Here is a 72,089-nt window from a genome sequence, read left to right on the forward strand (position 1 = left end):
TGGTCCCTAAAAAAATGGTGTTGTAAAAATGAGAAATTGCTGGTCAAAATTTAACCCTTATAACTCCCTAACAAAAAAAAATTGGTTCCAAAATTGTGCTGATGTAAAGTAGACATGTGGGAAATGTTACTTATTATGTATTTTGTGTGACATATTAGTGTAATGGCATGAAAATTCAAAGTTGGAAGATTGAAAATTTTTCAATATTTTTGCCAAATTTCCATTTTTTCACAAATAAACGCAAGTTATATCAAATAAATTTTACCACGGTCATGAAGTATAATATGTCACGAGAAAACATTGTCAGAATCACCAGGATTCGTTGAAGCGTTCCAGAGTTATAACTTCATAAAGGGACATTGGTATGAATTATAAAATTTGGCCCGGTCATTAACGTGCAAACCACCCTCAGGGGTAAAAGGGTTAAAATTGATTAGTAACAGTTGGATGTGTGACAGGTGTAGGCTTGTTGCTTGGAGAGCTCTTCCAAAATCAGGCAACATACATGAAAGAGAACCAAGAAAGTTAAAGTTGAAAGAGACCTCAGGGGTCATCGTGTCCAACCCCATGCTCAATGCAGGATTCACTAAACCATCTCAGACAGATGTCAGTTCAGCCTCTGTTTCAAAACTTCCATTGAAGTAGAACTCACCACCTCTGCATCTTCTCCCTTTCAGTTCCATTCCATTGCTTCTCATGTTTCCATGGCAAATCAGAATATGGATAATCTCTCTACACTGTGACAGCCCTTCAGATATTTTTAGACAGCTATTAAGTCTCCTTTTAGCCTTCTTTTTTGCAAGCTAATCATTCCCAGATCCTTGAACCATTCCTTGTAGGACATACTTTGCAGTCCGCTCACCATCCTCGTAGCTCTTCTCTGAACTTGTTCCAGTTTTTCAATGTCTTCTTTAAAATGTGGAGCCCAGAACTGGACACAGTACTCCAGATGAGGCCTGGCAAAGTAGTAGTAGAGGGGGATAATTATTTCATGTGATCTAGAGTCTTTGCTTCTCTTAATACATCCTTGAACTGTTTGCCCATTGTTCAAGCTTATCTAGATCCTTCTGAATCCTTTCTTTGTCTTCTCTAGTGTTAGCTATCCCTCCTAGCTTTGAATCGTTAACAAATTTGATTAGTATATCTTCATTTCCCTTATCTAGATAATTTATAAAAATGTTGAACAACACTGGGTCCAGGACAGAGCCTTGTGGTACCCCACTTGAAACACTTTTCTAATTGAATGTGCAACTATTTATTACCACTCTTTCAGTATCATCACTGAGCCAGTTATGAATCCACCTAATCGTAGCCTTGTCAATACAATACTTTGTGATTTTTTTCAATAAGGATAATGTGAGATACTTTATCAAATGCTTTGCTGAAGAGGATATATGCTATATCTACCGCATTTCCCTCATCCACCCAGTCAGTGACTCCATCATAGAAGGAAATTAGATTAGTCTGGCATGACTTGTTTGCTACAAACCCATGCTGGCTCTGGTTAATTACTGTATTCTTATCCAAGTACTTACATACATGCTGTTAAATAATTTGTTCAAATATCTTTCCTAGTATAGAAGTAAGGCTCACTGGCCTGTAATTTCCTGGCTCTATCTTCTATCCTTTTTTGATGATAAGGACAACATTTGCCCTTCTCCAATCTTCTGGGACTTCTCCTGTTTTCCAGGATTTTCCAAAGATTCTGGCTAGTGGTTCTGCAATTTCCTCTGCTATCTCTTTCAGTACCTTAGGATGAAAAGCATCTGTACCAGGAGATTTAAATTAATTTAAATTAGCTACGTGTTTCCTCACCATCTCTCTGTTTATGGATAGATTTGGAGTCCAATCATTTCCAAACATTAGGGGCAGACACAACTAAAGTGCCATCGGTTTCCCCAGAGTAGAAATAGTATACAGGCAAAGAAGCCTGACAAATGTGTCACAGACTGCAATAACATGAGATCAATTCAGCACACTAAAAATTAAACCATCGTCTAGTTTGCCCAGTCTGCGACTGGAGTGCAAAAGTTGTTGGAGATCCATAACTTGTTCATTTTGCTGAAAGTTAGGCAGTCTACACTTTAAGGGTCCAAAACCACCCTGTTGGCATTGGTATTGAGCTCGAGATACTCTTGCACCATCCTCTCAAGTCGTTTGAGTGAAATGACCCCCAGAAATAGCTTCTGCCACTTATGCTGCTGCTGTTTATGTTTTTTCATTGACAACCCAATGTTCCCAGGGTTAGAAGTCGATAACTGCGATGCACACTGTATGCCTCACTGCTGTCTTGGAGAAAACCACTCTTAAGATTGTCTACAATCATGCTATGAAACTCCAGCATGTGCGTGTCCCTTTCCAGCATCTGGCAAAATTTACTCTTGTACTGTGCACCTAACAGAGTGGCAACCCAGTAGTCAGCACTATTTTGAATCCTAACAATACGGGCATCATGTTGCAGAAGAAGGCGCTCATGTGACAGGTGCTTCAATGAAGTCCATGTCCATGATGTGTTGGTAGTGGGGTAACACTCAAGCTTGCTTCCTCCATCCCCTCTCGTCAACCATTGACAACAGAATGGAGATCATCATACTCTTCATCTCCTGACTGTCGTACGCCCATCACCGCTTCTTCCTCATTCTCCTCTATTTGTTCCTCGGCTCCTGCACCTTTACTAACAGTTTGTCTGGTACCATGAGACCCCTCGATTGCTGTAATCCACCCTCCTGTGCACTCGGCTGTGTGACGACAGTCTGAAACTTAGGGATATTATTATCCCTTCCTCATCCACCTCTACCTCCTCCTCTTCCTCTGGGACCACTATCTTCTCCCACAGACTATTCAAAGTGTGCTCCAGCATGTAGATGACAGGAATAGTGATGCTGATGACAGCAGCATCAGCGCTAATTATCTTAATAGACATTTCGAAACTCTGGCGAAGGGTGCAGAAGTCCTTCATCTATGACCACTCCGCAAGCGTGATTTGCACTAAGTTCGTACTGCATTGGCCTAGGCTATGCAAAATGACATACTGCGCCTGGCCTCGTCGCTGTTGTCACAGTCAATGCGCAGAGTGGAATTCCATCATGTCAGCACATCACATATTAACCAGTTAACATGTAGCCCAAAAGACCTCTATGTTGATGCAAGCTGATGACCCACGGGATGCGAACGGCGGAAGTGCACACACAATGAATGTGCTTTCTGCAGCAGCACATCCAGGCTGGTATAGTGGCTGAGAAATTGATGTACCATCATGTTGAGGACATGAGTTATGCAAGGCACGTGTGTGAGGTTGCCCTGATGTAGAGCTACCACCAGGTTTGCACCATTATCACTCATGAACTACCCAGCCTCCAGGTTCAGTGGAGACTGTCATTGCTCAAACTCAGCCTGCATAGCTACAACTCTTGAGCTATGTGACTGCAATCTCCATGGTATATTAACTTGAGCACTGTCTGATTGTGGTGAACTCTGGCTGCACAGTACAGAGGTGGGAGGGATTTTCTCTGCACTGTTGGAATGCATGTCTCATTAAGGGAGGGGTCGAGGTGGGAGGTGGAGGCCCTGGAGGAGATCAAAGAGGCAGAAGAAGTGGAGGAAATGTTAGATACAGAGTTTTGTCCCGCAATCATTTGGGATTCCAAAACTTAGTGTCTAGTGGTTTAGTTCATTATCCCTTGATTTGTAGTGGTTTATTTCTCCATCCCCTCATGTGTACTCGTTTAGTTCTCCATCCTCTGGTGTGTAGTAGTTTACTTCTCCATTCCCAAGTGCCCTGCAAGCCTTGGAGATTCCAAGACTTGTTGAGCAGACCCTTCACTACCTGCCCCCACAGCCACTAGAGTCCCCAAGTGCCCAGTCACTGAAAAGTAACGCCCCTTGCCATGTTTGATTGTCCAGGTTTCAGTGGTGAAATGCATTCTGGCAGATACAGATTTTTTCAAGGAACAGGTGATGTTTTCTGCGACATGCTGGTGTAGCACAGGCACATCTTTCTTAGAGAAGTAATGGCGACTGGGCAACTGGTACTGGGGGACTGTGATGGCCATCAGCTTTTGAAAAGCATCTGTATACACCAGGTGGAAAGGCAGCATTTCCATGGCCAACAAATTAGAAATGGTGAAGTTCAAGCTCTTAGCATTGGCATGTGTATTAGGAAATATTCTCATAAATGACCACAACTACAGGACTGAGGGCTAGCTGCTGTACTGAGAGAGGGTTTTGTAAGGTGAACACAACAAACTGCTGGCCTGTGAATGAGGTGCAGGCGGAGGTGTTATGGTGGATAGAGAAAGATATGATGTGCTCGTTGTCTGAGATTGGTAAAAAACAGCAGTCTTGTCCACTTCCATAACAGCTGACAGGCTCTCACTCACCCCAACTGTAGCAAGTGGAGGTTCTGTGGCCAGAGACCTGTGTGAGAACACATGCCATGGTGATGGAGGAAGAAGAAGCAGTAGATGCGCTTGATTAGGTGGCCGGTGGGTGGCGAGGCCCGCTAGGCCAGTGAGATTCCCAGACTAAAGCATGTTGATCACACGTCCCAGTTCATGCATGTAGTAATCAAATTATTGGAATTTTTGCCTCCACTGAGTCTTTCTTTTACAAAAGTTGGAAGATAAGTTGAGTGAGTCATCCTTTTTGGTCTTAAAAAGGCTAGGCAACCCTTGCTGCCCATGCAAACTGCAGACCCACATCCACTGCTGGTCACTGTCTGAGTTGTGGCTGAGGATGCAGTGCTTGTCGTGGTTGCATGTTGTGAATTCCGCTCTTGGGCTCCCTCCGGTGGTTGTAAGTGGCACTTTTGTGAGTTCTGCTCTTGGGCTCCCTCCGGTGGTTTTAAGTGGTATGGCTGCTCCTTGGATTTAGCAGTCTTCAGCTGCTTCCACTGATTGTCTTTCTGCTCGGCTATTTTTGCCTGGCTCTTCCCTTCAGCCAGTGCCACTTGTCAATGGTTCCTGGTTGGATTCACATCTCTTTTGGATTTCCCTGTTATCCTGACCAGTTCAGCAAAGTTAAGTCCTTGCTTGCTCTTTTCTGTCCACAGGTTGTGGACTTATCCGTTCTGTGCTTTCTATGTTTTGTCCAGCTTGTCAGTATGAATTAATTCAGTGAAGCTGGAAGCTCTGGGAAGCAGATTTACCCTCCACACCTTTAGTCAGGTGTGGAGATTTTTGTAAATTCTGTGTGGATTTTTTGTAGTGTTTTATACTGACCGCACAGTATTCCATCCTGTCCTATCTATCTAGCTAGACTGGCCTCCTGTGCTACAGCCTGGTTTCATTCTGTGTATGTCTTTTCCCTCTCCACTCACAGTCATTACTTGTGGGGGGCTATCTATCTTTTGGGGATTTTCTCTGAGGCAAGATAGTTTTCCTGTTTCTATCTTTAGGGGTAGTTAGTTCTCAGGCTGTGACGAGGTGCCTAGGGAGTGTCAGGAGCATCCCACGGCTACTTCTAGTGTTGTGTTGAGCTTAGGGACTGCGGTCAGTACAGGTACCACTTCCTTCAGAGCTCATCCCATGTTGCTCCTAAACCACCAGTTCATAACAGTTGCATTACTCCATGTCTGTGCGGGAAGCCACAATGTAACCTCCTCGTCTTCATCCTCCTCCACCACTGAGATACTCAGCTGCATGCCTCTGGATTCACAAGTAGGATCTACAACCTTATTGTAGGGTTGAGCGAAACGGGTCGTTCATTTTCAAAAGTCGCCGACTTTTGGCAAAGTCGGGTTTCATGAAACCCGATCCGACCCCTGTGCGGGGTCGGCCATGCGGTACGCGACTTTCGCGCCAAAGTCGCGTTTCAATGACGCGAAAAGCGCCATTTCTCAGCCAATGAAGGTAAACGCAGATTGTGGGCAGCGTGATGACATAGGTCCTGGTCCCCACCATCTTAGAGAAGGGCATTGCAGTGATTGGCTTGCTGTCTGCGGCGTCACAGGGGCTATAAAGGGGCGTTCCCGCCGACCGCCATGTTACTGCTGCTGATCTGAGCTTAGGGAGAGGTTGCTGCCGCTTCGTCAGAAGCAGGGATAGCGTTAGGCAGGGTCCATTAACCACCAAACCGCTTGTGCTGTAGCGATTTCCACTGCCCAACACCACCTTCGGTGTGCAGGGACAGTGGAAGCTACATTTTTTTTTTTTCCCCTCAGCGCTGTAGCTCATTGGGCTGCCCTAGAAGGCTCCCTGATTGCTGCATTGCTGTGTGTACGCCGCTGTGCAAACCAACTGCTTTTTTCAAAGCACAAATCCTCTTGTTCCTTCCTTTCTGCACAGCTATCTTTTTTGTTTGTCCACACTTTTTATTTAATTGGTGCATCAGTCCACTCCTTATTGCTGGCTGCCATACCTGGCTGAGATTACTGCAGGGAGATAGTAATTGTTGGACACTCCCTGTTTTTTTTTTTTTTTTTTTTGTGGGAGATTAAGATTGACATTTCTGCTAGAGTGCCATCCCTGTGTGTGCCATCTCTCACTCAGTGGGCCATAGAAAGCCTATTTATTTTTTTGCTTGATTTGGGTTATAAAATCTACCTGAAAAAATCACTACATCAATCAGTGGGAGAAAAATATTGGCCTCAGGGCTTGTGTGCCACTCTTGACTCCTGTGTGTGCCATCTCTCAGTCAGTGGGCCATAGAAAGCCTATTTATTTTTTTGCTTGATTTGGGTTCTAAAATCTACCTGAAAAAATCACTACATCAATCAGTGGGAGAAAAATATTGGCCTCAGGGCTTGTGTGCCACTCCTGACTCCTGTGTGCGTCATCTCTCACTCAGTGGGCCATAGAAAGCCTTTTTTTGTTTTATTTGTTTTCTAAATTCTCCCTGAAAAAATCATTTTATTTTATTTGGTTTCTAAATTCTTCCTGAAAAAATCATTTTATTCTATTTTTTTTTTTTCCTAAAGTCTCCCTGAAAAAAAACAAAAACAAATCAGTGGGAGATTAATATTGCCCTTTCTGCTTGTGTGCCAGTCTTGACTCCTGGGTGTGCCATCTCTCTCTCTCTCTCCAATTGTGGGCCATAGAAAGCCTATTATTTTTTTAGCTTGATTTGGGTTCCAAAATCTACCTGAAAAAATCACTACATCAATCAGTGGGAGATAAATATTGGCCTCTGGGCTTGTGTGCCACTCCTGACTCCTGTGTGCGTCATCTCTCACTCAGTGGGCCATAGAAAGCCTTTTTTTGTTTTATTTGTTTTCTAAATTCTCCCTGAAAAAATCATTTTATTTTATTTGGTTTCTAAATTCTTCCTGAAAAAATCATTTTATTCTATTATTTTTTTTTCCTAAAGTCTCCCTGAAAAAACAAAAAAACAAATCAGTGGGAGATTAATATTGCCCTTTCTGCTTGTGTGCCAGTCTTGACTCCTGGGTGTGCCATCTCTCTCTCTCTCTCTCCAATTGTGGGCCATAGAAAGCCTATTATTTTTTTAGCTTGATTTGGGTTCCAAAATCTACCTGAAAAAATCACTACATCAATCAGTGGGAGATAAATATTGGCCTCTGGGCTTGTGTGCCACTCCTGACTCCTGTGTGCGTCATCTCTCACTCAGTGGGCCATAGAAAGCCTTTTTTTGTTTTATTTGTTTTCTAAATTCTCCCTGAAAAAATCATTTTATTTTATTTGGTTTCTAAATTCTTCCTGAAAAAATCATTTTATTCTATTATTTTTTTTTCCTAAAGTCTCCCTGAAAAAAAAACAAAAAACAAATCAGTGGGAGATTAATATTGCCCTTTCTGCTTGTGTGCCAGTCTTGACTCCTGGGTGTGCCATCTCTCTCTCTCTCTCTCCAATTGTGGGCCATAGAAAGCCTATTATTTTTTTAGCTTGATTTGGGTTCCAAAATCTACCTGAAAAAATCACTACATCAATCAGTGGGAGATAAATATTGGCCTCTGGGCTTGTGTGCCACTCCTGACTCCTGTGTGCGTCATCTCTCACTCAGTGGGCCATAGAAAGCCTTTTTTTGTTTTATTTGTTTTCTAAATTCTCCCTGAAAAAATCATTTTATTTTATTTGGTTTCTAAATTCTTCCTGAAAAAATCATTTTATTCTATTATTTTTTTTTCCTAAAGTCTCCCTGAAAAAGAAAAAAAAAACAAATCAGTCGGAGATTAATATTGCCCTTTCTGCTTGTGTGCCAGTCTTGACTCCTGGGTGTGCCATCTCTCTCTCTCTCCAATTGTGGGACATAGAAAGCCTATTATTTTTTTAGCTTGATTTGGGTTCCAAAATCTACCTGAAAAAATCACTACATCAATCAGTGGGAGATAAATATTGGCCTCTGGGCTTGTGTGCCACTCCTGACTCCTGTGTGCGTCATCTCTCACTCAGTGGGCCATAGAAAGCCTTTTTTTGTTTTATTTGTTTTCTAAATTCTCCCTGAAAAAATCATTTTATTTTATTTGGTTTCTAAATTCTTCCTGAAAAAATCATTTTATTCTATTATTTTTTTTTCCTAAAGTCTCCCTGAAAAAAAAAAAATCAAATCAGTGGGAGATTAATATTTACATTTGTGCTTCAGTGACAGTCCTGCGTGTGTGGCATCTCTCTCATTTGTTGCCACCAACAACAGAGTGTGTAACATTGTGCCTGATTTTCGTTGTGGTCTCACTCACCTGTAAAGGGGTAGCTAAATCATACTGAAGTTATAGCTCACCGTGTAAGTTGTGTGACAGCAACAAATACCGTTAGTTTGTTTACGTTTTTAAAACAATGAGGAAGTCTGGTGGAAGAGGTCGTGGCCGGGGGCGTTCATTGTCAGCTGGTAATGAGGGTAGTGGTAGTGGTGGAGCATCAGCTGGTCGTGGGAAAAAAAATATTGCACCTAAGTCTGGAGCTGTGGAGCCAGGTTCGTCGTCTGGCTACACAAGGCCTCGAACGCTCCCTTTTCTGGGAGTAGGAAAACCGCTTTTAAAGCCGGAGCAGCAAGAGCAAGTTTTGGCTTATCTTGCTGACTCAGCCTCTAGCTCTTTTGCCTCCTCTCGTGAAACTGGTAAATGTCAAAGCAGCGCGTCGTTAGTGGATGTTCACGGTCAGGGACAAGTCGCTTCCTTGTCCTCTTCAGCAAAAACAACAACAGAGAAGAATGCAGCAGGCGACACAACGGGTTACTCCATGGAGCTCTTTACACATACCGTCCCTGGCTTAGAAAGTGAAGCAGTTAACAGTCCATGCCCATTACAAGTTGAATCTGACATGGAGTGCACTGATGGACAGCCACAGCCAGACTACTATGCTGGTCCTTTGACTCAGACCACAACATTGCCCTCGCAGGGTAACGATCAAGAATCAGACCCTGATGAGACTATGTTGCCCCATCACGAACGCTATACCACCGACCGACACGGTGACACAGACGAAGTTGCACACGAGCTACAAGAAGAGGTAATAGATGACCGAGTTCTTGACCCCGATTGGCAGCCATTGGGGGAACAGGGTGCAGGCGGCAGCACTTCTGAAGCGGAGGAGGAGGGGCCGCAGCAGGCATCAACATCGCAACAGGTTCCATCTGCCGGGCCCGTATCTTGCCCAAAACGCGTGGCAAAGCCAAAACCTGTTGGAGGACAGCGTGGCCATCCGGTTAAAGCTCAGTCTGCAATGCCCGAAAAGGTATCCGATGCTAGAAAGAGTGCAGTCTGGCATTTTTTTAAACAACATCCAATTGATCAGCGCAAAGTCATCTGTCAAAAATGTTCAACTACCTTAAGCAGAGGACAGAATCTGAAAAGTCTCAATACAAGTTGCATGCATAGACATTTAACCACCATGCATTTGCAAGCCTGGACTAACTACCAAACGTCCCTTAAGGTTGTAGCACCCTCGGCCAATGAAGCTAGTCAGCAACGCAACATCCCTTCCGGCAGTGTAGGGCCACCATTTTCCGCACCACCTGCAGTATCTGTGCAGGTTTCTTTGCCAGGCCAAAGCAGTCAGGGTCAGGGAATCACCAGTTTCGTAGTAGGAAACACTGCATCTAGGGCACCGGCGGCAACAATACCATCTCCCACCGTCTCTCAGTCTGCCATGTCCACCGGCACCCCCGCTAGTTCCACGATCTCCAGCTCTCCAGTCCAGCTCACCCTACATGAGACTATGGTTAGAAAAAGGAAGTACTTAGCCTCGCATCCGCGTACACAGGGTTTGAACGCCCACATAGCTAGACTAATCTCGTTAGAGATGATGCCCTACCGGTTAGTTGAAAGCGAAGCTTTCAAAGCCCTGATGGACTATGCTGTACCACGCTACGAGCTACCCAGTCGACACTTTTTTTCCAGAAAAGCCATCCCAGCCCTCCACCAGCATGTTAAAGAGCGCATCGTCCATGCACTCAGGCAATCTGTGAGCACAAAGGTGCACCTGACAACAGATGCATGGACCAGTAGGCATGGCCAGGGACGTTACGTGTCCATCACGGCACACTGGGTGAATGTTGTGGATGCAGGGTCCACAGGGGACAGCAAGTTTGGGACAGTTCTGCCTAGCCCACGGTCTAGGAAACAGTTGGCTGTAGCCGTTCGCACCCCCTCCTCCTCCTCTTCATCCTCCTGCAGAAGCGAGAGCTCGTCCACAGACCGCAGTCGCACAACCACTCCATCCGCAGCTGCCACTGTTGCACACCAGGTCTCCCATTATGGGGCAGCTACTGGCAAACGTCAGCAGGCTGTATTGGCTATGAAGTGTTTGGGCGACAACAGACACACCGCGGAAGTTCTGTCCGAGTTCTTGCAGAAAGAAACGCAGTCGTGGCTGGGCACTGTAGATCTTGAGGCAGGCAAGGTAGTGAGTGATAACGGAAGGAATTTCATGGCTGCCATCTCCCTTTCCCAACTGAAACACATTCCTTGCCTGGCTCACACCCTAAACCTGGTGGTGCAGTGCTTCCTGAAAAGTTATCCGGGGTTATCCGACCTGCTCCTCAAAGTGCGTGGACTTTGCTCACATATCCGCCGTTCGCCCGTACACTCCAGCCGTATGCAGACCTATCAGCGTTCTTTGAACCTTCCCCAGCATCGCCTAATCATAGACGTTGCAACAAGGTGGAACTCAACACTGCACATGCTTCAGAGACTGTGCGAACAGAGGCGGGCTGTTATGTTTTTGTGGGAGGATACACATACACGGGCAGGCAGTAGGATGGCAGACATGGAGTTGTCAGGTGTGCAGTGGTCGAAGATTCAAGACATGTGTCAAGTCCTTCAGTGTTTTGAGGAATGCACACGGCTGGTTAGTGCAGACAACACCATAATAAGCATGAGCATCCCCCTAATGCGTCTGCTGATGCAAAGTTTGACGCACATAAAGGATCAGGCGTCTGCAGCTGAGGAAGAGGAAAGCCTTGATGACAGTCAGCCATTGTCTGGCCAGGGCAGTGTACAGGACGAGTTAGCGGGCGAAGAGGAGGAGGAGGACGAGGAGGATGATGGGAATGATTATATTTTTAATGAGGAAGCTTTTCCGGGGCCACTGGAAATTGGTGGCGCGGCAAGGCAGGGTTCTTGTTTTTGGAGGGACACAAGTGACGTGGATTTGCCTGAAACTGCCCCTCAACCAAGCACAACCGCAGATTTGAGAACTGGAACTTTGGCCCACATGGCGGATTATGCCTTACGTATCCTCAAAAGGGACACACGCATAACTAAAATGATGAACGATGACGATTACTGGTTGGCCTGCCTCCTTGATCCTCGCTATAAAGGCAAATTGCAAAATATAATGCCACATGAGAACTTGGAACTAATATTAGCAACCAAACAATCAACTCTTGTTGACCGTTTGCTTCTGGCATTCCCTGCACACAGCGCCCGTGATCGTTCTCACACGAGCTGCAGGGGCCAGCAGACCAGAGGAGTTAGAGGGGCAGAAATCAGAAGTGGCGTTGGCCAGAGGGGTTTTCTGACCAGGTTGTGGAGTGATTTTGCTATGACCGCAGACAGGACAGGTACTGCAGCATCAATTCAAAGTGAGAGGAGACAACATTTGTCCAGTATGGTTACAAACTATTTTTCATCCCTTATCGATGTTCTCCCTCAACCGTCATTCCCATTTGATTACTGGGCATCAAAATTAGACACCTGGCCAGAATTGGCAGAATATGCATTGCAGGAGCTTGCTTGCCCGGCAGCTAGTGTCCTATCAGAAAGAGTATTCAGTGCTGCAGGTTCAATACTAACAGAAAAAAGGACTCGTCTGGCTACCCAAAATGTAGATGATCTAACCTTCATTAAAATGAACCACAACTGGATTTCGAAATCTTTTGCCCCACCTTGCCCGGCCGACACCTAGCTTTCCTATGAAAAGGTCTTGCCTGTGGACTATTCTGAATGCCATTTCCAATCTCGTAATTTTCTGCACCTGATTGTCCAGCATACGACATGTTTACACCTCACTAAATGGCCAAACTCCCCACACGGGGCCGTGGTATCGACACTTGGCGACAGCACCCGTGAGAGTGCTGTTTGTCTGAAGAGGTGCGTGTGCCCACTTTTGGTCGACGGCACTGCCACTGGGTCCCTCCTAGTACAATAAAGTGTCTCTGGCGGTGGTGGTGCGTACCCAACGTCAGACACACCGTTGTAATATGAGGGGCCCTGGGCCTGTACCGCCGGCCACAAGACAGTTCCCCCCCCAGCTCAAACAGTGCTCTACCACTTGCAAAATTACCTCACAGCTCCACCAATGTTTAGTCTATGCGCTGACATCCTTCAATGCCTGCCACTGACAATACCATTGTATTGACATTTTTGTTATGTTAGGCCTTCGAAGCCTGTCTGCGGTCACTCCTTCCACTAGGCCTCCACTGACCACACCACTGCTGCCTGTGTACCCCTGGAACCAATTTAAAATTGCCTACAGCCATGTGTTATTATTTTAGGCCTTTGATGCCTGTCTGCGGTCACTCCATCCACTAGGCCTCCACTGACCACACCACTGCTGCCCGTGTACCCCTGGAACCAATTTAAAATTGCCTACAGCCATGTGTTATTATTTTAGGCCTTCGATGCCTGTCTGCGGTCACTCCTTCCACTAGGCCTCCACTGACCACACCACTGCTGCCCGTGTACCCCTGGAACCAATTTAAAATTGCCTACAGCCATGTGTTATTATTTTAGGCCTTCGATGCCTGTCTGCGGTCACTCCTTACAATATGCCTCCACTGACCACACCACTGCTGCCCGTGTACCCCTGGAACCAATTTAAAATTGCCTACAGCCAGCCCAATTTTTTTATTTTAGGCCTTCGATGCCTGTCTGCGGTCCTTTCTTTCTACTACTACTACACTGACCAGGCCACTGCTGCCCGTGTACCCCTGGAACCAATTTAAAATTGCATACAGCCATGTGTTATTATTTTAGGCCTTCGATGCCTGTCTGCGGTCACTCCTTCCACTAGGCCTCCACTGACCACACCACTGCTGCCCGTGTACCCCTGGAACCAATTTAAAATTGCCTACAGCCATGTGTTATTATTTTAGGCCTTCGATGCCTGTCTGCGGTCACTCCTTACAATATGCCTCCACTGACCACACCACTGCTGCCCGTGTACCCCTGGAACCAATTTAAAATTGCCTACAGCCTGCCCAATTTTTTTATTTTAGGCCTTCGAAGCCTGTCTGCGGTCACTCCTTCCACTAGGCCTCCACTGACCACACCACTGCTGCCCGTGTACCCCTGGAACCAATTTAAAATTGCCTACAGCCATGTGTTATTATTTTAGGCCTTCGATGCCTGTCTGCGGTCACTCCTTCCACTAGGCCTCCACTGACCACACCACTGCTGCCCGTGTACCCCTGGAACCAATTTAAAATTGCCTACAGCCATGTGTTATTATTTTAGGCCTTCGATGCCTGTCTGCGGTCACTCCTTACAATATGCCTCCACTGACCACACCACTGCTGCCCGTGTACCCCTGGAACCAATTTAAAATTGCCTTCAGCCAGCCCAATTTTTTTTATTTTAGGCCTTCGATGCCTGTCTGCGGTCCGTTCTTTCTACTACTACTACATTGACCAGGCCACTGCTGCCCGTGTACCCCTGGAACCAATTTAAAATTGCCTACAGCCATGTGTTATTATTTTAGGCCTTCGATGCCTGTCTGCGGTCACTCCTTCCACTAGGCCTCCACTGACCACACCACTGCTGCCCGTGTACCCCTGGAACCAATTTAAAATTGCCTACAGCCATGTGTTATTATTTTAGGCCTTCGATGCCTGTCTGCGGTCACTCCTTACAATATGCCTCCACTGACCACACCACTGCTGCCCGTGTACCCCTGGAACCAATTTAAAATTGCCTACAGCCAGCCCAATTTTTTTATTTTAGGCCTTCGATGCCTGTCTGCGGTCCGTTCTTTCTACTACTACTACATTGACCAGGCCACTGCTGCCCGTGTACCCCTGGAACCAATTTAAAATTGCCTACAGCCATGTGTTATTATTTTAGGTCTTCAATGCCTGTCTGCGGTCACTCCTTCCACTAGGCCTCCACTGACCACACCACTGCTGCCCGTGTACCCCTGGAACCAATTTAAAATTGCCTACAGCCATGTGTTATTATTTTAGGCCTTCGATGCCTGTCTGCGGTCACTCCTTACAATATGCCTCCACTGACCACACCACTGCTGCCCGTGTACCCCTGGAACCAATTTAAAATTGCCTACAGCCTGCCCAATTTTTTTATTTTAGGCCTTCGATGCCTGTCTGCGGTCACTCCTTCCACTAGGCCTCCACTGACCACACCACTGCTGCCCGTGTACCCCTGGAACCAATTTAAAATTGCCTACAGCCATGTGTTATTATTTTAGGCCTTCGATGCCTGTCTGCGGTCACTCCTTCCACTAGGCCTCCACTGACCACACCACTGCTGCCCGTGTACCCCTGCAACCAATTTAAAATTGCCTACAGCCATGTGTTATTATTTTAGGCCTTCGATGCCTGTCTGCGGTCACTCCTTACAATGTGCCTCCACTGAACACACCACTGCTGCCCGTGTACCCCTGGAACCAATTTAAAATTGCCTACAGCCAGCCCAATTTTTTTATTTTAGGCCTTCGATGCCTGTCTGCGGTCCGTTCTTTCTACTACTACTACACTGACCAGGCCACTGCTGCCCGTGTACCCCTGGAACCAATTTAAAATTGCCTACAGCCATGTGTTTTTATTTATGCCTTCGATGCCTGTCTGCGGTCACTCCTTCCACTAGGCCTCCACTGACCACACCACTGCTGCCCGTGGACCCCTGGAACCAATTTAAAATTGCCTACAGCCATGTGTTATTATTTTAGGCCTTCGATGCCTGTCTGCGGTCACTCCTTCCACTAGGCCTCCACTGACCACACCACTGCTGCCCATGTACCCCTGGAACCAATTTAAAATTGCCTACAGCCATGTGTTATTATTTTAGGCCTTCGATGCCTGTCTGCGGTCACTCCTTACAATATGCCTCCACTGACCACACCACTGCTGCCCGTGTACCCCTGGAACCAATTTAAAATTGCCTACAGCCAGCCCAATTTTTTTATTTTAGGCCTTCGATGCCTGTCTGCGGTCCGTTCTTTCTACTACTACTACACTGACCAGGCCACTGCTGCCCGTGTACCCCTGGAACCAATTTAAAATTGCCTACAGCCATGTGTTATTATTTTAGGCCTTCGATGCCTGTCTGTGGTCACTCCTTCCACTAGGCCTCCACTGACCACACCACTGCTGCCCGTGTACCCCTGGAACCAATTTAAAATTGCCTACAGCCATGTGTTATTATTTTAGGCCTTCGATGCCTGTCTGCGGTCACTCCTTACAATATGCCTCCACTGACCACACCACTGCTGCCCGTGTACCCCTGGAACCAATTTAAAATTGCCTACAGCCTGCCCAATTTTTTTATTTTAGGCCTTCGATGCCTGTCTGCGGTCACTCCTTCCACTAGGCCTCCACTGACCACACCACTGCTGCCCGTGTACCCCTGGAACCAATTTAAAATTGCCTACAGCCATGTGTTATTATTTTAGGCCTTCGATGCCTGTCTGCGGTCACTCCTTCCACTAGGCCTCCACTGACCACACCACTGCTGCCCGTGTACCCCTGGAACCAATTTAAAATTGCCTACAGCCATGTGTTATTATTTTAGGCCTTCGTTGCCTGTCTGCGGTCACTCCTTACAATATGCCTCCACTGACCACACCACTGCTGCCCGTGTACCCCTGGAACCAATTTAAAATTGCCTACAGCCAGCCCAATTTTTTTATTTTAGGCCTTCGATGCCTGTCTGCGGTCCGTTCTTTCTCCTACTACTACACTGACCAGGCCACTGCTGCCCGTGTACCCCTGGAACCAATTTAAAATTGCCTACAGCCATGTGTTATTATTTTAGGCCTTCGATGCCTGTCTGCGGTCACGCCTTCCACTAGGCCTCCACTGACCACACCACTGCTGCCCGTGGACCCCTGGAACCAATTTAAAATTGCCTACAGCCATGTGTTATTATTTTAGGCCTTCGATGCCTGTCTGCGGTCACTCCTTACAATATGCCTCCACTGACCACACCACTGCTGCCCGTGTACCCCTGGAACCAATTTAAAATTGCCTACAGCCTGCCCAATTTTTTTATTTTAGGCCTTCGATGCCTGTCTGCGGTCACTCCTTCCACTAGGCCTCCACTGACCACACCACTGCTGCCCGTGTACCCCTGGAACCAATTTAAAATTGCCTACAGCCATGTGTTATTATTTTAGGCCTTCGATGCCTGTCTGCGGTCACTCCTTCCACTAGGCCTCCACTGACCACACCACTGCTGCCCGTGTACCCCTGGAACCAATTTAAAATTGCCTACAGCCATGTGTTATTATTTTAGGCCTTCGATGCCTGTCTGCGGTCACTCCTTACAATATGCCTCCACTGACCACACCACTGCTGCCCGTGTACCCCTGGAACCAATTTAAAATTGCCTACAGCCAGCCCAATTTTTTTATTTTAGGCCTTCGATGCCTGTCTGCGGTCCGTTCTTTCTACTACTACTACACTGACCAGGCCACTGCTGCCCGTGTACCCCTGGAACCAATTTAAAATTGCCTACAGCCATGTGTTATTATTTTAGGCCTTCGATGCCTGTCTGCGGTCACTCCTTCCACTAGGCCTCCACTGACCACACCACTGCTGCCCGTGGACCCCTGGAACCAATTTAAAATTGCCTACAGCCATGTGTTATTATTTTAGGCCTTCGATGCCTGTCTGCGGTCACTCCTTCCACTAGGCCTCCACTGACCACACCACTGCTGCCCGTGTACCCCTGGAACCAATTTAAAATTGCCTACAGCCATGTGTTATTATTTTAGGCCTTCGATGCCTGTCTGCGGTCACTCCTTACAATATGCCTCCACTGACCACACCACTGCTGCCCGTGTACCCCTGGAACCAATTTAAAATTGCCTACAGCCAGCCCAATTTTTTTATTTTAGGCCTTCGATGCCTGTCTGCGGTCCGTTCTTTCTACTACTACTACACTGACCAGGCCACTGCTGCCCGTGTACCCCTGGAACCAATTTAAAATTGCCTACAGCCATGTGTTATTATTTTAGGCCTTCGATGCCTGTCTGTGGTCACTCCTTCCACTAGGCCTCCACTGACCACACCACTGCTGCCCGTGTACCCCTGGAACCAATTTAAAATTGCCTACAGCCATGTGTTATTATTTTAGGCCTTCGATGCCTGTCTGCGGTCACTCCTTACAATATGCCTCCACTGACCACACCACTGCTGCCCGTGTACCCCTGGAACCAATTTAAAATTGCCTACAGCCTGCCCAATTTTTTTATTTTAGGCCTTCGATGCCTGTCTGCGGTCACTCCTTCCACTAGGCCTCCACTGACCACACCACTGCTGCCCGTGTACCCCTGGAACCAATTTAAAATTGCCTACAGCCATGTGTTATTATTTTAGGCCTTCGATGCCTGTCTGCGGTCACTCCTTCCACTAGGCCTCCACTGACCACACCACTGCTGCCCGTGTACCCCTGGAACCAATTTAAAATTGCCTACAGCCATGTGTTATTATTTTAGGCCTTCGATGCCTGTCTGCGGTCACTCCTTACAATATGCCTCCACTGACCACACCACTGCTGCCCGTGTACCCCTGGAACCAATTTAAAATTGCCTACAGCCAGCCCAATTTTTTTATTTTAGGCCTTCGATGCCTGTCTGCGGTCCGTTCTTTCTCCTACTACTACACTGACCAGGCCACTGCTGCCCGTGTACCCCTGGAACCAATTTAAAATTGCCTACAGCCATGTGTTATTATTTTAGGCCTTCGATGCCTGTCTGCGGTCACGCCTTCCACTAGGCCTCCACTGACCACACCACTGCTGCCCGTGGACCCCTGGAACCTATTTTTAATTGCATAGAGCATCCTTTTTTTAATAGTAGGCGTACAAAGTCTGTCTGCGGTCCACTATTGAAATTGTCCTCCACTGCCCAGAGCACTGCTGCTTGTGTACCCCTGTAACTTTTTTAAGCTGCAGTGAGCCACATTTTTGGGTTAAGTCCTACTACCTGTGTCTGTCTGCGCCACTCAATTCAGCTGTGTTCCTTTGAAAAAAGCTGAGCGTCAATAGTCTTGTTTTCAGCCTCTAGGAATTTTAAAACTGCATTGGGGGTACAACTTTGGAAGGGCCTACTAACGGTGTCTGCCTCCCCAAGGTGTGCCCCAGGTTTCCTCGCCATTGCTTCGATCTTAATGCTCTCGTTTAGTAGTTGTTGGAAACTACACTGCATTAGGCCTACAAATTGGGTATGGGGTGTAGAGAGATGGTGTGTTCCACTCCAAGGTGTTCTCCAGGTTGCCTTTCCTGAGCTTCGATCTTCCGGCTCTCGTTTAGTAGTTCTTGGAAACTACACTGCATTAGGCCTACAAATTGGGTATGGGGTGTAGAGAGATGGTGTGTTCCACTCCAAGGTGTTCTCCAGGTTGCCTTTCCTGAGCTTCGATCTTCCGGCTCTCGTTTAGTAGTTGTTGGAAACTACGCTGCATTAGGCCTACAAATTGGGTATGGGGTGTAGAGAGATGGTGTGTTCCACTCCAAGGTGTTCCCCAGGTTTCCTCGCCAATGCTTCGATCTTCATGCTCTCGTTTAGTAGTTGTTGGAAACTACACTGCATTAGGCCTACAAATTGGGTATGGGGTGTAGAGAGATGGTGTGTTCCACTCCAAGGTGTTCTCCAGGTTGCCTTTCCTGAGCTTCGATCTTCCGGCTCTCGCTTAGTAGTTGTTGGAAACTACGCTGCATTAGGCCTACAAATTGGGTATGGGGTGTAGAGAGATGGTGTGTTCCACTCCAAGGTGTTCTCCAGGTTGCCTTTCCTGAGCTTCGATCTTCCGGCTCTCGTTTAGTAGTTGTTGGAAACTACGCTGCATTAGGCCTACAAATTGGGTATGGGGTGTAGAGAGATGGTGTGTTCCACTCCAAGGTGTTCTCCAGGTTGCCTTTCCTGAGCTTCGATCTTCCTGCTCTCGTTTAGTAGTTGTTGGAAACTACACTGCATTAGGCCTACAAATTGGGTATGGGGTGTAGAGAGATGGTGTGTTCCACTCCAAGGTGTTCCCCAGGTTTCCTCGCCAATGCTTCGATCTTCATGCTCTCGTTTAGTAGTTGTTGAAAACTACACTGCATTAGGCCTACAAATTGGGTATGGGGTGTAGAGAGATGGTGTGTTCCACTCCAAGGTGTTCTCCAGGTTGCCTTTCCTGAGCTTCGATCTTCCGGCTCTTGTTTAGTAGTTGTTGGAAACTACGCTGCATTAGGCCTACAAATTGGGTATGGGGTGTAGAGAGATGGTGTGTTCCACTCCAAGGTGTTCCCCAGGTTTCCTCGCCAATGCTTCGATCTTCATGCTCTCGTTTAGTAGGTGTTGGAAACTACACTGCATTAGGCCTACAAATTGGGTATGGGGTGTAGAGAGATGGTGTGTTCCACTCCAAGGTGTTCTCCAGGTTGCCTTTCCTGAGCTTCGATCTTCCGGCTCTCGTTTAGTAGTTCTTGGAAACTACACTGCATTAGGCCTACAAATTGGGTATGGGGTGTAGAGAGATGGTGTGTTCCACTCCAAGGTGTTCTCCAGGTTGCCTTTCCTGAGCTTCGATCTTCCGGCTCTCGTTTAGTAGTTGTTGGAAACTACGCTGCATTAGGCCTACAAATTGGGTATGGGGTGTAGAGAGATGGTGTGTTCCACTCCAAGGTGTTCCCCAGGTTTCCTCGCCAATGCTTCGATCTTCATGCTCTCATTTAGTAGTTGTTGGAAACTACACTGCATTAGGCCTACAAATTGGGTATGGGGTGTAGAGAGATGGTGTGTTCCACTCCAAGGTGTTCTCCAGGTTTCCTCGCCAATGCTTCGATTTTCATGCTCTCGTTTAGTAGTTGTTGGAAACTACACTGCATTAGGCCTACAAATTGGGTATGGGGTGTAGAGAGATGGTGTGTTCCACTCCAAGGTGTTCTCCAGGTTGCCTTTCCTGAGCTTCGATCTTCCGGCTCTCGTTTAGTAGTTCTTGGAAACTACACTGCATTAGGCCTACAAATTGGGTATGGGGTGTAGAGAGATGGTGTGTTCCACTCCAAGGTGTTCTCCAGGTTGCCTTTCCTGAGCTTCGATCTTCCGGCTCTCGTTTAGTAGTTGTTGGAAACTACGCTGCATTAGGCCTACAAATTGGGTATGGGGTGTAGAGAGATGGTGTGTTCCACTCCAAGGTGTTCCCCAGGTTTCCTCGCCAATGCTTCGATCTTCATGCTCTCATTTAGTAGTTCTTGGAAACTACACTGCATTAGGCCTACAAATTGGGTATGGGGTGTAGAGAGATGGTGTGTTCCACTCCAAGGTGTTCTCCAGGTTTCCTCGCCAATGCTTCGATTTTCATGCTCTCGTTTAGTAGTTGTTGGAAACTACACTGCATTAGGCCTACAAATTGGGTATGGGGTGTAGAGAGATGGTGTGTTCCACTCCAAGGTGTTCTCCAGGTTGCCTTTCCTGAGCTTCGATCTTCCGGCTCTCGTTTAGTAGTTTTTGGAAACTACGCTGCATTAGGCCTACAAATTGGGTATGGGGTGTAGAGAGATGGTGTGTTACACTCCAAGGTGTTCTCCAGGTTGCCTTTCCTGAACTTCTATCTTCAGGCTCTCATTAAATTGTGGTTAAATGGAACAACTGCATTTGGCGTACTAGTTGGTTTGGGGCCTACTATCGGTGTCTGCCACTCCTTGCTGTTCTCCTGGTTTCCTGTCCTGAAATTCCATTTTCAGGCTCTCGTTAAGTAGTTGTTAATGTTAGACTGCATTTGGCCTACTAGTTGGGTTGGGGCCTACTATCGGTGTCTGCCACTCCTTGCTGTTCTCCTCCACTGAACAAAGCTGTGCCGCCTGTTTACTACGATTGCCAATTTTGAACTGCATTTCGACTACTTACTGATTTGGGCCTACTCTCTGTGTCAGCCTCTCATTCCAGTTGTCCTCCACTGCAATGCCCCCTGGTTAGTCCTGTGTTACCAATTTTGAACTGCATTTAGCCAACTTTATTCTTTGGGCCTATATCTGTGTTTCCTCCTCATCCTGCCCATTGCCCAGCCAGTGATAGATGAGTTTGCTGGTACATTGACCCATAACGCAAAATTCCCCGTGCACGCTACACAGCAAGATTGTGACCCTGCTGAAAGTCAGGTTCCTCTTCCCGCATACCATACCACCTTACACGGGGACAAAGAGGAAGGTGCAGATGAAAGTGCAGGTTCCTTCATCAGGTGGGGGGAGGAATACTAGTTGGCGACGTCACTGGCACAGGGCCTCTCATAGTACGCAAAAGTGTTGCTGCCGGTGGGAGGCGCCCCCGTCGTGCAAACACACCGCTGTACTTTGAGGGGCCCTGTGCCAGTGCCAATGCCAACAAGTGGGCCCCCCCTGCTTGCTCAGGATCACAGCACTTGCAAAGTTGAAATACTTACCTCTCCCTGCTCCACTGCCGTGACGTGGTCCAGATTTACTGGGCCCACTAATTACTTGAACCAGCCCTACCCCCCACAACTTTAGCCAAATGACCCCCAATTTCAAATGCCTTCCAATTATTATAAGGTAAATTACGATTGACAAGCTTCTTTAACAAGAATGGATGTTTTTGCCATTAAAAATGGGCAGTGTAGGTGTTTTCCTGGCCTCCACTCACTGCCGACTATGCTCCCCCATTGACTTGCATTGGGTTTCGTGTTTCGGGCGATACCCGACTTTTCGCGATAATCGGCCGATTCCACTCGACTCGACTTCTAAGATAGTCGGGTTTCGTGAAACACGGCTCGACTCTAAATAGGTCAAGGTCGCTCAACCCTACCTTATTGTCATCCTCTCTGTTCTCCCACTCCTCGCATTGAGAGTCAGTCTCCTCCTCTTCCTCCCCAGACAGCATATTACAGTCCACGTGCACCACAGGTATCGGACTATCATCAGGATTACCTTTACCCTTGGTGGTTAATGTCTGGTGACAAGGACCTGGATTCTGCTTGGACCCTACTATGTCTGGCCCCGGATAGAGCATAAAATTTTTTTGGGCATCGTTGCAGATACTTTCCTCCTCTGGATCCAGTGATTCTTCAGAGCAGACCTCTGATGCCCATGGAATAAAATGTGTAAACACAAGGGTGATTGAGGTGCCAGCTCTGAGGATTGTACTCTGTGATGTTAAGGTGGAGGAAGAGGAGGATCAGCCACTTGATGCAGCACTTGCCAATCACTGGAGCACTTGCTCCTTTTGAGCTTTATCTACAAGGCGTACCGCTGTGTGGTTGCCAAAGAAAGGGAGTCGAGTAACAGATGTTGTCAGTGGTCTTTGGATAGGATGAGATGGTGTTTTGTTGTGAGTTCTGTTTTTGGGCTCCCTCTGGTGGTTACTGATGGTACTGGGTTATTTGTGTTCTGCTGTCTCTGGTGTCCACCTGTTCTATTAGGATTTGGGAGTTTCCTATTTTACCGGGCTTTCTTGTCATTTCCCCGCCGGCTATCAAGGTTATCAGAGTGTTTTGTTACCTCAGCTTCTGGCTTCAGTAATCTTCAGGACAAGCTAAGTTTTTGTTTTTCTTGTTCCACGTTTTGCTTTATTTTTGTCTTGTCCAGCTTGCATATAATTGTTTCTTTGCTGCTGGTTGCTCTAGTGGGCTGTAATTGCTCCTCATGTTCCATGAGTTGGAACATGAGTTCAAGTAATTACAGGATGGTTTTTTGAAGGGTTTTTTGCTGACCGCGCAGTTTACTTTTGTATCCTCTGCTATCTAGTTTTAGCGGGCCTCATTTTGCTGAATCTGTTTTCATACTGTGTATGTGCCTTCCTCTCATTTCACCGTCATTATATGTGGGGGGCTGCTATTTCTGTGGGGTATTTCTCTGGAGGCAAGAGAGGTCTGTGTTTCTTCTAATAGGGGAAGTTAGATCTTCGGCTGGTGCGAGACATCTAGGATCAACGTAGGCACGTTCCCCGGCTATTGTTATTTGTGTGTTCAGGTTTAGGGTCGCGGTCAGCTCAGGTTCCATCACCCTAGAGCTCATTGGTGCTTGTCCTTTTGTGATTCCCTGCCATTGGAATCATGACAGTATAGCCGGCCCAAAAATGTTTGGGCTGAAGTAGGAGGAAAAGTAGTCTGAGGAAGTTTTTTTTTTTTGTTTTTTTTTTCTCCTCTGAGGTTGCTGCCTAGCCCTAATTGCAGCCTGGCTGATTTTTTTTTCCTCCTCTTAATCCTTGAATGGCTCTGACCTTAGCTGTTTATCATGGACGTCCAGAGTTTAGCTTCCAGCTTGAATAATCTTGCTGCTAAGGTTCAAAATATACAAGATTTTGTTGTACATGCTCCTATGTCTGAACCTAGAATTCCTATTCCAGAGTTCTTTGCTGGAGATAGATCTAGTTTTCTGAATTTTAGGAACAATTGCAAGCTGTTCCTTTCTTTGAAATCTCGCTCTTCTGGAGACCCTGCTCAGCAGGTTAAGATTATTATATCTTTCCTGCGGGGTGACCCTCAAAATTGGGCATTTGCATTGGCACCAGGGGATCCTGCGTTGCTTAATGTGGATGCGTTTTTTCTGGCATTGGGTTTGCTCTATGAGGAACCTAACCAAGAGATTCAGGCTGAAAAAGCTTTATTAGCTCTCTCTCAGGGACAAGATGAAGCAGAAATATATTGTCAAAAATTTCGGAAATGGTCAGTGCTTACTCAGTGGAATGAGTGCGCCCTGGCTGCAAAGTTCAGAGATGGCCTTTCTGAGGCCATTAAAGATGTTATGGTGGGGTTCCCTGCGCCTACGGGTCTGAATGAGTCTATGACTATGGCTATTCAGATTGATCGGCGTTTACGGGAGCGCAAACCTGTGCACCATTTGGCGGTGTCTTCTGAACAGGCACTTGAGACAATGCAATGTGATAGAGTTCAGTCTAGAAGTGAACGGCAAAACTATAGGCGGAAAAATGGGTTGTGCTTTTATTGTGGTGATTCAGCTCATGTTATATCAGCATGCTCTAAACGCACAAAAAAGGTTGATAAGTCTGTTGCCATTAGTACGTTACAGTCTAAGTTCATTCTGTCTGTGACTCTGATTTGCTCATTATCATCCATTTCCGTCGATGCCTATGTAGATTCAGGCACTGCCCTGAGTCTTATGGATTGGTCATTTGCCAAGCGATGTGGGTTTAGTCTTGAGCCTCTAGAAGTCCCTATTCCTTTGAAGGGAATTGACTCTACACCTTTGGCTATGAATAAACCTCAGTACTGGACACAAGTGACCATGCGTATGACTCCCGTTCATCAGGAGGTGATTCGCTTCCTGGTATTGTATAATTTACATGATGTTCTAGTACTTGGTCTGCCATGGTTACAAACTCATAATCTAGTCCTTGACTGGAAAACAATGTCTGTGTTAAGCTGGGGATGTCAGGGGGTTCATGATGATGCACCTCCGATTTCTATCGCTTCATCTACTCCTTCTGAGGTTCCTGTATTTTTGTCGGATTATCGGGATGTTTTTGAGGAGCCTAAGCTCAGTTCGCTTCCTCCTCACAGGGATTGCGATTGTGCTATAGATTTAATTCCTGGTAGTAAATTTCCTAAAGGTCGTTTGTTCAATCTGTCAGTGCCAGAGCATACTGCTATGCGGGATTATGTTAAGGAGTCCTTGGAAAAGGGACATATCCGTCCATCTTCGTCCCCTTTGGGAGCAGGTTTTTTTTCGTGGCCAAGAAAGATGGGTCCTTGAGGCCTTGTATAGATTATCGTCTTTTGAATAAGATTACCGTAAAATATCAGTATCCTTTGCCTTTGTTGACTGATTTGTTTGCTCGCATTAAGGGGGCTAAATGGTTCACTAAGATTGATCTCCGGGGTGCGTATAATCTTATACGAATAAAGCAAGGTGATGAGTGGAAAACCGCATTTAATACGCCTGAGGGCCATTTTGAGTATTTGGTAATGCCTTTCGGACTTTCTAATGCTCCTTCAGTCTTCCAGTCCTTTATGCACGATATTTTCCGTGAATATCTGGATAAATTTATGATTGTGTATTTGGATGATATTTTGTTTTTTTCTGATGACTGGGAGTCTCATGTTCAGCAGGTCAGGAAGGTGTTTCAGGTCCTGCGGGCTAATTCCTTGTTTGTAAAGGGCTCAAAGTGTCTCTTTGGAGTCCAGAAGATTTCTTTCTTGGGGTATATTTTTTCCCCTTCTACTATTGAGATGGATCCCGTCAAGGTTCGGGCTATTTGTGACTGGACGCAGCCTGCGTCTCTTAAGAGTTTGCAGAAGTTCTTGGGCTTTGCTAATTTCTATCGTCGTTTTATAACTAATTTTTCTAGTGTTGTTAAGCCTTTGACGGATTTGACTAAGAAGGGTGCTGATGTTGCTGATTGGTCTCATGCGGCTGTGGAGGCCTTTCAGGAACTTAAACGCCGGTTTTCTTCTGCTCCTGTGTTGCGCCAGCCTGATGTTTCGCTTCCTTTCCAAGTTGAGGTTGATGCTTCCGAGATTGGAGCGGGGGCGGTTTTGTCACAGAGAAGCTCCGATTGCTCGGTGATGAAGCCATGTGCGTTCTTTTCTAGAAAATTTTTGCCCGCTGAGCGGAATTATGATGTGGGTAATCGGGAACTTTTGGCCATGAAGTGGGCATTTGAGGAGTGGCGTCATTGGCTGGAGGGTGCTAGACATCGTGTGGTGGTCTTGACTGATCACAAAAATCTGATTTACCTTGAGTCTGCCAGGCGTCTGAATCCTAGACAGGCTCGTTGGTCACTGTTTTTCTCTCGTTTCAATTTTGTGGTTTCATACCTGCCAGGTTCAAAGAATGTGAAGGCGGATGCTCTTTCTAGGAGTTTTGTGCCTGACTCCCCTGGAAATTCTGAGCCCACTGGTATCCTTAGGGATGGGGTGATTTTGTCGGCCGTCTTCCCAGACTTGCGATGTGCTTTGCAGGAGTTTCAGGCGGGTAAACCTGATCGTTGTCCGCCTGAGAGACTGTTTGTTCCGGATAGTTGGACCAGTAGAGTCATCTCCGAGGTCCATTCTTCTGCGTTGGCAGGTCATCCTGGAATATTTGGTACTAGAGACTTGGTGGCCAGGTCTTTTTGGTGGCCTTCCTTGTCGAGGGATGTGCGTTCTTTTGTGCAGTCTTGTGAGGTTTGTGCTCGGGCTAAGCCTTGCTGTTCTCGAGCCAGTGGATTGTTGTCACCTTTGCCTATCCCGAAGAGGCCTTGGACGCACATTTCCATGGACTTTATTTCGGATCTCCCTGTCTCTCAAAAAATGTCCGTCATCTGGGTTGTGTGTGACCGCTTTTCTAAAATGGTTCATCTTGTACCCTTGCCTAAGTTGCCTTCCTCCTCTGAGTTGGTCCCTCTGTTTTTCCAGAACGTGGTTCGTTTGCATGGGATTCCGGAGAACATTGTTTCTGACAGGGGATCCCAGTTTGTGTCTAGATTTTGGCGGACGTTCTGTGCTAAGATGGGCATTGATTTGTCCTTTTCGTCTGCATTCCACCCTCAGACGAATGGCCAGATGGAGCGAACTAATCAGACATTGGAAACTTATTTGAGGTGTTTTGTTTCTGCTGATCAGGATGACTGGGTTACCTTTCTGCCGCTGGCCGAGTTTGCCCTTAATAATCGGGCTAGTTCTGCTACCTTGGTTTCTCCTTTCTTTTGTAATTCGGGGTTTCATCCTCGTTTTTCCTCTGGTCAGGTGGAGCCTTCTGATTGTCCTGGAGTGGACATGGTGGTGGATAGGTTGCATCAGATTATGAGTAATGTGGTGGACAATTTGAAGTTGTCCCAGGAGAAGGCTCAGCAGTTTGCTAATCGCCGTCGCCGCGTGGGTCCTCGACTTCGTGTTGGGGACTTCGTGTGGTTGTCTTCTCGTTTTGTTCCTATGAAGGTCTCTTCTCCTAAGTTCAAGCCTCGGTTCATCGGTCCTTATTGGATCTTGGAAATTCTTAACCCTGTGTCGTTTCGTTTGGATCTCCCGGCATCATTTGCTATTCATAATGTGTTCCATCGGTCGTTGTTGCGGAGGTATGAGGTACCTGTTGTTCCTTCGCTTGAGCCTCCTGCTCCGGTGCTGGTGGAGGGAGAATTGGAGTATGTTGTGGAGAAGATCTTGGATTCTCGTGTTTCCAGACGGAAACTCCAATATTTGGTCAAGTGGAAGGGTTATGGTCAGGAGGATAATTCTTGGGTGGTTGCCTCTGATGTTCATGCTGATGATTTGGTCCGCGCTTTTCATAGGGCTCATCCTGGTCGCCCTGGTGGTTCTCGTGAGGGTTCGGTGACCCCTCCTCAAGGGGGGGGGTACTGTTGTGAGTTCTGTTTTTGGGCTCCCTCTGGTGGTTACTGATGGTACTGGGTTATTTGTGTTCTGCTGTCTCTGGTGTCCACCTGTTCTATTAGGATTTGGGAGTTTCCTATTTTACCGGGCTTTCTTGTCATTTCCCCGCCGGCTATCAAGGTTATCAGAGTGTTTTGTTACCTCAGCTTCTGGCTTCAGTAATCTTCAGGACAAGCTAAGTTTTTGTTTTTCTTGTTCCACGTTTTGCTTTATTTTTGTCTTGTCCAGCTTGCATATAATTGTTTCTTTGCTGCTGGTTGCTCTAGTGGGCTGTAATTGCTCCTCATGTTCCATGAGTTGGAACATGAGTTCAAGTAATTACAGGATGGTTTTTTGAAGGGTTTTTTGCTGACCGCGCAGTTTACTTTTGTATCCTCTGCTATCTAGTTTTAGCGGGCCTCATTTTGCTGAATCTGTTTTCATACTGTGTATGTGCCTTCCTCTCATTTCACCGTCATTATATGTGGGGGGCTGCTATTTCTGTGGGGTATTTCTCTGGAGGCAAGAGAGGTCTGTGTTTCTTCTAATAGGGGAAGTTAGATCTTCGGCTGGTGCGAGACGTCTAGGATCAACGTAGGCACGTTCCCCGGCTATTGTTATTTGTGTGTTCAGGTTTAGGGTCGCGGTCAGCTCAGGTTCCATCACCCTAGAGCTCGTTGGTGCTTGTCCTTTTGTGATTCCCTGCCATTGGAATCATGACAGTGTTTGTTCAATTGAGCTTAATGTCTGGTGACGAGGGTCTGGATTCTGCTTTGTCCTGCCGTGGATCCAACTGAAAAAACTGAAAAAAAATTTCAGCATCGGTGCAGATACTTTCCTCCTCTTGAGTATGTAAATCTTTAGAGCAAAACAACTCTGCAGACTCGCCCATCTACGATTCTCCACAGTCAGTTGGGCAGTTGGAGACTTGTGTCATGGGAGTAAACAAAGGTAAATGGGGTGCCAGCTTAGAGGACCATACTGTGTGTGATGTTAAAGTGGAGGAAGAGGAGCAGAGGCCATTTGATACAGCGCTTGCCATCCACTATAGCATATGCTCTTTCTGGTCCTCATCTGCAAGGTGTAGAAGAGTGCATCCTGCAAGCTTGCTGCCTCGGGGTATCCCTGGATTTTGATCTCGCCTTCAAATCACATATTCATGACCTTTCCACTTCCTGCCTACTAGAGCTCAAAAATATTTTTCGGATTTGTATATTCCTTAATCAAGAATCTGCAAAAAACCCTCGTCCATGCACTCATCATCTTGCTCTTCGACTATTGCAATCTTCTGCTTTGTGACCTCTCTTCTAATAGTCTCGCACCCCTGCAGTCTATCCTAAACTCTGCTGCCCGACTAATCAACTTTAGTGGTGTGAGGCATTAATTTTTGGAAAAATAGGAGACTCCAAGTTGGGTCTTGATATTGTGGGTTGCCTGTAGTGGAAGGGGTGTCAGAGCCACATTATACTATTTCTACTCTGGATTTGTGTCTTCATTCAACCTTAAGACAGCTTTCACATGTTGCAGCCATGTACTGTCTGCTGCAATTTTCAAAAATCACGTCAAAATGGTTTACTATGATTGTGACAAAAAAAACCCAGTATGACCGCAAAGTGTGAAAGCAACTTAATCCTATGAAACAGTTTATATTATACTATTTCTACTCTGGAGAAATTGATGCCACTTTATTGGTGTGTGGCAATACATTTTTGAAATGTTTGGACTCCAAATTGGGTCTCCTTCATGTGTGTTGCCTGAAGCAGTAGGGCTCCCAGACCGGCAGGTCTACACTTATTTAAACAATAAATTATATTACAGCTTCAACTCCCTTTACAGTGACCTATGCACAATCTTATTTGATGCTTCAATACCAAATTTAAGGTGTGAGTCAGTGTTTTGCTTTCTGAGAATTCACAAATAGACCCCTGTGGCCAGTGTGACAATTGTAAGATTTATTTTTTTATTTTTAACATAGATTGTGATATGTAAACCAAAAAACATTAGTCAACATGTAAAACATTTTTTTAATACAAAAACCTGATTTAAAAAATAGCTGACTTTCTAAAGACAAATTTCCTGCAAGTCCTGCAATGATGACATAGGGGCATCCCCCCTATGATTAGATGAAAAAAATACATAATCAGAGATGGAAATTCTTTATTGTGCGAGCAGAGAGACTATGGAGCTGGATGTTTTTTTTTAAGTACTGACTCCTCAACATTGAAATTACAACAACAAAAAGGAAAGTTCTGGAATTCTGAAAATGACAGGATCAATAGACATGTTAATAAAATGCAAATAATGAAACATGGGAATTAATTTTTCAATACATCTTAAATTATTCAATTTTAAGTATGACACATTGTGCAAAAATGCACACACATGCCTTCGCACGTTATCAATAAGGTTATTGATAGTGATCTGCGTAATATCCTGCCATGCTGTATGCACTTTGGCATCCAATTCATTATGATCTGATGTTAACAGCTCCATTTGCAATTACTGACCAATGACATCTCAAATGTCCTCGATGAGAGACAAGTCTGAAGACTCTGACGACCATGATAGCTTATTTACAGCATGCAGCCTACTCATTGTAGCATGAGAAAGATGTGGCCTGTCATTGTTATGTTGAAAAACAGCTCCTGGGACACTTTTGCATTGCCTCATGAAAAGCTTCTTCATTGTGTTATCCATATGACCTTCAGACCAATCTCTGGCTAACACTGCATCTAGGAAAAAATTGGGACCCATTGCTGAAGAGGACAGGTCTCCATTGCTCTGGAACATGATATCCTTTGTAAGGGGTGGTGTGAGGTCAATGGAAGTCTGGCTCATAACCCAATGTCATCCAAATACTTGCCGATGGTTTGTATAGACACTGTTTAACACTTTAGGCTTGGTATGTGATGGCTTATTTCACTTGCAATACAGAATGAATACGTGCCATTCTTTAAATCTAATAACTGTGAACAACACCATGAAGATGCTTTTATGTGGGAAAGTCAGACCGATTCTAGTCTCAGTATTATAAATATACAAAAAGGTTGCACTCTATTGTGCAAAAGCCTTTTTTGTATATTTATGTATGGAGGTAGCTGCTCCTGGTATGCACCTATTCACACTAGTTTGGATGTGCGAGTCTTTTTTTTGTCATTTCTAGTCTCAGTATTGTGGTATGGAGTGAAATAATGTTCAATAGCCCAAACGCCTCTAGTTTTCAAGGCAGGAACACTAATAGCTTGATGTTAGATTGCTTTCAACTTGGCCAATGCCACTTTGAACAGATTGTGTAGCCTAAATATGCTACGGTGACCTACAACATCCTGTAATTGTCTCCTATTGAGCACCTCTAAGACGTCATTGGTTGACAATTGCAAAGTGAGATGCCATCAGCAAATCTTGATTTACATGCCCAAGTGCATTCAGCATAGCAGATCATTCCCCAGATAACCATTACTAACCTCATTGATAACATGACAAATGTTTCTGCAAAAGGCACTCAAACTTGATAATGCATCAGAATGTTTTGAACATTTTTTTTTTCATTTTCTCCTAATTTGCATATCATTAACATGTATATCATTCCTGTGATTTCCATAGTTCCATGACTTTTACTTCTTAGTTTTGAGGAGTGTAATATAACAGGTTAAGAATATAAAATTGTGGACAGGGGACATTAATCTAGAGAAAAATCTGATTGCCATATATTGGGTCAGGAGGAAATGTTTCCCTTATTATGGGGTAGTGAGCTTTTCCCTCAAGAGGTTTTTGCCTACCTCTGGATCAACATGGTAGGCTATAGTTTACAAGGGTAAATGGGATGCCAGCTTTGAGGACCATACAGTGTGTGGTGTTAAAGTGGAGGAAGAGGAGGAGAGGCCACTTGATACAGCGCTTGCCATCCACTGGAGCATATGCTCTTTCTGGTCCTCATCTGCAAGGTGTAGAAGAGTGCATCCTGCAAACTTGCTGCCGAGGGGTATCCCTTGATTTTGATCTCGCCTTCAAATCACATATTCATGACCTTTCCACTTCCTGCCAACTAGAGCTTAAAAATATTTCTCGGATTTGTATATTCCTTAATCAAGAATCTGCAAAAACCCTCGTCCATGCACTCATCATCTTGCTCTTCGACTATTGCAACCTTCTGCTTTGTGACCTCTCTTCTAATAGTCTCGCACCCCTGCAGTCTATCCTAAACTCTGCTGCCCGACTAATCAACTTTAGTGGTGTGAGGCATTAATTTTTGGAAAAATAGGAGACTCCAAGTTGGGTCTTCATATTGTGGGTTGCCTGTAGTGGAAGGGGTGTCAGAGCCACATTATACTATTTCTACTCTGGATTTGTGTCTTCATTCAACCTTAAGACAGCTTTCACATGTTGCAGCCATGTACTGTCTGCTACAATTTTCAAAAATCACGTCAAAATGGTTTACTATGATTGTGACAAAAAAAACCCAGTTTGACCGCAAAGTGTGAAAGCAACTTAATCCTATGAAACAGTTTTCAGTCAGAAAATAATAGAATGCATATTGCTTTCCAAATTTATAAATGATTTAAATAGTTTTAAATGCTTAATTTAATTTATCCTTAAGACAATCTCAGGACCACACAATGGAAGGTTTGTGCAATCCATGCAGTTGAAAAGTAGAGCACTCAGGTGCTCTGTGAATGGGGAAGAGTAGACCTTTCTGACCTCATTAGACTGAATAAAACCTTCACGGCTTTCTCACAATTGTAAATGAGGGATGTTCTTCTGCACTTTGCTTCCAAGGCTTCTATTAGCTCTGTGTGAGGGACTTCAAGCATTGGTTAAAAGAATGGTGAAAATGAATTCCTATGGCTGAAGTGATACTTTGCATTTGCCAGAGCCACACATTTCCATAGAGATCACCTAGCACTCCTTGGATATACAGATGCTAATGTGTTAATTCTACTGAATTTCCTTCTCATTTTCTTCCCATTTTAAAAATACTTTATTTTGTATTTCGTTGAGTCGGTTAAGCTGTTAAAATCACAATCTTGCTCTCCAATTAGGAAATACAGGAATAGATTTTCTGTTGCTTGCATGAACCAGTCATGTACTGATGTGCTAAATCTAAGATTGATGTGAGTGGGAAAAGGGATTTTTCATCATGTCAATCTGTATTGTGCTTCAGATGTCATTCAAGCGCTTTGAGTGACAATAGTTATACATTTTCTGTAGCTGAACACATCCAGCGTAGACTGTCGTTTTATTTGTTTTGTCTTTGTTTCCTTCCGATGTCAGCCGCAATGGGGAGATAAATCTTTTTTACAAGACAAGCCATATCAAAACACGTAAGAGAACTGAATAGGAACTAGGTAGAGAGTCACCACAATGCTTCTGCCTGCTGGGGAATAAATGCTTTCCAGTCTTGATGGCTTTCGTCAAATATTAATTTAATATACCGTACATTACATTGTTAAATACAATATTTTCTATTGTCATCAATTAAGAAGACTAAATAAATGTCTACAGATTTCACTTGCGATATTTCCACCATGGAGAACTAAATGTGCAATTATAGTTAAGTGCTGTCAGTTTGTACTATGTCTTAGACATAGTGATACATCCATGTATTAAAAGCATTTTTCAAATTGCATTGCCTTATCTAAACGTATTTATCATTGGCACGAAGCATTTTATTTGACAGATATGACTTTACACTCTCTTCACCATGATGTGACGCATTATTAAAACATTAATTACATAATGTATAGTGTATCTAATGGTAAAATTCCTTGTTCTATGTTCCCAGATCCTACAAAAAGTGGGAAAACACATTGTACTATTGCCCCTCTTTCTTTATGCTTCTGTCCTGCAGTCTCATGACTAACAACACGAAATAGAATTTGGGAAAAAATAAATCTAACAATGCAAAAAAGACCTGAAGATATTAGTTGTGAGCAAGCTGAACTGTAGAGACTGCTGCATAGCCGACTAAAAATATGGAGTGCATGAATGAGGACTTTAATAAAAATCAGTAGATTACACGACTATTGTGAAACAGTTAACAGGATGGATATATTGTAGAAGACGGGGCATAAAAAAATAAAAAAATGAATGGGTGAGCTGAATTGACGAGATGCAAAGAGATTTTTTTGAGGGGGAGAAAGCATGGTTGTCAACTTGACTTTTTATTTTTTCTGGACATCTTGTCAAAAAATAATGGACAGAACATTTTTTTACTGACACATTGGAAAACCATAACAAATCATGACTATAAGTGATAAATGTCTACAGCCTATACTTTTGATACAAACACATCTGCTGCATTCTCTTTAAACCGTAAAAGGGTGATAAAGAGCCATGTAATAAATGGCGCTATAATAATAAATAATAAAAATAACTATAGTCAAAATAATCTGCAGACACCCCTTCAGCTTCTAAAAAAATAAAAAATTGCCTTAAATTTTTTATGGAGAGTGCAAAAAAGTGTCCTACTTTTATGTAGTGTCCTGGAATTTTTGGACGGTTGACAACCCTGGAGGAGGTGGGGTGGTGTGGATGAGGACTAAGTGGTGACCTAATTAGATGGCATTTATGATGACATGATCTCCATTCCTGAGTTAAACAGTTAGCACTAAGATTCCAACATAATGGACTCTCATTCAAACTGGTGACAACCAAATTTATTTAGCTTTTTACAGTGGCAAAGAAATTCACATTAAAATAAAAATCTTTGACCGTCTAGCTATCAGGCACGGCTTTTAATACCTAGCTCCTTGAAAGACACCCTTATTCACAACAGAGCCCTTGTCTTCCCAGATTGGGAGTACTGTATAAATAGATCATAGCTTGTTTATTTTAATTACTTTTTCTTATTGGCTGCCCGAGTAGATTACAGAAGCATTCATTGGTTTTTAGAAACATTGCAGATGTCCCATCTTCAATACAGTCCTAACACTGGTGAAATACTTTTCCATGCAAAGATAGAAACTTAGTTCCACATTTTTTTAAAATCTATTTTAATAACGCTAATCCATATTAATGCAACTTCAGGTTTATATTGCATAAAATGTGTAATCATTTATTCTGTTTTAAAATGTGCCTTCACCTTTTTAAATTAAATGCGAGATTTTTCTTTTAAACCTGCTTCAGTACTTTAGAAAAGTTTATAATGTCAAAATGTTTTAATTAACATCTGTTCTTTATTCAAAAAGGTCTCCTTCCAACAAATCACTTTAGTTTCATGGTCTTTTCAGTGTCAACCATACACAAAAAGTTTCTTTTATCTGTTGCTTATGTGGAAATGCTTTACTGAGTCATATGCCGATGGATATCACTTGGCATTCTGCATTTCTTTCTAAACTTTTATACTGAGTACCTAATTTTCCTTACATGTCAACTGGCTGAACTGATGAATAGGACTTTGTAAAACACAAATTTGCATACTAACTACATATCGATTTTGCTGTGTGTTTGAACCCCAGAAATTGAAATGCAATGCTATTAAGCAAGTCAGAGCTGACAGAAAGGATATAAAACTCAGAGGGGCTGTCAATTAGATAAAATTAGGAGAAACACTGTCCTTGAAACATCTGATCACTGGGTTTCCTCACCTTAGCTAAAAGCCTAGCAGGCATTTATTAAAGGGAACCTGTCACCCCAAAAATCGAAGATGAGCTGCGGCCATCGGCATCAGGGGCTTATCTACAGCATTCTGTAATGCTGTAGATAAGCCCCCGATGTATGCTGAAAGATGAGAAATAAAGGTTATATTTTACTTATCCAGAGGCGGTCCCACAGCGGTCCGAGTCCGATGGGCGTCGCGGTCCAGTCCGGTGCCTCCTATCTTCATACGATGACGTCCTCTTCTTGTCTTCACGCCACAGCTCCGGCACAGGCGTACTTTGTCTGCCCTGTTGAGGGCAGAGGAAAGTACTGCAGTGCGCAGGTTATGGGAAAGGTCAGAGAGGCCCAGCGTCTGCGGCCAGCACCTGGCCGCAGCTCATCCTCTATTTTTGGGGTGACAGGTTCTCTTTAAACAGCTCAGATCCGGCAGTCTGGCTGGTTATTGTAATCCAATCACTACCCATGTTTCACTGAAGGGAGAAACATGAACTAAGGGTCTTTGTACATATGTAATATCCTCTGATACTTTGCTCCGTGCTTTAAAACACAATGCAAAACAGCATGCACTTTTAGAAATAGAAATGTCACATTTTTAGCTGTAATTTCTACATTTTCCAAACAATTGGAAAATTTGAGTTGTTGTTCTTGAGTATAAGGTACTTTGAGTCAGCAGAAGGCTGCATGTAAAACCATCTTCTGGATAATGGTATAGTAAAAATCTCCCTTAGAATTTTTTTGCAGTGGCCACATTAGTGGTCCATGGCCATTGTAATAGATCCTTGTGAACCAGTAAGAGAAAGGCCAGCATTCTGACCTACTTGAGAAAACTCGGTGTTTATTGTAACTTTATACCATACGTGCTAAAACCACTGAATACAGGTCATCAAACATGATATGATGCTTTTGGAATTAACCTTTCTAATGAACTTTACTTCCAAAATGTGTCAGATGTTTGATGACCTATATTCCGTGGTTTTAGCATGTATGGAATAAAGTTACAATAAACACCAAGTTTTTTCAGGACAGAGTGCTGGCTTTTCTCTTAGTGGATTACATTGACATACTCTTCTCAAGATGCCGAGCACACTGGATGAACCCATTACAGAGATGTTGAGCTGTTGGTTTTCTCATGTTGGAGCCTTGTGAACCTAGTACCTGCACCCTGAGATTTCTTATGATTTGAAGGCCCAATACTATGTCATGATTATTACGTGATGCATACATGATCCATTTACCCACCCCTCATTTTGCCTGCAGGTAGACAATGGTTTGCAGGGAAATTGTGTTTTTGCTGCTGTGATTCTTGCAAAAAATCAGCAGAAACAATAACTTAAAAAAACAATGGAATTATTGTATTTTCATGTGTCCTTAATAGTGATGAGCGAGTGTACTCGTTGCTCGGGTTGGTGGTCTCCGAGTATTTATGACTGCTCAGAGATTTAGTTTTCCTTTCAGCAGCTGAATGATTTGCGACTACTAGACAGTTTGATTACATGTGGGAATTCTCTAGCAACCAGGCAACCCCCACAAGTACTCAGCCTGGCTACTAGCTGTAAATCATTCAGCTGAGGTGATGAAAACTTAATCTCCGAACACCAACAAATACTCGGAGGTCACCCGAGTGTGCTCGGGAAAACACGCGCAATGAGTACACTCGCTCATCACTAGTCCTTAACAAAGTTTTTTTTGCTGAGCTGCATTATAAGTTAAAACCTCATTTATGGATGTATCTCTGAAATAACATTGAAGAGAGCTCCTTCTGTTGTATAATGAATGTCCATGGGGTTTGGACCCTCACCAAATCTGTTCTAGTGATAAGTCATCAACAGGTGCTCACAAAATAGTTTGATCATTTTTTCCATTCTATTTTTTTTATTTCAAAGAGGTGTAAAAATAATACAAATAAATTATAGATACAAATGAAATAAAACAGAGTGCTCCAGACCAAATTCTCCATTGAACACAACATGATCTCTAAAATTATCTTAGAGAACAATTGTTTTGTTTTTGTATTTTTCCACCAGCAGACAGAACAAATAGAAGCTAAGCTATCAAAAAGAATTGATTCTTGGAAGAAAAGTTGTGCTGATGTTGATTTGCAGGCTTGATCCCTAACGTAACCTCTTTCATAATTAAACCTGCTCTGACGTCAGTCACTCCAAAAGAAATATTTATTTCGGTGACCTTGCAATAGGAAATTCAACTCTTTTGGCACACAGTTCCCTTACTAAACTCTGAAACACAATCACTGAAAATGTTGTGGTTTGTGGTACTTTATCTCCTATTATTAGACATCTCTTGCTAAAAAAAAGTTTCCCTGGGACATTGAATCTCAGTACGTTTAGTAACGTACTATCATTAGCCCACTGACGCAAATGCTAAAAATAATAAAATGGAATTTCCAAAATTCTTCTAGCATAATCTATATCATAGGAAGTGTGGTAAAGTTAATAACTTCTGGTGAATGATGTTGAAGCCCTAGATTAGTACCTAATAATAATAATTTTATTTATATAGCGCCAACATATTCTGCAGCGCTTTACCTAATACATTGTATACACCATAAAAAGTACTACTTTCCTAATGTAATATTTGGAAATATTATGAGATTGTTTAGTAATTAACTGCTGGAGCTTTCAAATTGTTCCCATACCAATCTGCAGAATAAAAAATACTGCAATGTATCTACACTGCTCAAAAAATAAAGGGAACACTTAAACAACACAATGTAACTCCAAGTCAATCACACTTCTGTGAAATCAACCTGTCCAGCTATGAAGCAACACCGATTGTGAATCAATTTCTCCTGCTGTTGTGCAAATGGAACAGACAACAGGTTGAAACCATAGGCAACAAGCAAGACAACCCCCTATAAAGGAGTGGTTCTGTAGAGGGTAACCACAGACCATTTCTCTGTTCTCAACCTATTTAGCTATGTTTTGGTCACTTTTACATTTTGTAATTGCTCTCACCCCTAAAGGTACAGTAGCTTGAGGCGGTGTCTACAACTCACAGAAGTTGCTCAGGTAGTGCAGATTATCCAGGATGGCACATTAATGCGAGCTGTGGCAAGAAGGATAGCTGTGTCTGTCAGCACATTGTCCAGAGCATGGAGAAAATACCAGGAGAAAAGCCAGGACACCCCGAGATGTGGAGGGGGCCATAGGAGGGCAACAATCCATCAGCAGGACCGCTATATTTTCCTATGGGCAAGGAGGAACAGGAGGAGCAATGCTAGAGTCCTGCAAAATGACCTCCAGCTGCCCATTAACATTCATGTGTCTGCTCAAACTGTCAGAAACAGACCTCATGAGGGTGGTATGAGGGCCAAACATCCACAAATGGGTTTTGGCTTACAGCCTAACACTATGCAGCACGGTTCTAATCCCACCCAGGACAACATCTGCAAAGAGTTTGTATGTTCTCTCCGTGTTTGCGTGGGTTTCCTCCGGGCACTCCGGTTTCCTCCCACATGCCAAAGACATACTGATAGGAATTCTAGATTGTGAGCCCAATCGGGGACAGTGATGATAATGTGTGCAAACTGTAAAGCGCTGCGGAATATGTTAGCGCTATATAAAAATAAAGATTATTATTATTTATTATTTTATGCAGAGCAATTGGCATTTGCCAGAGAACACCAAGATTGGCAGATTTGACAATGGTGCTCTGTGCTCTTCTTGGATGAGAACAGGTTTACACTGAGCACATGTGACAGATGTGACAGAGTCTGGAGACGCCGTGGAGAACGTTCTGTTGCCTGCAGTATCCTCCAGCATGACCAGTTTGGCAGTTAGTCAATAATGGTGTGGTGAGGCATTTATTTTGAGGACCACACAGCCCTCCATGTGCTAGCTGGAGGTACCCTGATTACTATTAGGTACCGGTATGAGATCCTCAGACCCATTGTGAGACCATATGGAAGTGTAGTAGGCCCTGGGTTCCTTCTGATGCATGACAATGCTAGGCTTCTTGTGGCTGAAGTGTGTCATCAGTTCCTGCATGATGAAGGCATTGATGCTATGGACTGGTCTCTCATTCTCCAGACCTGAATCCAATTGAGCACCTCTGGGACATCATGTGTCATTCCATCCACCATAGACTGTCCAGGAGTTGACTGACTCTTTAATCCAGGTCTGGGAGAAGATCCCTCAGGAGAGCATCCGCCGCCTTATCAGGACCATACCACAGCTGTTCTAGGGAGGTCATACAGTCATATGGAGGCCACACATACTACTGAGCATCATTTCATTTTCTTGAAGCATCTCCACTGGTGTTGAATCAGCCTGTAATTTGATTTTCCACTTTGATTTTGAGTATGATTCCAAATCTGGACCTCCACAGGATATTAATTTTGATTTATATTGATCAGTTTTAAGTTTTCTTGTTCTCAACGTATTCCACTATGTAATGAATTAAGATATGCAACTTGAATATTTAATTCAGTGATATCTAGGATGTGGTATCTTAGTCTTCCCTTCATTTTTTTGAGTAGTGTACTTTCACTCTAGTTTTCTGCTCTTGATAAGCATGATAGTGTGTCAAGCATAAGCTTTTCCTGAACTTCTTAATTGAGTGGTACAGTTTATAAACTATGATAAACTACCGTATATACTCGAGTATAAGCCGACCCGAGTATAAACCAAGGCACCATCTTTTGCCATGGAAAACTGAGTAAGCTTATTGACTCGACTGTAAGCCGAGTATGCGTTGTCCCCCTCATCCCTGTCCTGCTATGCGTGGCTCCCCCTGTCCAGTCCTGGTATGTTGTTCCCCCATCCTGTCTTGGTATATGACTCCCCCTTGTCCTGGTATGTGGCTCCCCTGTCCTGTCCTTTTGTGTGGCTCCCCTGCCCTGTCCTGGTATGTGGCTCCCCCTCCTGTCCTGGTATGTGGCTCCCTCTGTCCTGTCCTGGTATGTGTGGCTCCCTCTGTTGTATGCATGGCTCCCCTGGTCCCACATTGCTCAGCTCCCCTGGTCCTGCATTTCTCAGCTCCCCTGGTCCAACATTGCTCAGCTGCCCCGGTTCTGCATGCTCAGCTCCCCTGGTCCCGCATTGCTCAGCTCTCCCGGTCCCGCATTGCTCAACTCCCCTGGTCCGCATGGATCGGCTCCCCTGTCCCCCATGGCTCAGCTCCCCCTTCTCCTGGTTTTATGCATGGCTCACATTGCCCCCTCCCCATCACCCTCCTCACACCTGCATCTCTGTCCCTGCATCTCTGTTGTCTGGCGCCGGCGGCTCTCCTTTCCTCTGCTCAGTAGTCATGTGGTACAGCTCATTAAGGTAATGAATATGCGCTCCACGCCTATGGGAGTGGAGACATGTCCATATTCATTACCGTAATGAGCAGTACCACGTGACCACTCAGCACAGGAATGTGACAACGGAGATGCATGGACAGAGATGCAGGAACGGAGGGTGAGTATGATGCCCGCTCCCCTCCCCCACCAGTGTTCTGGACAATTGAATCGTGTGTAAGCTAAGGGGGGCATTTTCAGCACAAAAAATTGTGCTCAAAATTTCAGCTTATACATGAGTATATAGGGTATATATTCCTGTGAATGTTTAAAACTAGAATGAGAAGATGCTGAAATGTCAAAAAATGACTGGTGGTGAGTTAAGGTTCTGTTGTATAGAAACCCAATAGACAACCAGAATGTGCTGCCATTCTCAAATATTATACATTCATTAGTGGTGGTTAAAATGTAACATGAGACAGGAGCTCATTTGACTTGGCATTAAAATTTCAAATATCACAATTGTTAAAAGGGGCATACAGTATATCACAAAAATGAGTACACCCCTCACAGTTTTGTAAACATTTTATTATATCTATATATAGTGTGTTAGGAGTCGAGTTTCCTCTGCTGCACAGGGGAAATCTCGATCCGTGTCTGCTGCGGTCTCCCATTCTGCTTCGGCCGCAGTGGGCTCTGCTCAGCGGAGGCGTCGCTCCCAAGCGTCTCGCTGGGACTGATTCTGTGCAAAGGGTTACTGCTGCCTTTTTGGCTCTCCTGTTGTACCCTGCACTGATCTGCGGCGAGCGGGCTTCTCTGGGACTAAGTCCTTATTTGTACACACTGAGCATGCCCAGGGCAAGATCTCCCGTTGGAGATCGAGGGTCACATGCTCAGGTACTGCAGCACATCCCATTGGTCCTCTTGGCAGGTCCTGAAAGGGCAAAACTTTTGGAGTTGCTTCCTGTGCTGCAACTATATAAACTGCGCATGACCGCACGGCCATGCGCTAGTATTGTCTTGATAATATGTGTGTGTGTTGTGAGTGAAAGTCGCTCTTTAAAATACCCTCCCTATTGGATGACTGTTCGCGGAAAGTGTATGTTTGCTATCTAGCGCCCGACTTATCCAACAGCACGTTACACACATAACAGCGTCTAGTTGCTGTGACCGCCTGTACGGCGCCGTGCGCTTCCTCTGCGCTTTCCTTACCCAACCCTGGGTGGTTAGTGGCGTCCGTCAGTGCGGCACTGCATGCACTCTCGTGCCTTTATATACTATTTTAATAGTTTCCTTACACACCCAGTTGCGGTGTTGTGCCAGCAAGTGGTCTAATCGGACTTCAATCCTGTGTTGGGGTTGTGTTCGCTGACTTCTTGCTCGCGCTCTATGTGCGGTACCGCAGTCCTGTGACTCAACAGTATCGTTTCCTTCACGCAGGGTGAAGTTAACCCGTGCGTGTATACTTATAGTACCGCCATATAGTCCGTCTTACTAGCAGCAGGGTTTTTACCTGCACGGTGGACCTCGGACTGCGAACGCACCTAGTTTCATATCATCTATACTTGGTGCGTTCCGCCAGTCCTTAACATAATACTAGCGCCAAGGTCTGGCTAGTAATGACGGACGATCAGCGTCTACAGCGGTACATCCAGCAGCTGGAGGGAAGGTTGGCGGCTCTAGAGCGTTCAACCTCAGCTGTGGACGTTACTGCTGTCGATGTTCAGGCTGCAAGTGTGGCTGCAGCTACCTTGTCCACTGCCGCCCCTGTACCGACGCTATCTCGCCTCCCGCTACCAGAGAAATTTTCTGGTGACAGTAAGTCCTGTAGGGGTTTCGTGAGTCAGTGCTCAATACATCTTGAGCTTCTGGCCTCTCGTTTCCCTACAGAGCGGGCTAAGGTGGGCTTTATCATATCCTTATTGTCGGACAGGGCGTTGCAGTGGGCTACGCCGCTGTGGGAGCGTGGCGATCATGTGGTGCAGAGTGCGCCGTTACTCCTGAGCACTCTGAAACAGGTTTTCTTAGGACCGCGTGTCACCCATGATACGGCGCTCCAACTGTTGGCATTGACTCAGGGCTCGTCCTTGGTCAGCCTTTTTGCCGTCCACTTCCGCACTCTAGCATCTGAGCTGGAGTGGTCGGATAAAGCCCTTATCCCTATATTTTGGAGGGGGCTGGCTGACCACGTTAAGGACGCCCTGGCCACTAGGGAGATTCCCGCCACACTGGAAGAATTAATAACAATATCTACTCGTATTGACCTCCGTTTTCACGAGCGGAGGTTAGAGCGAGCCCAGTGTAGGCAGAGGTTTCGGCTGGCTCCCACCTTCGCCAAACCTTTGGAATCTCCAGTCCAGGCTCCTGAGTCCCATGAACCTAAGGTAGTGTCACGAGCGGGATCTAAGTCCCGGACCGCTTGTGCACTCCAGGTTTGCCATGTATGCCAACAGTCAGGACATCTTGCCACCAGATGTCATCAGCGGTCGAGGAAACGTCAGCGTCTAGTGGTAGTAGGTGGAGGTGCACTAGACACTGCGACGTTTGCCTCCAAATTGTCCTTTAAGGGGACAATTACTTTTGGCTCATCCTCCCACTCGGTAGAGCTCTGCGTGGATTCTGGGGCGGAGGGCAATTTTATGTCTTCTGCCTTCGCCCAACGTCACGCAATACCCCTGGTTATGCTATCTCAACCAGTAACGGTACGAGTGGTGAATGGGTCGACATTCCCCGCACAGATAACACATCAGACCATTCCTTTTACTCTGTCCATGTCACCATCCCATCAGGAGATTATATCTCTGCTCATCATACCTGAGGGGATTGATGAGGTCCTGTTGGGGATACCTTGGTTACGGTACCACTCTCCTCACATCGAGTGGTCCTCAGGCAGAATTCTGGGATGGGGTGAATCATGTGGGGGTAGGTGTCACCGAGAGTGCGTTCAGGTTGCTACTACAGAGGTACCCGCAGATCTTTCCTCTCTCCCCAAGCAATATTGGTCTTACGCAGACGTGTTCTCCAAAAAGGCGGCGGAGACCCTTCCGCCCCATCGCCCCTATGACTGTCCTATCGATCTCTTGCCTGGTGCGGAGCCTCCCCGGGGTCGAGTTTATCCATTATCTCTCCCGGAGACGGAGGCCATGTCTCAGTACATTCAAGAGAATCTGGCAAGAGGGTTTATCAGGAAGTCAGTGTCACCTACTGGGGCAGGGTTCTTCTTCGTGCAGAAGAAGAATGGGGAACTACGTCCATGCATAGACTACAGGGGTCTTAATGCTATCACCGTTAAGAACAAGTACCCTTTGCCCTTGATATCCGAGCTCTTCGATAGGCTTCGGGGAGCTAGAGTGTTTACTAAATTAGATCTGCGGGGTGCTTATAACCTGATTCGCATCCGTGAGGGGGACGAATGGAAAACGGCGTTTAACACCAGAGATGGGCACTATGAGTATCTGGTGATGCCCTTCGGGCTCTGTAAAGCCCCAGCCGTTTTCCAAGACTTTGTCAACGAAATCTTCCAGGATATGCTTTCCACCTCGGTTGTAGTCTATCTGGATGATATTCTCATCTTTTCTCCAGATATTGACTCCCACCGGAGAGATGTTGGCAGAGTCTTCGACCTCCTACGGGCAAACTCTCTTTATGCTAAGTTGGAGAAGTGTATGTTTGAGCAGGAGTCTTTACCGTTCCTGGGCTATATCATCTCCACCCAGGGATTGGCTATGGATCCTGCCAAACTACAGGCTGTGATGGACTGGCAAGAGCCCCATTCTCTTAAAGCGGTGCAGCGCTTTATGGGGTTCATTAACTATTACCGCCAGTTCTTTCCCCACTTCTCAACTCTGGTAGCTCCCTTGGTAGCCCTCACCAAGAAGGGAGCGAATCCCAAATTGTGGTCAGAAGGGGTCTCCAAGGCCTTCACTTCTATTAAGTCCCACTTTGCTAGCGCTCCCATCTTACATCGTCCCGATGTGGATAAGCCATTCCTAATGGAGGTGGATGCCTCATCCGTTGGTGCTGGAGCAGTCCTCTATCAAAAGGATGCTCAAGGTCGGAAGCATCCATGCTTCTTCTTCTCTAAGACCTTCTCGCCAGCGGAGAGAAACTACTCCATCGGGGATAGGGAGTTGCTAGCAATGAAGTTGGCCTTTTCAGAGTGGAGACACCTTCTGGAAGGTGCGCGGTTTCCCTTCCAAGTTTACACGGACCACAAAAATTTGGTCTACTTGCAAACAGCCCAGCGGCTTAATTCTCGCCAAGCCAGATGGTCCTTGTTCTTTTCCCGGTTCCACTTTTCCCTTCATTTTCTCGCCGGGGAGAAGAATATTCGTGCTGACGCTCTCTCTCGCTCCCTTATGTCAACTGAAGAGGAGGAAGAGGAGCCTCGGCTTATTGTCCCTTCTGAGAGCCTGAGAACCGTAGCGCCGGTTTCGCTGGAGTCTGTGCCACTGGGCAAGACTTTTGTGCCCATTAATTTGCGACCGGAGGTTCTCTCTTGGGCTCATTCGTCCAGGGTGGGTGGACACTTTGGGACAAAGAGGACATCTGAGCTACTGGCGAGGACGTACTGGTGGCCGCATATGGTCCGGGATGTCAGGGATTATATTCTGGAGTGTGACTCCTGCGCCAAAAATAAATCTCCGCGTCAAAGGCCAGCTGGGTTGCTCTATCCCTTGCCAGTGGCAGATAGGCCCTGGGAGATGGTCGGGATGGACTTTGTCGTGGGTTTACCCAAATCTCGCGGCTGTACCATCATTTGGGTCATCACCGATCATTTCTCAAAAATGGTGCATTTGGTGCCGCTACCACGGTTACCTTCTGCACGGGCCTTGGCAGCATTGTTCATTAAACACATCTTCCGCCTACATGGTATGCCTGACAAAATAGTCAGTGACCGGGGTCCCCAGTTTGCGTCTCGGTTCTGGAGAGAGCTTTGTCGTCTTCTCAGTATTGAGTTGAATCTCTCTTCCGCTTATCATCCCGAGACGAATGGGTTGGTAGAGAGGGCCAACCAGACCTTGGTCACATACCTGCGACATTTTGTTTCAGCCAGGCAGGATGACTGGGCATCCTTGCTATCATGGGCAGAGTTTGCGCTGAACAACGCTGTAGCCGACTCCACTGGACAAACCCCATTCCTCCTCAACTATGGTCAGCATCCACGGGTACCTGTGCCTATGCCCGTGTCTTCCGCAGACTCCAGGGTGGCAGACTGGGCTGTGGAGGCACGGGATATTTGGGACCGCATTAAGGATGCCATTCGGGCCTCTAAGGAGAGAATGAGGTCCTCCGCCGATGCTCATCGGCGCCCCGCTCCGACCTTTGCTCCTGGCGACTTAGTGTGGCTCTCCGCCCGTAACATCAGGCTGCGTGTTGAGTCCACTAAGTTTGCTCCTCGCTACTTGGGTCCCTTCAAGGTCCTCGAACAGGTTAATCCTGTGGTCTACCATCTGGCCCTTCCTCCACGCCTTGGTATCACCGACACCTTTCATGTGTCCCTCCTTAAGCCCGTATACATGTCCCGGTTTTCTGAGTCATCTGCCGAGACATCGGGTTAGTCTACAGACGATTTCGAGGTGAACGCTATCTTGGGGTGCAAGGTGGTACGTGGCAAAAAAATTTTTTTGGTGGACTGGAAGGGTTACGCTCCTGAGGATAGGTCCTGGGAGCCTGCTGAGCACATTCGGGCTCCGCAGCTTATTGCTGCCTTCGAACGTAGCGAGGCCCAAGGAGGGGGGGGTAATGTTAGGAGTCGAGTTTCCTCTGCTGCACAGGGGGAATCTCGATCCGTGTCTGCTGCGGTCTCCCATTCTGCTTCGGCCGCAGTGGGCTCTGCTCAGCGGAGGCGTCGCTCCCAAGCGTCTCGCTGGGACTGATTCTGTGCAAAGGGTTACTGCTGCCTTTTTGGCTCTCCTGTTGTACCCTGCACTGATCTGCGGCGAGCGGGCTTCTCTGGAACTAAGTCCTTATTTGTACACACTGAGCATGCCCAGGGCAAGATCTCCCGTTGGAGATCGAGGGTCACATGCTCAGGTACTGCAGCACATCCCATTGGTCCTCTTGGCAGGTCCTGAAAGGGCAAAACTTTTGGAGTTGCTTCCTGTGCTGCAACTATATAAACTGCGCATGACCGCACGGCCATGCGCTAGTATTGTCTTGATAATATGTGTGTGTGTTGTGAGTGAAAGTCGCTCTTTAAAATACCCTCCCTATTGGATGACTGTTCGCGGAAGGTGTATGTTTGCTATCTAGCGCCCGACTTATCCAACAGCATGTTACACACATAACAGCGTCTAGTTGCTGTGACCGCCTGTACGGCGCCGTGCGCTTCCTCTGCGCTTTCCTTACCCAAGCCTGGGTGGTTAGTGGCGTCCGTCAGTGCGGCACTGCATGCACTCTCGTGCCTTTATATACTATTGTAATAGTTTCCTTTCACACCCAGTTGCGGTGTTGTGCCAGCAAGTGGTCTAATCGGACTTCAATCCTGTGTTGGGGTTGTGTTCGCTGACTTCTTGCTCGCGCTCTATGTGCGGTACCGCGGTCCTGTGACTCAACAGGATCGTTTCCTTCATGCAGGGTGAAGTTAACCCGTGCGTGTATACTTATAGTACCGCCATATAGTCCGTCTTACTAGCAGCAGGGTTTTTACCTGCACGGTGGACCTCGGACTGCGAACGCACCTAGTTTCATATCATCTATACTTGGTGCGTTTCGCCAATCCTTAACATAGTGTAAATTTGGTGTGCCCTTTAAATAACTCAGCACAGGCCATTAATGTCTAAACCACTGACAACAAAAGTAAGTACACACCTAAGTCAAAAGAGCCAAATTGTGCCCAATTAGCAATTTTCCCTTGCCGGTTTCATGTGTGAATTGGGAGCAGGCGTGTTAGATTTGGTGATATCGCTGTCACACTCTCTGATGCTGGTCACTGAAAGTTCAACATGGCACCTCATGGGAAAGAAGTCTCTGAGAATATTAAAAAAAGAATTGTTGCTGTACATAAAGATGCCAACACCCTAAAACTGTGCTGCAGCATGTTGACCAACACCATACAGTGGTTTAACAAGACAAGATCCACTCAGAACTTGCCTCACAATGGTCGACCAAAGAAGATGAATGCACATGCTCAGTGTCATATTTATCACAGGTTGTCTTTTCAAAACACAGATGAGTGCTGCCAGTATTGCTGAAGAAGACGTTAAAGGGTTGTGGGGATCAGCCTGTCAGTGCTCAGGCCATATGCCGCACACTGCAACAAATTGGACTGCATGGCTGTTGTCCCAGAAGGAAGCCTCTTCTAAAAATGATGCACAAGAAAGCCAGAAAACAGTTTGCTGAAGACAAGCAGACTAAGGACATGAGAACGGAACATGTGTGTTGTCTGATGAAAACAAGGCTAACTTATTTGGTTCAGATGGTGTATAGCATGTGTGGCAGCAACCAGGTGAGGATTAGAAAGACAAGCGTGTCTTGCCTACAGTCAAGTATTTTGGTGGGAGTGTCATGGTTTGGGGCTGTATGAGTGCTGCAGGTTGTAGGGACCTACAGTTCATTGAGGGAACCATGAATGCCAAAATATACTGTGACATACTTAAGCAGAGCATGATCCCCTCTGTTCTAAACTGGCTACAGGGCATTATTACAACATGATAGCACCCCCAAAGCACACCTCCAAGATGAGCACTACCTTGCTAGACAAACTAAGGACAAAGGTGCTGGACTGGCCCTGCATGTCTCCAGACCTAAACCCTATTGAGTATATGTAGGGCATCCTCAAGCGGAAGAGTGCAAATTCTGTAACATCCACCAGCTCCATAATGTCATCATTGCAGACTGGAAGAGGACTCTAGTGGCAAACTGTGAAGCTGAAGTGAACTCCACGCCCAAGAGAGTTTAGGCAGTGCTTTAAAATAATGGTAGTCACACAATATGTTGACACTTTAGGCACAATTTGGTCATTTTCATTTAGAGTTGCACTCACTTTTGTTGCCAGTGGTTTGAACATTAATGGCTTTCTGTTGAGTTATACATATGGCACACAGTAATTACATTGCTAATCAAGCTGTACACCAACTGCTTTACCTTATGTCAAAGTGTCATTTCTTCAGTGTTTTCTCATGAAAAGATATAATAAAATATTTACAAAAATGTGCGGGGTGTACTCACTTTTGTGATATACTGTGAGTGCACTATTGAGTGTACCACCTACTTCTAAACGACTGAAAAAGTTAGAGTTCTACCTTTTTTGATTTTAGAAATAACATCCTTTTCAGACCATGCCACATTAATTGATAGGTATGGCATAGAAACCAAAAAGTAAAAAAAAATCTGGATAAGTAATTTTCTGGACCTAGGTCCAGTACAGCAGATTTCAAAATTTTAATTCTGCAAACAAGTTCTGAGAATAAAGCCTCACTCTGAATAATATGGTCCATGTGCAGACCGTGATGCATGGATTAGCCGCGAGTCTCTTGACCTGAACTTGACAGATTTATAGGAGTATACGAGCCTGTCAAGTTCAAGTCTGTGCATCTCGGTCTGTACACAAACAATATTACGCCGACCTCTGAATGAGGCTTAACAGGGAAAGGAAAGTGCTGGATTTCAAATTTATGGGAACATTTTTATAACTGGCCTAAGAATTCAATCTAACAACTGTATATATGACTCATTACATGGCGACACTTCACTGCACCATCAGACATCTGCAGTCATCAACTTGCCCTTACTTCTTTAAGAAAAAACTTAATTTTTCAATGGTGAAAGGTAAATAAGCCTTTGTCAACATCTGGAAGTGGTTTAGGGAAAAAATATGCAAACAGGTTGAAATCCAGGATGCCCAATCTTCCTTTCATTTACCAGGGGAATTTCAGGAAGCCCCAATACACATTAGATTGTTGACGTATACCATAAATTAACATTCTTTGGCATACTTTGATCTAATATACAGAGCATTACTTTTAGATTATTCAAGCCAGAATACCAAGAGTTGAAACCATGGCAACAAGCATAGAATCTAACAAAGATTAGCATAAATGATACTCATCAGGCAGTACACATATAAAAATGCTGAAGTAAATGTCAGAGGACGTTTTGAATTCTGCAGTTAGAGCGTAGTAGAGCATTGGCAATTTTTACGCACCATGTGTCTTCGCACGCCGGGACCCCTCTTTATAACTTTACATGATTTTCCACTTTGTGGTCAAGCTGTTGTGGTTCTTAAACACTTCCCCTTTTCAATTATACCCCTCATAGTCAATTGTGCAATTTTTACGAGGGAATATTTTTTAATCAACTTACTTTTTGTAGTGGTGATATCATATTCATTTTTAAAACATAAAATATTATCTTGTGTACCATTGGGTAAAAATAAATTATCGCGTTTAAAAAACTGCTGAAGTGATTATTATGTCTACAAATAAAAACATTGTAAAATGTTAAAAGATAAATCTGCTGAAAAAATTTAGATGGCTGGAAGTCAGCATGTTGACTATTCCCCGGTCACGCTAGCAAGGTATTCCCACTGCCCGTACTGATTGTTATATATGTGAGTGCTGGGAGACACTATTTGATATCTAATGAAGAAAACGGCATGTGTTTAGTTTCAGAAAATCACATCCATTTGCGTTTGTGGTTCTTGCATGCAATAAACAAATAGATCCTCAGTAGAGAAACATCTTCTGTCTAGCCTGAATGAAAAAAAGCTGTAAATTTGGTTTGTCTGGTCTGACCTAAGCACCTCCTTGGAATATTAAATTAATCATTTGAGCACTGTGTCATCTGATTGTTTGGTTTCTTCAGACCAAACAGACAAGTGTGTAAATAATAATCTTCCCGAGATCAATAGAGTAATGATCCTAACAACTGGCACAAGATTTACACAATGTATCTTTTTCAGTTGAAATAAGTCAGAATCTGTTGAAAAGATACATTACCATAGTCTAAATATCAAACAATAAGCTGTGCATATAAACCAGGCATCAATATAAGTAGTAAATAACATTTTGCTGAGATGAAAAAATCCAAGGTTGAAACAACACTGGCGTGAAAGATATCTCTAAAGGAGAACTGTCAGGAGACATGCTCTCTCATATTAAGACAAAGTAATGGAATCAAAGAACTTTATCATTTTGTTCTTCTCCTATTAAAAAAAAGACAGAAGTGAGGAAAGATGTTTCAATCAGAAATGTTTGCCTATTTGTCATGGCACAATATATTTGTTTCCTACCTTTGTAGTCAGGGACATCTTTCCTACCTGACATGATCATTGACATTTTTTTTATCTTCTGGAAATGAAAATACATGGAAAAGGTGACTACCCTGGTGAGTTTGATGTATTGAATTAAACAGGGTTGTCTTCTAGAAGGCCAAAGACAAAGACAGTTATATTAGTGTCAGGAAAGATCACGCGTCTGCGGAGGACGTGCTTTGTTAAGTACTTCATTTGAAATGCTACGTTGGAGGCCAACATCTTATGAATTTATTTTTAGCTGCAACACAATAATAAAAAGAGTTATCTCATGAATCACTGTCATACAAAAAGTCATCAAAACTTGCAACAACTGTTTTAAAGGAACGAGAAGTGTTTCTAGTATAAAAATACCCTTTACATAAATTTTTGCATCCATAAGTGCCCTTTGATGCTGTTATTCCGTGCTGCAAGGAGCAAGCTCTGTACAGATTTCATCCCCATCTTGAAGTAGACAATGTCTTACCGGCTACACTGCCATGCTACATGTAAGTCAAGAAGCGAAAAACTGTTTTTCTGGCTAGAGAAATGACAGGCCTATTCTGGTCATATGGTTTTGGCGTAACTGGTAGAAGGGATAAAGGAAATCTGGCTGGTCTGCACAAAAAGTGCTGGTTTGGTTCTCAGCTAGCAGTAGTGTGCGTCACTACTGCCATCGGCCACATAGAGGATTGATGCAGTCTCTTGTAAAAGGAGTTTAGTCTCAGGGGAATGAAAAAGTTGAACTGGTCAGCTGAGCAGATACTAACTCACAGGCTCATATTCACATGGCTTGTGTCATGGCCTGTTTGGTAGTTGTTGGTCTGTGCTCCAGGGGTTAATGCTGGTGGCATCTCTTTGGCTATGGCAGGGCTTTTTGTAGCCTCTGCTAGGACTTGCTCCTTGTCAGTTATACTTCTGCCCTCGGCTGAGTTAGTTGACCCCTGTGTGCCTGTGCCTTGTGCCTGTTTTCGTGTTTGATCTCTTGGTTCTGACCCGGTCTGTCCCTCCGTTGTGTATTTGACTACTGATTTAATATTGTCTACTTGCTTGCCTGGTTCTTGACTCCTGCATGGTTTGTGACTATCCGTTCTGTCCGTCCCTTTGGTACCGTTATTGCCCACCTCGGTTTTCTGACTCTTTTGGCTTGGCCCTGACTACTCTTCTGCTTCTGGTGCTTGTACAAAGCTGCCCCTTACTCACTTTACCTCCCTGCGGTCCGGCCAGTCCTCGCCATGTCTCTCTATCTCCCCCAGGCATCCTGTAGTTGGCTCCGCCCCAGTCCCTTCCTTGCGGTCACGTGACCGCATATCCTGCTCACTGGCACTTGCATGCCGCCCCGTCTCTTCCCCTGGATGCCGTGAGCCCCGCTTGCCCCCACTTCACAGGACACACACTGACCAGTGGGTATCCGTTGCACAGTTCCTGACAGCTTGGCTGAAAAGCCTACTAAAACTACGGCTCTTTGTGCAGTAGCATGTATTTGAGTGAATGAGAATAGCCTCTCGCAGCGGAAAGGTGACTATTATGTGAGTATAAGAATTTAAAAAGTTGTTATAAAATTTTTGATGGCCCTTTTCTGTTCAGCGAAGTGTCGGCCAGTGGCGTCAATTTACCGAATATGTGAAGAAGTGAATGACAAAAATCTGCATTTTGGCAAATGTGGATTTTTATAATATTTGAAAAGAATTCAATTCCAATTTAATAATTTAATATATTAGCTCATTTCATTCAGTGACCTTTATAATGCTGCTTACAGGTTAGATGTTACTGTGAGAGTTTATCTCATTGTGAAAGTTGTTCACGACTTATAGAATGATGAACAATCTTAAAAATATTAGGATTTTAGAGATGTAACTTTGGTAAGAGAGAGGGAACAGCACAGCCGTATACACTGTGTAGTTGTCGGATACTGCAGCTCAGCTACTTTTATACCTACTCTGCATTTTCACACCAGTTGTCTCTGAAGACAAAAAGGAAGATTGTGTGAGTAGGAGTTGAAGCAGAGGGTATGTGAGGGCACTCCTGTAGGTTAGGTTATTAGTAGCTAATAGCTAAGATGTTCATAACTCACAGTTTAATATTAAAATATTAAAATGATAATGTGTGTAAATTAAATATTGCTGAACAACCAATATCTGGAGTTCAAGCTCCCCTTGAGAAAGCAGTATACTAAACATGTGAAACGCATATTGGATATATTGTCATTCCAGTTATTTACAGTCTGAGTCCTTTGACCATTTTTTTTTTGGCTTAAGAGTAAGACACTTTAATAAACATGCTGCTGGGATGTTTCTGATAACCATGAACCAATTATAACATTTGGATGGCTCATTGGTCAGATAAATAATGATTTCCCTACACACTGGCAAAGTGCTTCCCTCTAGACATTATACAATTTTTCTAATTTGATATGTGTATTCACATTGCATGGGGGTTATTAATAGCACACTTTTCTGTTTTACATGTTTGTCTGTCTTTTTTTCCATTTTTTTCATGAGCAGTTGGTTCATCATTAAAAATTTACAGTTTTAACCATCGTACTTCTTATTCTCCTGTTTACACAATATCTAGAGTAGAGTACAGGGTTTGTTGGCCAATGAGAAGGCTTGGCATCCTAATTAAATCCTCTAGTTACACTCTCCTAATGCCTGTTATTGCATTGAATTCCCTGACTCCTGTTATGCTTTATTGGATTGATTCCTAGTACTCTGACACAGCCTCTGTTCCTAGCTTGTCTCTCTGGATATCTCTTTGGACTTCACCTTGGACTATTTGATTACTCTGCTGCTGGCTATTCTTCTATGTTCCTGCCTAGTGATTGTGTCATTATCTTTGTCCCTCTGATATTAACGTGTCTTGCTGATCATCCTACTGTCAGCTCACCCTACCAAACAGCAGCTACTCGTTGAATGCCACCCATTGGCCATGACTGCCAAATCACTGTATTGGGGGTAAAGGGTGAAAACCAGTGAGATGCTTGGCACCAGATGAGTCTAGAGACTTGCAGTTAGTTTGTCTGTTGAAGCCCTAATAATCGTTGCCACATTCCAAAAAAATCATAATGGCCTTACTGTACCTTCGTATGTCTCAAACATTTTATTGCAGCAGACAGAAGTGTTTTTAGGTCATATTCTGTGTAGATTCCAATGCCCAATAGGTGCAAGGTTCACCAGCACCAGTGGGACCCTCAGTTGTATAAACCTCCTTGATATTTCAAGGTCCATTGTTCAGATGTGGTAGAAATTTCATACAATTTTCATAAAATTTTATATATTAAAGATGACCTTTTATCAAATTTTTAATGTTGAACTAGGCACACAATTTTATTGTAGCTGAATTGCGATGGAAAATGTTTTTATTTTTTTCTTTTGCCTCCCAAATGCAGAGATATTAGCAATCAAATATTTGGTACCTAATGATTTAACTTTGGTTAAGTCCAAATGGATTTTATTAGACAGTTTTCACTGGAGGTGTGTTTTTTGCCTCTTTATTTCCACTGATCAATCATAAACAGGGAGAAGCATGCACCACGTTCCAAATTATTATGCAAATGACATTTTTCTCGGATTTTCCTAAATGGTCAGTGCAAATGTCAGTCTAATAAAAGCCATCACCCATTAGAGTATACATCAAATTTTATCGTAGAAACCTCCCAATGATAATAGTATAATCTCCAAAATTAATAAAAACTCACAACGCACTGTTCCAAATTATTAGGCACGGTAGAATTTCTAAACATTTGATATGTTTTAAAGAACTAAAAATGCTCATTTGTGGAATTTGCAGCACTAGGAGGTCACATTCACTGAACAAAAAAGCTATTTAACTCCAAAACATGCTAACAGGCCAAGTTACATGTTAACATAGGAACCCTTCTTTGATATCACCTTCAGGCTATGTGCCCACGTCAGGATTCTTTGCAGAAATTTCCTGAACAAAACCAGTCTTTTTCCGCAGGAAATCCGCATGCGTTTTTTGCGTGTTTGTTATGCAGATTTTTCGCGTTTTTTTCCTGAGCTTCCCAATGCATTAAATAGCGGGAAATCCGCGAAAAATCCACAAAATTAATGAACATGCTGCGTTTTTTACTGCAATGCATTTTTTTTCGCGGAAAAAAATGCAACATGTGCACAAAAATTGCAGATTGCATTCTATTAATAGGATGTATTTTTTCGAGTTTTTATAGCGAAAAAAACGTGAAAAATCTGGAACGTGTGCACACAGCCTCACAATTCTTGCATCCATTGAACTTGTGAGTTTTTGGCGAGTTTCTCCTTGTATTTCTTTACATGAAGTCACAATAGCCTCCCAGAGCTGCTGTTTTGATGTGAACTGCCTCCCACCCTTATAGATCTTTTGCTTGATGATACTCCAAAGGTTCCCTATAGGGTTGAGGTCAGGGGAAGATGGTGGCCACACCATGAGTTTATCTCCTTTTGTGCCCATAGCGGCCAATGACTCAGATGTATTCTTTGCAGCATGAGAAGGTGCACTGTCAGCATGAAGATGATTTTGCTCAAGAGTAAAGATAGAGAGGGGCGCACCAATATATTATATCATAGTCACCATCAAGGGGTGCAATACCTAGTCTACATGTAGAACATAGCAAAGGAAAAGAGAAAGGGTAGACTAAAAATAGTATGCACAACCCCAAATATAGAGACAATTAGTATATAGCAAAAACACCTTTATTAAACACCTCAAAAGACATGTTAAAAACATTTAAAATCAAATATCAAAATCCTTACACCGACCATATCCCACAATAAATGACAGTCCCATAGTACAATCAGTTAACGGTAAACATATATCCTGCCCTAGATGCACCTAATCAAATGTACTCTCCTGCAAAACATGCCTATACAGGCCGCAAAGAACTTGACCCCAATATGTCCGTATCCACCGCTAATAACCAAAAAATGAAACATCCATGCCATACATGGTCCTAGTCTACCTAGTCTACCCTTTCTCTTTTCCTTTGCTATGTTCTACATGTAGACTAGGTATTGCACCCCTTGATGATGACTATGATATAATATATTGGTGCACCCCTCTCTATCTTTACTCTTGAGCAAAATTATCTTTATGCATGACAATGCACCTTCTCATGCTGCAAAGAATACATCTGATTCATGGCATGGATGTTTCATTTTTTGGTTATTAGCGGTGGATACGGACATATTGGGGTCAAGTTCTTTGCGGCCTGTATAGGCATGTTTTGCAGGAGAGTACATTTGATTAGGTGCATCTAGGGCAGGATATATGTTTACCGTTAACTGATTGTACTATGGGACTGTCATTTATTGTGGGATATGGTGGGTGTAAGGATTGTGATATTTGATTTTAAATGTTTTTAACATGTCTTTTGAGGTGTTTAATAAAGGTGTTTTTGCTATATACTAATTGTCTCTATATTTGGGGTTGTGCATACCATTTTTAGTCTACCCTTTCTCTTTTCCTTTGCTAAAGATGATTTTGCTCCTGAAGGCACGTTTCTGATTTTTATACCATGGAAGAAAGTTGTCAGTCAGAAACTCTATATACTTTGCAGCGGTCATTTTCACACCTTCAGAAAACTTAAAGGGCCCTACCAGCTGATTCCCCATGATTCCGACCCAAAACATGACTCCTCCACCTCCTTGCTGACGTCGCAGCCTTGTTGGGACATGGTGGCCATCCACCAATCATCCACTACTCCATCCATCTGGACCATCCAGGGTTGCTCGACACTCATCTGTAAACAAGACTGTTTGAAAATTAGCCTTCATGTAAGTCTGGGCCCACTGCAACCGTTTCTGCTGGTGAACACTGTTTAGGTGTGGCCGAATATTAGGGTTATGCATCACAGAAAGCCTTTGAAGGATCGTAGGATTGTACACCTTGATGTTCGAGGAACTCCAGAGGGACCAGGAGCTTGAAATAACTGTTTGCTGCTTTGTAATAGTATTTTGGCAGCTGCTCTCTTAATCCAATGAATTTGTCTTGCAGAAACCTTCCTCATTATGCCTTTATCTGCATGAACTCTGTCTGTGCTCTGTTTCAGTCACAAATCTCTTCACAATATGATGATCACTCTTAAGTTTTCATGAAATATCTAATGTTTTCATACCTTGCCCAAGGCATTGCAATATTTACTGCTTATCAGCAGGAGAGAGATCCTTGTTATTTCCCATATTGCTTGAAACCTGTGGCCTGCTTAATAATGTGGAACATCATTTTTAAGTAGTTTTTCCTTAATTAGAATCACCTAGAAAACTAATTATCACATATGTTTCAGATTGATTTCAGTGATCCATTGAGCCCTGAGACACAATACCATCCACAAGTTTATTTGAAAAACAAAACAATTAAATCTTTATGACACTTACATCCAATTTGCATAATAATTTGGAACACGGTGTAGAAGATCTAGAAGAGCCTGTGATGATGTAATCAGGGTCAAATAAACTGAATTCACAAGTTCTGCCAGCCAGAGCGTGTAGCCTCAATAAGCACTGAAAATATATTACAAAGTGACTGTACATCCTTCATCTAAATCCTTTGCTTAAATGATTAGAAATCTATCAGAGCTCCTGCTTTTACACATTAGAAACAAACCAATGATAGAACACACATAACAAAAGGTTATCTAATTTATAAAGCTGAGTGTATGTATGTGTGCGTATGTATCAAGCTATGCCCACTCCACAGAGCCTCGCCCATTCCACATAGCAGGCACAGGCCACATCTAGGTCCGTCATGTCTAGAATGGAGTTGCTTCTGTGATGCATGACGTCAATGTAAAGGGAGAAGCCTCATGGATAGAGAGGTGAATGGCAAAATGAGACATGTCAGGGGAAAATGAGAGAAGTGAGGTGCTGCTTCAGTATGAGGCTATGCATAGAGAAGAGTGAAGTGCAGCAGGTGGAGGCTCTGTATAATCATGGAGAATCATAATGGCAGGTCAATTTTAGCATTTAGTGAACCTAGCAAAAAAGCGAAACAAAAAACAAGTGTGGGACTGCACTTTTTTTGCAATTTCACCGCACTTTGAATTTTTTTCCCGTTTTCTAGTACAAAACATGCTAAAACCAATGATGTCGTTCAAAAGTACAACTTGTTTTGCAAAAAATAAGCCCTCACATGGCCATATTGATGGAAAAATATAAAAGTTAGGGCTCTGGGAAGGAGGGGAGCGAAAAACGAACACGGAAAAACGGAAAATCCCAAGGTCATGAAGGGGTTAACAGGGTATTATCAAGTTTGGAAAGTACCTGTTACTCACAAAATAGGTGATAACTTATCAATCACTGGGGGTTGGGAAATGATCCCTTTTCCTGTGGATAACGTCCAACTTTGAGAATACCCCCTTAGGGCCAAATACATTATGGTGGTAAAAGGGTCAATGAAATCAACACCCCCCAAAAAAAATCTGAATTTTTCTAATGATGCTCACAGCAGTTTCAATATGGCATTTTTTTTTTTAAAGGGCAAAAGCAAATATGTGGATTTTTAGAATCCATATAGAAAATGTCTATATATTCAGTTTCTAAAATGAAAAAATCTTTCATATAAAGAAAAACTTCATCTTCATTTTGCTTATTCTATCTAATTTTTCTCCTCTAGTGAGTAATTGTTTTATCTTGACAAATGGTTTCAGACATGGAATCTGTTTATGCATTAAAGTAATGTGATATACAAGGCCAATGATATTTATTGTGCGTATGTGCGCTCAAGGTTTCAGTGAGGATTCACATTCCAACACCTGAGTGCAGTGCTTTGAAGAAGATGCATTAGAAATACAAAAGGAGATGGCTGCTGGCATTCACAGAAGGGCAAAATGGACTTGAATGTCCTTGAAACTATGTGCATAATATAACTAAAAAACATAAGAGCTTTTCAGCTTGGTCAAAATTGTAATTATGCTGCAAAAAACATTTGCTTCAGTCACTGACAAGCAATTCAGAAAGCATTAATGACATACAATAATAAATGAAAAGAAACAATAGCATTTATCTACTGTGTATACGCTGAATATTGTATATTTTCATACATTCTAATTGACTTTAAATTCAATAAAATCAATGAAAACTGTACAAATAATTTTTATGCTTTCATAATTTCTGTTTTTTTTCAACATTAATTATACAATCCCAATTCCAAAAAAGATTGAACACTGTATAAATTGTGAAGAAAACAAGAAGGCAATGATTTGGAAATCTCTTATAGCCATATTTTATTCAGTACAGAACACATATCAGAATTTGAAGATTATAAATTTTCCATTTCATTAAAATAATTAATTCGTAACAAGAAAGTTGGCTGTGCCTACCATTGTGCAGCATCCCATCTTTTTGCAACAGTCTGTAAATGTCTGGTGAATTGTGAATTTTGGAATTGTAGTTGTATGCACATTTTTCTGTAGAAATCCAGAAGAAAGGAGGAGGGACTCCAAGTGCAATAGGGTCTTATCTAAGGGAGGAATATGGTATTAGATAAAATTGAGGAACTGTGCGCACCTGTTGGAGTTGTATTAACCCACAATGGAGGAATCAAGATGAATCAACTGCTGTAGTACCCTTAGGGTACCGTCACACTATACGATTTACCAACGATCACGACCAGCGATACGACCTGGCCGTGATCGTAGGTAAGTCGTAGTGTGGTCACTGGAGAGCTGTCACACAGACAGCTCTCCAGCGACCAACGATGCCGAGGTCCCCGGTTAACCAGGGTGAACATCGGGTTACTAAGCGCAGGGCCGCACTTAGTAACCCGATGTTTACCCTGGTTACCAGCGTAAAAAAAACAAACAGTACATACTTACATTCCGGTGTCTGTCCCTTGCCGTCTGCTTCCCGCACTCACTGACTGCCGGCCGTAAAGTGAAAGCACAGCACAGCGGTGCGTCACCGCTGTGCTCTGCTTTCACTTTACGGCCGGCAGTCACAGTGCGGGAAGCAGACGGCAAGGGACCTGACGGACACCGGAATGTAAGTATGTACTGTTTGTTTTTTTTTACATTTACACTGGTAACCAGGATAAACATCGGGTTACTAAGCGCGGTCCTGCGCTTAGTAACCCGATGTTTACCCTGGTTACAAGCGAACGCATCGCTAGATCGGTGTCACACACACCGATCTAGCGATGACAGCGGGAGATCCAGCGACGAAAGAATGTTCCAAACGATCTGCTACGACGTACGATTCTCAGCAGGATCCCTGATCGCTGCTGCATGTCAGACACAGCGATATCGTATGGATATCGCTGGAACGTCACGAATCGTACCGTTGTAGCGATCAAAATGACACTGTATGACGGTACCCTTAGATAGTGAGTCCCATCATAGCAAACAATTGATAGGAGAATGAAGATGATAATCCATGCTGCCGAGGTAGTTAACAAGAAACCGGTGTCATGCAATGATATGATCAAGTGGTTTATTGTCTACGTGTTTCAAAGTTGAGTGAACCAAAGTAATTAAGAAAAATAAATTTTTTTACAGCTGTGGTTCTCTTGAGGAAGAAGTTGGTTCAACTTTGAAATCTGTAGAGAATAAACTGCGTTATCATATAATTGCTGGTCCCCGGTTTCCTGTTATTTACATGGGAAGAACAGACTATCACCTTTATTCTCCTATCAATTGTACAGTAGAAATTCAGTAATTAAATACTCAACCCCAATGTTTGTTTTGAAGGGGTCATATGAGAAAATTAATAAATTAATAAAATACATGTCAATATTAAAAAATATATATATATCTGTTTAGAAAAAATGAATTGCTTCTTTTAATGGACATTAATTGACTATGGACAAAATGGCTGCTTCCTAAGCTGCAAGCATTTGATTGAATTTCGCCTCTGCGCTACTGGTAGTGTAAGTTCCTGTTAGACTGAAGGGCAACATTTTTATTGTATATCAATCTTATCACTAAGCCTGACAAGTTTGTAATGTCACTAAAGCAAGGACAAAGCAGTGAAGAAATCAAACAATCCCTTGTAGATTGAGCAAGCCGGTTCTACTCCATTAACCTCAAAAGTGGACAGCTGGCTGACTAAGAAAAACAGGCTTGCTCAGTCAGCCAAGGAGCAAGCCCATACTTGTGCTTTTATGGACACTTAATACTTGAAGTGTTTATAACCTCCAACTATAGAGGAATGTATCTTTTAAAATTAAAATTTGCCAATTTGATGAATTTTCCAACCAAAAATTCAATTCACATTGATTCTATTTATGAAATGCAAATATTGCAAAGCCTCCAATTACCTTTAGAAAACACGTGTAACAGTCTAAGGTCCCCTAGGACTTTACAGAACCATTTTTTGAGCCCTTGTTTTGGGGATGATGCCATAATGTTCTTGGGGTTGGACGTCTGCAACTGGGATGTACACTATGTGCCTCACTGCTGTCTTGGGAAAACCACTCTTAAGATTGTCTACAAGCGAATTTCGTTAATCCAGCATGCACACATCCTTTTTGAGGAGGAATCATCAGGCTAAATTTACTCTTGTATTTTGGATAATGTGGCAACGCAGTAGTCAGCACTATTCCTAACCCTAAGAATACAGGCATCATGTTAAAGATAGTGCAGCAAGAAGGCGCTCGTTTCAGGCGCTTCCATGAGGTCCAAGTTCATGCTGTTTTGGTGGTGGGGTAGCACTCAATGCTTTTCTTCATCCATCCCCTACGGCCAACCACGGAAAGCAGAAAGCATATCATTATCCTCTTCACCTCCTGAAGATGGATCTCCTCAATTTGTTCCTCGGTTCTTGCATCTTCACTAACAGATTGTCTAGTAACATGAGCCCCCCCTGATCACTGTAAGCCACCCTCCCGTGCCACCCACCAGTGCAACGATAGTCCAGAAATTTGAGATATTGTTATCCCTTCTGCATCCTCCTTTGCTTCCAACTCTCCCTCTGGAACATCACCACCTCACCCAGACTATTCAAAGTGCTTCAGCATGTAGATGACCGGAATAGTTATGCTGATGACAGCATCGTCAGCACTAGCCATCTTAGTAGGCATTTCAAGACTGTGCAGAAGGGTGCAGGGGTCTTTCACCTGTGCCTGCTCCGCAAGCATGATTTGCACCATGTCTGGACTGTGTCGGCCCTAACTATGCAAAAGGACATACTGCACCAGGGCTTGGCACTGCTGCCACTGCCACTGCCACTGCAACATGTGCAGAGTGGAATTTCACCTTGTTGGAACATCGCTAATCAACCGGTTAACCGGTAGGCCAAAGACCTTTGTAGCGATGCAAATCGATGACCTGCAGGGTGTGATCGGCAGAAGTGAGAACACAGTGGCCATGCTTTCTGCAGCAGCGCATCCAGGCTGGGATAGTAGCTGTACCACCAGGCTGAGGATGTAAGTCATGCAAGGCATATGAGTGAAGTTGTCACGGCATAAGGCCACCACCAGGCTTGCACCATTATCATACACGGCCTTCCCTGGCTCCAAGTTTAGTGGAGACAGCCATTGCTCGACCTGGATGCCTGTAAACACTTCCTGAGCTGTGTGACTGCAATCTTTAAGGCATATTAATTTAAACACTGCCTGATTGCAGTGAGCCATGGCTGCACAGTACAGAGGTGGGGGAGATTCTATCTGCACTGTTAGAACACATGTCTGATTAAAGGAGAGGTTGAGGGCACAGGTGGAGGCCCTAGAGGAGATGGTGGAGGCAAAAACAGTGGAGGAATTGTTATATATAGAGATTTTTCCTGCAAGCCTTGGGAATTCAAAGACTTGTGGAGCAGACCCTTGACCACCTGACACCACAGCCACCAGAGTCACCCAGTGCTCAGTCAGCAAGATGTGATGCCCCTGCCCATGGTTGCTTGTCCAGTTGTCAGTGGTGAAATGTACCCTGTCAGACACTATTTTTTTTCAGGGAATGGATGACATTGTCAGAGACATGCTGGTGTAGCACAGGCACTGCTTTCTCTGAGAAGTAATGTTGACTGGGCAACTGATACCTGGGGACTTTCGGAAACTGTCTGTATCTACCATGCGGAATGGCAATATTTCCGTGGCCAACAGATTTGAAATGGTGGAGAACAAGCTCTTCGCTTTGTCATGTGTATGAGGAAACATTCTTTTACATGACCACAACTGTGAGACCCAGATCTTGCTGCTGTGCTGAGAGAGGGCATAGTATGGAGAACAGGACAAACTGCTGAACTGTGAGTTCCAGGTGTAGATGTTATGGTAGATTGAGAAAGATGTGTTATGCTAGGTGACACAAAAGCAGCAGTCATGTCTAATTTTGTAATAGCTGACTGACTCTCACTCACCTCGACTGTGGTGGGTAAGCAATTGTAGTTTCTGCAGCCGGACACCTGTGTGTGAGTGGTGAAGGAGGAGGAAGAAGGAGCAGATGGGGTTGATGGGACGGCAAATGGTTGGTGAGGGTCTCTAGTCTGCATTTTAGAGCATTGCGATTCCCACACTAAGGCATCTTGATCGTGTATGTGCCGATTCATGCATGTAGTTGTCAAATTATTGCAAGTTTTGCCTTGACTGAGTTTTTTTTTGCAAAAACGCCCAGGCTAGTCAACCCTTGTCACCCCTGCGAACTGCTCACTCACGACTGGTGCTGCTACAGGCAGAGTTGGGGCTGAGGATGCAGTGCTTGCTGTGGTTGTGTCACTTCGTGTCTGTGTGGTAAGCTGCAACATACCCTCATCTCCTTCCTCCTCAACCTCCTTTATTGAACTACTCAGCTGCATACCTCTGGGTTCACACCAAGTGGGATCTACAATCTCATTGTCATCTTCTCAGTTCTACATTGAAACACTGCGGTGATAGCTTTATTTCTGGTGTTTATAATAAAGAAAACCACAAAACCACGTTTTTCAGCTCAACCAATACACTGAAAAATCTCTTCTTTGAGTGCGACTGTTGTTATAAAGGGATCCTCTCAGTTCTTACACTCCTCACCCTGAGAGTCAACCTCCTCCTCTTCCTGCCCTAGCTCCACAGTGCAGTCCGCATGCGCCTCTGGTATCTGAGTCTCATCAGGATCACCTCCACCCTTGGTGGCTAATGTCTGGTGATGAGGGTCTGAATTCTGCTCAGAACTTATTTCGTCCAGCCCTGGATCCAACATGAAAAAATTTTGAGCATCCTTGCAGATGCTTTCCTCTTTTGGATTCTGTGACTCTTCAGAGCAGACCTCTGATACCCATGGAATACAATGTGTGAACAACTCTTCAGAATGGCCAATCTGAGCTTCCCCACAGTCAGTTGGGTGTTTGGAAATTTTTGTCACAGGGGAAAACAAGGGTGATTTGGGTGCCACCTCTGAGGATTGTACTGTGCGTGATGTTAAGGTGGCGGATGAGGAGAGGCCACTTGATGCTGTGCTTGCCATCCACTCGAGCGCTTTCTTTTGACTGTCAGTCACCTGTCACTAAGTGAACAATCACTGTTTATTTTCTTAGATAGTGTGCCTATCGATTTTTAAGTGGAAATATAGCCTTCTGATTTGCCACTGAAACAGTTTTAGCACAAACGATCTGGACTAGCTAATTGGGCCTCGTGGCTGCACTGCTATAGTAGGCCTAATGATTTTTAAGTGGAAATCTGGCCTTCTGATTTCAAACTGAAACACATTTTAAGCACAATCGATTTGGAGTGATTTGCCACTGAAACAGAGTTTTATCATAACTACATAAGTACAGACCAAAAATTTGGACACACCTTCTCATTTAAAGATTTTTCTGTATTTTCATGACTATGAAAATTGTACATTCACACTGAAGACATCAAAACTATGAATTAACACATGTGGAATTAAATACTTAACAAAAAAGTGTGAAACAATGGAAATTATGTTTTATAGTCTAGGTTCTTCAAAGTAGCCACCTTTTGTTTTATGACAGATTTGCACACTCTTGACAATCTCTAGATGAGCTTCAAGACGTAGTCACCGGGAATGGTCTTCCAACAATCTTGAAAGAGTTCCTAGAGATGCTTAGCACTTGTTGGCCCTTTTGCCTTCGCTCTGCGGTCCAGCTGACCCCAAACCATCTTGATTGGGTTCAGGTCTGGTGACTGTGGAGGCCTGGACATCTGGCGTAGCACCCCATCACTCTCCTTCTTGGTCAAATAGCCCTTACACAGCCTGGAGGTGTGTTTGGGGTCATTGTCCTGTTGAAAAATAAATGATGGTCCAACTTAACACAAACCGGATGGAATAGCATGCCGCTGCAAGATGCTGTGGTAGCCATGCTGGTTCAGTATGCCTTCAATTTTGAATAAATCCCCAACAGTGTCACCAGCAAAGCACCCCCACACCATCACACCTCCTCCTCCATGCTTCACGGTGGGAACCAGGCATGTAGAGTCCATCCGTTCACCTTTTCTGCGCCGCACAAAAACACGATGATTGAAACCAAAGATCTCAAATTTGGATTCATCAGACCAAAGCACAGATTTCCACTAGTCTAATGTCTATTCCTTGTCTTCTTTAGCCCAAACAAGCCTCTTCTGCTTGTTGCCTGTCCTTAGTTGTGGTTTCCTAGCAGCTATTATACTATGAAGGCCTGCTGGCCAAAGTCTCCTCTTATCAGTTGTTGTAGAGATGTGTCTGCTGCTAGAACTCTGTGTAGCATTGACCTGGTCTCTAATCTGAGCTGCTGTTAACCTGCGATTTCTGAGGCTGGTGACTCAGATAAACTTATCCTCAGAAGCAGAGGTGACTCTTGGTCTTCCTTTCCTGGGGCGGTCCTCATGTGAGCCAGTTTCTTTGTAGTGCTTGATGGTTTTTGCCACTGCACTTGGGAACACTTTCAAAGTTTTCCCAATTTTTCAGACTGACTGACCTTCATTTCTTAAAGTAATGATGGCCACTCATTTTTCTTTACTTAGCTGCTTTTTTCTTGCCATAATACAAATTCTAACAGTCTATTCAGTAGGACTATCAGCTGTGTATCCACCAGACTTCTGCACAACACAACTGATGGTCCCAACCCCATTTATAAGGCAAGAAATCCCACTTATTAAACCTGACAGGGCACACCTGTGAAGTGAAAACCATACCCGGTGACTACCTCTTGAAGCTCATCAAAAGAATGCCAAGAGTGTGCAAATCAGTCATCAATGCAAAAGGTGGATACTTTGAAGAACCTAGAATATAAGACATACTTTCAGTTGTTTCACACTTTTTTGTTAAGTATATAATTCCACATGTGTTAATTTATAGTTTTGATGCCTTCAGTGTGAATGTACAATTTTCATAGTCATGAAAATACAGAAAAATCTTTAAATGAGAAGGTGTGTTCAAACTTTTGGTCTGTACTGTAGCTAATTGGGCCTTGTGGTTGCACCACTATAGTAGGCCTAATGATTTTTACGTGGAAATCTAGCCTTCTGATTTGCCACTGAAACACAGTTTTAGCACAAAGGAATTGAAGTAGCTAATTGGCAATCCAAGCTGCAACACTATATCAGGCCTAACAATTTTTAAGTGGAAATCTGGCCTTCTGATTTTCCACTGAAACACAGTTTTAGCACAAATGATTATGAATAGCTAATTGACCCTGCAAGCTGCAACACTATATTAGGCACTATATCAAGTCTAACGATTATTAAGTGGAAATCTGGCCTTCTGATTTGCCATTGAAACAGTTTTAGCACAAATGATTTGGAGTAGCTAATGGGGCTTCCGGAGACTGCCACACAGTTTTAGCACAATCTACTTCGATGCTGGAAGGTCGATTTCTCTAAGGATAAGTTCACTTTCAGCACCATCAGTACAGCAGGAGCGACCTCTCTGCACTGTGACACTGAGCAAATGGCGCCAGCAAAAACAAGATGTCTGCTTTTTATGTGACCAGGTACATGTGACTTCGGCAGCCAATCAGAGAAGCCCTTGTGTCATGCCGGTGTGGATGGTTTCTGCACCCTGATTGGTTGCCCCAATCAACACACATAAAGTTAAGGGAAGAAAAAAAAAAGTGCGCCGCTGTTGTAACCTCTCCACATGCTCCTCTGCGCTAGACACACCCCTCCACTCATCAAACTTGTCCCCCTGCCCTACCACTCATCATACAGCACCATTATCATAGCCAAAGTAATAACAAAAGCATTAGTGGAAACACAATGATTTACCTAACTTTGACAGACTTTCGCTGACTTTGAGGAAAAATTCTCTTGAAAGCGTACACGAATCCGAATGTGCTATGTTCACGCTGAATTTGAATTTAGCAAATGTTTTCCGAACATGTTCGCTCATCACAACTCCTGTGTACTGACTATTTGCCTATCCCTGACTATGCTACATGCTGCTCCTTTAAACTACATTGTTGCTTTCGTGTATCAACTCCTTCACTATCCCTGACTATGCTAGCTGCCAGTGCTGCCCCTAGTGGTTGCAATACCACTACTCCAACCCAGTTCAGCAAATAACAGAATAATCTCGCACTCAAAATGGAGTCTGTTGCAGCCTAACTGTGGCAACAAGTTGCCAGTCTTCAGAATTTTGGGGCCACATACCAAGAAAAAAATTCTAAGTTGCAAACTCAGGTATTGGGTCAGCAAAAGATATTGAGTTACAGAGGCAACTTCTGGATTTGCCCAACTCTGGCCCTGATTCAAATGCACGCATGCCGCTGCCCGCAAGGTTCAGTGGTGATCATTATCATTACTGTGGATTCCTAAACCAGTGTCATTTCTATTTTCAGATGCAATCTTCTCCATGTTCCAATGACAGGAAAACAGGAAAAAGGTTCTGTTCATCATTAAGCTCCTGACTGATGAGGCTCTTCCATGGGCTTCACCTTATTCGGCGCGCGAATTTTTGCCTGTAGGACATTATTGCAAGAGAGCTTGGCTGAGTAGATTACACAAGAAGGAAAACACACAACAAGTCAGCAGGATCTAGGAGCAACATGGCAGATGTGACAACCTACATGGTGAGCTGCAGCATGTGCTTCATGTTCACAGATCGACCAGAAGAAGAATTACATTTCACCTGTCAGAAGTGTAGACTAGTGGCCCTTTTAGAAGAAAAGGTGCGGGGTCTGGAAGAAAGAATAGCAACTTTGAAACTCATCAAAGAGAATGAAGACTTTCTAGACAGAACAGAAGCATCTCTACTGGTCACAGAAGGTGAAAAAAGTTTCAGAGAACCTCCAAAAGCAGATGAGTGGAAGCATGTGACCAAAAGAAGCAAGAAGACCATGGAGAAATCACCAACCACACAACTGAAGAACCGATATCAAATCTTTGTAGAGGATGAAGATGGCACACCTAAGAATGAAGCAATACCAGCAAGCAAAAAAGAAAAGGGCACACAGCAACAAGTGACAGCAAAAAGTACAGCCAAGAAGCAACGAAGAGTGGTGGTGGTGGGAGACTCACTACTGAGAGGCACCGAAGCAGCCATCTGCAGACTGGACATAACTGCAAGAGAAGTATGCTGCCTTCCAGGTGCGATGATCAAGGATGTGACCGATAGGATACCAAAGCTCTTCAGCTCCAAGGACGTCCACCCATTTCTTCTGATACATGTTGGCACCAATGACACGGCAAGGAAGGACCTACCGACAATCTGCAAGGACTTTGAAGAGTTGGGGAAGAAAGTAAAGGAACTGGATGCACAGGTAGTTTTTTCTTCTATCCTTCCAGTAGACGGGCATGGCACCAGGAGATGGAACAGGATCCTTGATGCAAACAACTGGCTAAGACGATGGTGCAGACAACAAGGATTTGGATTCCTGGACCACGGTGTGAATTACTGGTATGATGGACTCCTCGCCAGAGACGGACTACGCCTCAACAAACCTGGGAAACACACATTCGCCAGAAGACTCGCTACACTCATCAGGAGGGCGTTAAACTAGAAGAAGAGGGGACGGGAAGAAAAACATTAGACTCGAACAAAGACGACCCAGGAAAACATACTCAGAAGGGAGGTAAGAACATTTCTAAAACAATCCACAGTGAGGAGATTGGAACAAAACAAAATCCTCTAAACTGCATGCTCGCAAACGCCAGAAGCCTGACAAACAAGATGGAAGAACTAGAAGCAGAAATATCTACAGGTAACTTTGACATAGTGGGAATAACCGAGACATGGTTAGATGAAAGCTATGACTGGGCAGTTAACTTACAGGGTTACAGTCTGTTTAGAAAGGATCGTAAAAATCGGAGAGGAGGAGGGGTTTGTCTCTATATAAAGTCTTGTCTAAAGTCCACTTTAAGGGAGGATATTAGCGAAGGTAATGAGGATGTCGAGTCCATATGGGTTGAAATTCATGGAGGGAAAAATGGTAACAAAATTCTCATTGGGGTCTGTTACAAACCCCCAAATATAACAGAAACCATGGAAAGTCTACTTCTAAAGCAGATAGATGAAGCTGCAACCCATAATGAGGTCCTGGTTATGGGGGACTTTAACTACCCGGATATTAACTGGGAAACAGAAACCTGTGAAACCCATAAAGGCAACAGGTTTCTGCTAATAACCAAGAAAAATTATCTTTCACAATTGGTGCAGAATCCAACCAGAGGAGCAGCACTTTCAGACCTAATACTATCTAATAGACCTGACAGAATAACAAATCTGCAGGTGGTTGGGCATTTAGGAAATAGCGACCACAATATTGTGCAGTTTCACCTGTCTTTCACTAGGGGGACTTGTCAGGGAGTCACAAAAACATTGAACTTTAGGAAGGCAAAGTTTGAACAGCTTAGAGATGCCCTTAATCTGGTAGACTGGGACAATATCCTCAGAAATGAGAATACAGATAATAAATGGGAAATGTTTAAGAACATCCTAAATAGGCAGTGTAAGCGGTTTATACCTTGTGGGAATAAAAGGACTAGAAATAGGAAAAACCCAATGTGGCTAAACAAAGAAGTAAGACAGGCAATTAACAGTAAAAAGAAAGCATTTGCACTATTAAAGCAGGATGGCACCATTGAAGCTCTAAAAAACTATAGGGAGAAAAATACTTTATCTAAAAAACTAATTAAAGCTGCCAAAAAGGAAACAGAGAAGCACATTGCTAAGGAGAGTAAAACTAATCCCAAACTGTTCTTCAACTATATCAATAGTAAAAGAATAAAAACTGAAAATGTAGGCCCCTTAAAAAATAGTGAGGAAAGAATGGTTGTAGATGACGAGGAAAAAGCTAACATATTAAACACCTTCTTCTCCACGGTATTCACGGTGGAAAATGAAATGCTAGGTGAAATCCCAAGAAACAATGAAAACCCTATATTAAGGGTCACCAATCTAACCCAAGAAGAGGTGCGAAACCGGCTAAATAAGATTAAAATAGATAAATCTCCGGGTCCGGATGGCATACACCCACGAGTACTAAGAGAACTAAGTAATGTAATAGATAAACCATTATTTCTTATTTTTAGGGACTCTATAGCGACAGGGTCTGTTCCGCAGGATTGGCGCATAGCAAATGTGGTGCCAATATTCAAAAAGGGCTCTAAAAGTGAACCTGGAAATTATAGGCCAGTAAGTCTAACCTCTATTGTTGGTAAAATATTTGAAGGGTTTCTGAGGGATGTTATTCTGGATTATCTCAATGAGAATAACTGTTTAACTCCATATCAGCATGGGTTTATGAGAAATCGCTCTTGTCAAACCAATCTAATCAGTTTTTATGAAGAGGTAAGCTATAGGCTGGACCACGGTGAGTCATTGGACGTGGTATATCTCGATTTTTCCAAAGCGTTTGATACCGTGCCGCACAAGAGGTTGGTACACAAAATGAGAATGCTTGGTCTGGGGGAAAATGTGTGTAAATGGGTTAGTAACTGGCTTAGTGATAGAAAGCAGAGGGTGGTTATAAATGGTATAGTCTCTAACTGGGTCGCTGTGACCAGTGGGGTACCGCAGGGGTCAGTATTGGGACCTGTTCTCTTCAACATATTCATTAATGATCTGGTAGAAGGTTTACACAGTAAAATATCGATATTTGCAGATGATACAAAACTATGTAAAGCAGTTAATACAAGAGAAGATAGTATTCTGCTACAGATTGATCTGGATAAGTTGGAAACTTGGGCTGAAAGGTGGCAGATGAGGTTTAACAATGATAAATGTAAGGTTATACACATGGGAAGAAGGAATCAATATCACCATTACACACTGAATGGGAAACCACTGGGTAAATCTGACAGGGAGAAGGACTTGGGGATCCTAGTTAATGATAAACTTACCTGGAGCAGCCAGTGCCAGGCAGCAGCTGCCAAGGCAAACAGGATCATGGGGTGCATTAAAAGAGGTCTGGATACACATGATGAGAGCATTATACTGCCTCTGTACAAATCCCTAGTTAGACCGCACATGGAGTACTGTGTCCAGTTTTGGGCACCGGTGCTCAGGAAGGATATAATGGAACTAGAGAGAGTACAAAGGAGGGCAACAAAATTAATAAAGGGGATGGGAGAACTACAATACCCAGATATATTAGCGAAATTAGGATTATTTAGTCTAGAAAAAAGACGACTGAGGGGCGATCTAATAACCATGTATAAGTATATAAGGGGACAATACAAATATCTCGCTGAGGATCTGTTTATACCAAGGAAGGTGACGGGCACAAGGGGGCATTCTTTGCGTCTGGAGGAGAGAAGGTTTTTCCACCAACATAGAAGAGGATTCTTTACTGTTAGGGCAGTGAGAATCTGGAATTGCTTGCCTGAGGAGGTGGTGATGGCGAACTCAGTCGAGGGGTTCAAGAGAGGCCTGGATGTCTTCCTGGAGCAGAACAATATTGTATCATACAATTATTAGGTTCTGTAGAAGGACGTAGATCTGGGTATTTATTATGATGGAATATAGGCTGAACTGGATGGACAAATGTCTTTTTTCGGCCTTACTAACTATGTTACTATGTTACTATGTATGTTATGTGAAAAAGAATTCTGACCTTAATGATTTAGTTTCCTTCATCACAGCTGTGCATCAAGTGTTTGATGACACGTACCATTTTGCTACAGCTGAAACCAAATTGCATAACCTACGTCAAGGATGGTGCTCTGCAAATGAATATGTCTCCTAGATCCGCCGCTGGGTGGCAGACTCCACATGGAATTTAGCTGCCCAGAGGAGTCAATTTCGCTGAGTATTATCAGAGCTAATAAAGGATGCGCTTGCAAGGGTCGATACCCCTGATAATTTAG

This window comes from Ranitomeya imitator, chromosome 6 (assembly GCF_032444005.1).
Source record: "Ranitomeya imitator isolate aRanImi1 chromosome 6, aRanImi1.pri, whole genome shotgun sequence".
Taxonomy (NCBI): Eukaryota; Metazoa; Chordata; class Amphibia; order Anura; family Dendrobatidae; genus Ranitomeya; species Ranitomeya imitator.